Below are 72,089 nucleotides of genomic sequence, written 5' to 3'. Positions count from 1 at the left end.
CCATGGGAATGACATTTACATGTGAGTAAGTAAAGACACAGTTGTGTCTTTATGCAATTTACCACAGGAATGGTGTTTTTTCTGGATTAATTTGTCCCTCTACAAGCTCCACTTCTTTGTACAATCATCAACCTCCAAACCAACGGTAGGTGTAATTTTCCTCTATGAATTGCGGGTCATTTGAGCATCCTTTTCTGACTTTGTGTTGTAAAGTTGGTTATATTTGCAGATTTGATCCATGACTGAAAGGTAGTTTTTGTGCACTGCAAAAACTATAAAAATATGATGACAGGAGAAGGAGTGAAAGTGGAAAAGTGACAAAGTCACAGCCTCTTGCAGCCTCCGTCATTTAGCAGGTGCACTGATCTAAAATGGTTTGGTTCGTCATACCCAGGGATGTGTGAACCTTAACACCAACATTTTGTTAGTAATCACCAACCTTGTCTAGGTGCCGGGTCTGAGCACGGTTTGAAAAAAAAAAAGCCCGGTCTTTTAATGAAGGAAATACGGTACCCACTTCCCTCAAACCAGCGAGTGTCAGTGCTGAACTTTGTTTCCTCTGTTATTCGGCACATCCAGACTGCTCTGTCCGGTATATGCGAGAGGTTTTTAATGGAAATGCATTGCGATCGGATGGGATGTTTTGTCTGATGGGAGCGAAAATCTGTTATACAAATCCGTTATATACAGTGTTTATTGCATGGAATAGACTTTTGCTTTTGTTCGGTCAGTGCTTGGTTTATTCGATGATGGTTTAGGCAAGTTTTACTATATTCCTAAGTTTTGCTATATTCTATATACTATATATTTTTACTATATTCCACTACTATATTATTCTGTGCAACCTTTGCAACCTTTAACCTGTGTGGAACTTCATGAATGCACACTGAATTTCAGACATCTTATAGTATATGTATTACTCTTGAACAAACAGCACAAACAGTGTTGTAAAGGACAATATGCAGGGAGTTAAGAGAGCATACTTCACTTTCCCCAACAATGACAAGAACAGGATGAGAGCTTGGCTCAAGGAAATTCCCATGGTAAATAACAGCAAAATGACTTGAGATTCTCACGTGTATATATAACACAAACACAGTAATGCCTAAAAACCTAGATAATATATTCACAAGAGTTTTTATGCGCAATATATAAAGAGTCTTACCATATGATGTTGATGCCATTGTCTATGTGCAGCGGTTAATTAAGTAAGTGAGATCAGATTGTCCGGTAGCAGTTCTCCATGTTGCTGACATCTTGCGGTGCTGCCACCTCTCTGGGACTTTGTGATATTTGCATAAAAATTGAAACCTCAATACAGTGAATTATCTCATTGCCCCCAGAATCACAAAGGAATTATCCACAGGTACAGGTTGTCTCGTGCTTATCATGTGGTGGAGAATGCATTTGGAATCTTGTCTCAAAGGTAATTATTTATGATATATATGTAGCAAGGTTCCAGGTTCAAATCCCACCCCTGCCACATTTCTCCATGTAATGTGGAGTTGCGTCAGGAAGGGCATCCGGCGTAAAACTTGTGCCAATTCAACATGCAGATCCACCTTGGATTTGCTGTGGCGACCCCAAGTGCAAACAAGGGAGCAGCCGAAGGGACTTACTTACTATGTAGCAAGGTGAAGTCTGGTTTAAAAAGATGTTCCCACTAGCTTGGCTAACGGGGAATTCCCCTTTGGCTGACCTGGTAGAGGACAAAGGTCCTCTGGTCGGCAGGATGTGGTTAGTCACAGAACATGCTTAAATGCACCTGTAACTTCGGGATGAAGTCAAAAATGGTAGGGAGATATGTAGCAAGGTAAAGTCTGGATTGAAAAGATGTTCCTGCTAGCTTGGCTAACGCTTGCTTGGCTGACATGGCAGAGTTCTGGTCTTTAGTTTGACCAGTCTGGAGTTTGATCCCACCATCGCCCCAGCCACAAAGGTTTTCTGGTGACATATATATTGTAATGGATTGGCAAAACAGACAATGGTAAAGGTGATGGCTTTTGGACTGTTGTTAGACAGACAAAGTCACATAGGGCCTGGTGCCCGGTTGTGGTACCCGGCTCACACTGTGAACTGTGAACTGTTTTTCAGCCTTGAGTATGCGTGTTGATAGTCCTCCCAGTCCATGGGTGATTTCCACCCCTATCTCCAGGCCGGAACACCGTGCATTAGTGATAGGGGATTCTATCACCTGCAAAGTTAGGTTACAAACACACACTGACGTTAAATGTATTCCTGGGGCTAGGGCGGCCGACACTGCCTCACACCTTAGGGTGCTGATGTTGTACAAGGGCAAACAGCCAAAGGAACATGGCACTAGATATCACCACATAGCTATTCACGTTGATGCTAATGATATCAGAATGAGACACTTGGAGGTCACAAAAATGGACCTAGAGAGGACCTGTGACCTTGTCAGAAAGATGTGTCAACATCAATTAATAGTCTCTGGTCCCCTCCCCTTCCGGCGTAATGATGAGGTGTTTAGCAGGCTGAGTTCGTTGAATGATGGCTGATGCAATTTTGTAGACAGAAGGCTTTAGTTTCATTGATAACTGACATTTTTAGGATTGCCGTGGCTATACTATGTATAGCCAAGGTCAGAAGAATAAAAATCAACCATCTTATTTTGTCACCGTATGTAGGCCCCCGGGCCCTTCTGAATTCTTAGATAAATTTGGTGAGTTTCTCTCTAACTTTGCAACCCATGAAGATAAAATTCTGACTGTTGGTGACTTCAATATTCATATAAATAAGCCTTCTGACCCCCTCTGCAAATCATTTATGGACTTTTTTTGATGTATTAGGATTCAGAGTTCGAGACACATGAGTGGAAATACCCTGGATTTGGTCCTCATTTGTGGTATTGCTGTGACGAATATTGACATCGTGCCTCTTGCGTCAGTGGTCTCCGATCACTCACTTATTAAGTTTACAGTTTCGTTGCCATGTTTACTGGAACAAGAACCTTATTTATCACTGCGGTGACACATCAATTCTTCAACTAAAACTGAACTTGGAGCCAGACTGCCTGATATCTTCGTGTCACTTTCGGAAAATGACCATTCAGTTGACAGTCTTGTGGAGAGTTTAAAGTCAGCGCTCACAACCACACTCGACATGATCGCTGCAACTATATTAAACCACATAAAACACAGTCTCTGTGGTTCAGTGATTATGTACGTGGCCTCAAGCATAAGGCTAGAGGTCTAGAAGAAAATGGCATCATTCAAAACTGGAAGTATTCCACTTCTTGTGGCGTGATGTGAAGTGGGCCTATTACTCTGATTTGATCAACAAAAACAAGCATAATTCAAAGTTCCTGTTTGACATGGTGGCAACACTTATTCATGGACGACCAGCTGTAAGTTGCTCTCCTTTTACAGCCCAAGATTTTTGATTACTTTAAGAAGAAAATAGATGACATTAGGTTAAATATATCCCAGCATGCCTTAATCCAGCCACTACACCCTGTTATCAAGGTGGGTGACATCACTGATATATTACCTAGATATGATCTCACTGGGTGTGCTGATGAAACTTGTAATGTCTGCTAAAAGCACAACCTGCTTATTTGACCCTATACCAACAAAACTGTTAAAGGGTATGTGGCCCACTCTTGGGCCTACTATGTTGGAAATTATTTATCTGTCATAAACCTCGGGATCTGTTCCTTAATGCTTCAAATCTGCAGTGATTAAACCATTATCAGGTCATCTTGGTCTTACCCACGTGCTACCTCTTTACCCAGTGGGTAGGAGCAAGGTGAAGTCGAGCACTGCCAGGATGGTGACATTTGGAACTTCCCCATTTGAGCTTCAAACCCGCTCTTCAGAAAACCTATGGGTGACGTCTGTCATTCTAATGCAGAATATTTCCCCTCAAGTTCCATGACTTCCACATGAACAGAACTCCAGAGTCCACCATCCTGAGTCAAGTTTCTATAAATCATTGCTGCGGTCCACAAAGATAAAATGACGTCTGTAGTGAACTGTCAGTTTGACTATAGCTCCTCCCTTCTCTCTCCTCCTCCTCCAGATTTTTTCTCTGTGCTTGTCATTCTTCTGCCTTTTGTATCTGCCTTTTGCTCCTGAATGCTGCTTTCTGTCCCACTGTCATTCACCCATCTGCTTTTCTTCCCTCCCTCCCTCACTCACTCTCTCACCTCCTCACTCATTCACTCTAGGGCCTAATTATCAGATAGCTTTCAATAAATACATGTATTTTTTTTCATGGGTGGGGATTTTCTCTGCACTTTTTTCATGGGACTTTTCATTCTATAGTCAAGGAGCTTGAGTGAGGTCTCTGCACGCTGGAGCGGTCGCTGGGGCCGAGATTTCCTGGGCGCAGCAATTGTGCCTCATTAATCCATACTGTAATGGTGGCTGCGCAATTAGAAGGCTGAGCCCTGAAAAGGCTGGTTAATCAGGGTACAAAAGCTGCGGCTCAGAGGCCATTAGGCCTGGAGGAAGTGCTTCCATTGTAAGGAGCGGCCTGTGATGCCTTCATCTTCCACAAAGCTGGGTGGGGAAGAAGCCTTTTTGGGGGCTTTTCTACAACTAAATCCTTTGGTCAGTTCTAAATATCATGCTTGTAACACCGACAGCTTTCAGCACAAAGGATGGTCACTGTTTAGAACTAGATTTCTTTTAAATATAACTTTAATTCCATTTTTCCACATGTAGCTCAGCTTGGTGTAGTTTTAGTATACGTTTCAATCTTGTCATCCCCCGGAAGCCATAAGGTGTGTGTGTATATGTCACAGTTTCTTGCACATGTAATAACTGGAATGATATTGATCAGGTTAGCACCAAGTTTGAACTGTACAACCTGACTGAGTGCAGCAAGGAAAATTTCAAATTTGATCATGATCTACTTTTATTAAGACCCTTGAAGGACCACCCACTTTAATGAACTGTGAGTAACTTTAAAAGCACTTTGAAATGGCTAACCTACACAACGAAGCACTATCAAAGTTTATTATTAGGGCCTGAGTAGGACAAAGTCCTACGAGGACCCTATTGTAATTGCTCTGTTTATTATTATGATAATTTATAAGTGGATGAACCATCAACTTGTCATAACACCTTCATGCATTGTCTGATTTGCTTGAAACTTGAACTGTGTGATCAGTGTCTGCCCCTGTACACACCTGCCCCCTCTGTTTGTATTCTGAGCGCCCCCTAGTGGATGACCCATCAACTTGTCTTAACTCCTCCATGCATTGTCTGATTTGCTTGAAACTTGAACTGTGTGATGAGGGTCGGCCCCTGTATGCATCTGCCCACATCTGGTCACAAGGGACGCGCTGGCCCAGGGAGGCGGTGGGGCGGACACAAGGGCCCGTATATGACTGCTTGCAGTCGTAGTTATTATTTATTATTATTCTTCACACATTTCAAGCCCCAATTTCGGCCTTTCCTATGCTCAAAAACTCACCAAGCTTTGCAAAGTCCTTTGGCCGGATCCGAAATTTGATATTTTGGGGGTCGTGCACATGCTTGCAGTGAAATGGCAAAATTGCACCCCCTACAAATTTTCAAAAAACCCTCCTCATATTTTTTTTTTTTTTTTTTTGTAGCCTCACAAAATTGGGTACACATATTTACCATGCTGGGACGCACAAAAAGTCTCTTAACGACATGGTAAATTGTCAACAGGAAGTTGGCCATTTTGATTTTAAGTTTTGATTTTGAGGTAATTTTTTGCCATTTTTGGCCATTTCCACTACTTACATTTGAATAAACTCATCCTCTGATTTCATCCAATCAGCTTCAAATTTGGTACACATCATCATGACCCCATGCTGATCAAAAGTTATCAAAAGAATTTCTCTAGGTCAAAAGGCATGGCTGCTAGGGTTTGTCAAACTTTGCAGAGCATTTTGGAGCATGCCGTTTCACTTCCAACGGCTGTCACGCCCACATACTTCACTGTAGAGCTTTCAAACTTGCTGGACATGATGAGGGCTCCACCCTGAACATCGCCATATATTAACTTCCCACCTAAGTCATAGCGCCCCAAGGTTTTTATACTATAACAGGTACTGATACCACATAGTTAATGCAATCAAATTCATTCCACTTCTAACACATGCAGAACAAGTCGGTGAATGTACATGATGATCGCTATGAAGCTACGACTAATGGCGTCCGTGTGGTAGTGTGCCGAATATCGATACTTTGCCATGAAATTCCGTTCTTCCTTTTGATGGCTTTAATTTTGTCATATCATGAAAATTGATACACAAGTCAAGAATGACAACCTCTTACATGTCATAGGGGCATCGCCCATGGGTGGAGCAAAATGCCTCTATGGCACCCCCTTGTAAATTTCAAAAACCCCTCCCCATACCGTTTTTTTTTTTTTTTTTGGAGTAGGGAGATGAAAATTGGTCCACATGTGTGATTTGCATAGATGTACAAAAAAGTCTCTTGCACCATTGGTCTACTCCAAACAGGAAGCCATTTTGAATTTTCGTGTCATTTTGGTATGATTTCCACACGTTGTATTTGAACGAAGTCCTCCTAGGGTTTTTGTTCAATGCACTTAAAATTTCTTTCAGATCATCCTGAGACTATAATGATCAAAAGTTATCAAAAGCTTTTTTCTATGTCAAAGGGTGTGGCCGCTATGGCGTTGCCATTTTGGCCCTTCACCATGCAACATCAAGTCATGATAACTCCTTCATGCTTTGTCTGATTGACTTGAAACTCCACATGTCTGATGAGGGCTGGCCCCTGAACAGAAATCTCACTGGTCCGGGGAGGTGGTGGCGCGAACACGAGGGCCCGTATATGACTACTTTCAGTCCTAGTTATTATTATTATTATTATGACCAGTGTTGTAATGTAATGAAGTAGAAATACTTTGTTACTGTACTTAAGAATTCTGACATATCTGTTTTTGACTTTGTTATTTACATTTCTGGCGACTTTCACTTTTGCAACCCCAATTCCAATGAAGTTGGGACATTGTGTGAAATGTAAATAAAAACAGAATACATTCATTCATTCATTCATTCATCTTCTACAGCTTAGTCCAATTAAGGGTTGCGGGGGACTGGAGCCTATCCCAGCAGTCATAGAGCGCGAGGCGGGGTACACCCAGGACAGGACGCCAGTCTGTCGCAGAATAGAATACTAAATAGAAAATAAAACAGAATACAATGATTTGCAAATCCTCTTCAACCTATATTCAATTGAATACACCACAAATACAAAGATATTTAATGTTCAAACTGATAAACTTTGTTGTTTTTGTGCAAATATTTGCTCATTTTGAAATGGATGCCTGCAACATGTTTCAAAAAGGTTGGGACGGGCCAACAAAAGACTGGGAAAGTTGATGAATGTTCAAAAACACCTAATTGGAAACATGTGAGTGTCATGATTGGGTATAAAAGGAGCATCCCCAAGAGGCTCAGCCATTCACAAGCAAAGATGGGGTGAGGATCACCACTTTGTGAACAACTGCATGAAAAAAGAAGAAAAGAATTCCAACTACAAACCTTCAACAATTAGTGTCCTCAGTTCCCAAACGCTTATTGAGTGTTGTGAGAAGGAAAGGTGATGTAACACAGTGGAAAACATACCACTGTCCCAGCTTTTTTGAAACATGTTGCAGGCATCCATTTGAAAATGAGCAAATATTTGCACAAAACAGTAAAGTTTATCAGTTTAAACATTAAATATCTTGTCTTTTTGGTGTATTCAGTTGAATAGGTTGAAGAGGATTTGCAAATCATTGTATTCTGTTTTTATTTACATTTTACACAGTCTCAACTTCACTGGAATTGGGGTTGTATGTTTTGGAATTCATTTGAATCAGTCATTATAAAATATAATTCTTGGTAAAAGCCAATCATGATGAAATTTGAAATTCAAATGGTATTTAGAGTGCACATACCTTAGTGAACACTTGAAGTACTCAAACAGGTATGCATTCCCTTGTGGATGTTTTTTTAGTTAGAAAATCTTGGATTCACTCCTTTATTTGGCTCCACGTCATAATTTATTTTGATATATACTCAACAAAAATATAAACGCAACACTTTTGGTTTTGCTCCCATTTTTATGAGATGAACTCAAAGATCTAAAACTTTTTCCACATACACATTATCACCATTTCCCTCAAATATTGTTCACAAACCAGTCTAAATCTGTGATAGTGAGCACTTCTCCTTTGCTGAGATAATCCATCCCACCTCACAGGTGTGCCATATCAAGATGCTGATTAGACACCATGATTAGTGCACAGGTGTGCCTTAGACTGTCCACAATAAAAGGCCACTCTGAAAGGTGCAGTTTATCACACAGCACAATGCCACAGATGTCGCAAGATTTGAGGGAGCGTGCAATTGGCATGCTGACAGCAGGAATGTCAACCAGAGCTGTTGCTCGCGTATTGAATGTTCATTTCTCTACCATAAGCCGTCTCCAAAGGCGTTTCAGAGAATTTGGCAGTACATCCAACCAGCCTCACAACCGCAGACCACGTGTAACCACACCAGCCCAGGACCTCCACATCCAGCATGTTCACTTCCAAGATCGTCGGAGACCAGCCACTCGGACAGCTGCTGAAACAATCGGTTTGCATAACCAAAAATTTCTGCACAAACTGTCAGAAACCGTCTCAGGGAAGCTCATCTGCATGCTCGTCGTCCTCATCGGGGTCTCGACCTGACTCCAGTTCGTCGTCGTAACCGACTTGAGTGGGCAAATGATCACATTCGCTGGTGTTTGGCACGTTGGAGAGGTGTTCTCTTCACGGATGATGCGAAGGAGATGTTTGCACTGCATGAGGCAAATGGTGGTCACACCAGATACTGACTGGTGTCCCCCCCCCCAATAAAACAAAACTGCACCTTTCAGAGTGGCCTTTTATTGTGAACAGTCTAAGGCACACCTGTGCACTAATCATGTGTCTAATCAGCATCTTGATATGGCACAACCTGTGAGGTGGGATGGATTATCTCAGCAAAGGAGAAGTGCTCACTATCACAGATTTAGACTGGTTTGTGAACAATATTTGAGGGAAATGGTGATAATGTGTATGTGGAAAAAGTTTTAGATCTTTGAGTTCATCTCATACAAAATGGGAGCAAAACCAAAAGTGTTGCGTTTATATTTTTGTTGAGTGTATCTCTGTAAATATTAGTGATTTTTTTTCTTTACTTTCTTTAGCGAGGGTATTTTTCAACATTTTAATGTATATGTCAAGATCCACAAAATCCACAAAATCTGGACTGTGATCCAAATCTTCACCAAATGTCCCTATTTGTCTTTATTATCACTTTACTGTACATTATATTTTGGCAAAATGTCCCATCTTGCAATGGTAAAGAAAGTGAATTTTTTTTTAGCTCTGCCCTGTTAATCAGATCCACTCCAAAAGTTAATACTTTTCTCTTTGGCCCATATTCCACCAAGTTTCTGCAACGTCCATAATTTCCAAAAACAATTTGAAACGTGGACTCATCAGACCACAGCACACTTTTCCACTTTGCGTCTGTCCAGTGGTGGGCACAGTTCCGTGAATCCGCTTGTTAGATAAAATGTACTGTACAAACATGATTCATTTATTATCTTATTATTACATCTGCTCTTTTAAATTCTGCAAGCTGTTTCTCTCAGATATTCCCAGATAGATAGCACAGCTGCAGGAGCCAAGTCAGCCTGTTTACAGTTTGACATTTAGCAAGCTTCAGCAAAATCGCTCACTCTGTACCTAAGATTGGAATGATTCAGTTGTTTGCAAATGTATCTGCACATGACTAATAGCACATGTTGGACTCATGTAGCCACTCTTATCTTTGTTTTCTTTAATCAATCAATCAATCAATTTTATTTATATAGCGCCAAATCACAACAAACAATTGCCCCAAGGCGCTTTATATTGTAAGGCAAGGCCATACAATAATTACGTAAAAACCCCAATGGTCAAAACGACCCCCTGTGAGCAAGCACTTCGCGACAGTGGGAAGGAAAAACTCCCTTTTAACAGGAAGAAACCTCCAGCAGAACCAGGCTCAGGGAGGGGCAGTCTTCTGCTGGGACTGGTTGGGGCTGAGGGAGAGAACCAGGAAAAAGACATGCTGTGGAGGGGAGCAGAGATCAATCACTAATGATTAAATGCAGAGTGTGCATACAGAGCAAAAAGAGAAAGAAACACTCAGTGCATCATGGGAACCCCCCAGCAGTCTAAGTCTATAGCAGCATAACTAAGGGATGGTTCAGGGTCACCTGATCCAGCCCTAACTATAAGCTTTAGCAAAAAGGAAAGTTTTAAGCCTAATCTTAAAAGTAGAGAGGGTGTCTGTCTCCCTGATCCGAATTGGGAGCTGGTTCCACAGGAGAGGAGCCTGAAAGCTGAAGGCTCTGCCTCCCATTCTACTCTTAAAAACCCTAGGAACTACAAGTAAGCCTGCAGTCTGAGAGCGAAGCGCTCTATTGGGGTGATATGGTACTATGAGGTCCCTACGATAAGATGGGACCTGATTATTCAAAACCTTATAAGTAAGAAGAAGAATTTTAAATTCTATTCTAGAATTAACAGGAAGCCAATGAAGAGAGGCCAATATGGGTGAGATATGCTCTCTCCTTCTAGTCCCCGTTAGTACTCTAGCTGCAGCATTTTGAATTAACTGAAGGCTTTTCAGGGAACTTTTAGGACAACCTGATAATAATGAATTACAATAGTCCAGCCTAGAGGAAATAAATGCATGAATTAGTTTTTCAGCATCACTCTGAGACAAGACCTTTCTAATTTTAGAGATATTGCGTAAATGCAAAAAAGCAGTCCTACATATTTGTTTAATAAACGCTTTGAATGACATATCCTGATCAAAAATGACTCCAAGATTTCTCACAGTATTACTAGAGGTCAGGGTAATGCCATCCAGAGTAAGGATCTGGTTAGACACCATGTTTCTAAGATTTGTGGGGCCAAGTACAATAACTTCAGTTTTATCTGAGTTTAAAAGCAGGAAATTAGAGGTAATCCATGTCTTTATGTCTGTAAGACAATCCTGCAGTTTAGCTAATTGGTGTGTGTCCTCTGGCTTCATGGATAGATAAAGCTGGGTATCATCTGCGTAACAATGAAAATTTAAGCAATGCCGTCTAATAATACTGCCTAAGGGAAGCATGTATAAAGTGAATAAAATTGGTCCTAGCACAGAACCTTGTGGAACTCCATAATTAACCTTAGTCTGTGAAGAAGATTCCCCATTTACATGAACAAATTGTAATCTATTAGATAAATATGATTCAAACCACCGCAGCGCAGTGCCTTTAATACCTATGGCATGCTCTAATCTCTGTAATAAAATTTTATGGTCAACAGTATCAAACGCAGCACTGAGGTCTAACAGAATACACGAGGCCCTTTTACACAATAAAAGGGCCTCGCGAGAATGACACAGTTAGAGAACTGCACAAAGCTGCCAGCCTCTGCTGTGTCTCTCCTTTGCAAAGCTCATTAAAGACATCTCAGCTCTCTGAGTTCTTTCTGGTATGTCTAGGTGAGGTCAAACCTGACACCGCTAATTATCGAAGATAATGTTTTCATTATTGGATTAGCTTTTCAAATAACTTTGAAAACCATCATCAGACCAATTATCTTCCGATAAGGTTTGGTCCGATAATTTTTAAACTGCTAACATTTTTGCAGACGTAGTTTTTTTGTGGTAGATGCACAGTTCTATCCGCTACAAACAGAAGAGCTGGTTTCATAATAAACTGCTCTATTCTCTGCAGGCAAAGGAGAACTGGTGATAGAAAAGAAAAAAAAAATTCTTTTGACCCCATACTAATATGGTGGCAATAGCACCCAAGTTATCAAGAGGCGTAGAGTTTTAAATTTCTTGTTAGAATTTTAACCAAACTATGAGGTCTGTTAGAAAAGTATCATACCTTTTTATTTTTTTCAAAAACTATATGGATTTGATTCATATGTTTTTACGTCAGCCAAGCTTGAACCTTCATGCACATGCATGAGTTTTTCCACGCCTGTCGGTTGTGTCATTCGCCTGTGGGCAGACTTTGAGTGAGCACTGGTCCACCCCTCTCATCGTTGTTTCATTGCAAGGAAATGGCGGAATGATTTGGGCTTTTTTTCCAGACAAAGGAACACCTCCGTTTCGGAGTGTTAGAGGACAAGTTGGGACATGCCTATCTCGGCTTTCAGTGCTTACCAGTCGAGTGAGTATAAGAGAACTTGTGGAGAGCTGGGCATGTCCCAACTTGTCCTCTAACACTCCGAAATGGAGGTGTTCCTTTGTCTCTCTTCATCAGTGAATCGGTCGTGACACACGAAGCCTCCGTGCGGCTTTCCATGACAAAATCTCTTGTTAAAAGTGAAATCTGCCGGAAAATGGCTGATGTCCAGCTCTTGTGATAGCCAGAGAAATTGCACACGACGGTCCCGGCTCCACACAGCAATCTGTTTAGAAATGATGTGATGGTTATTGCCTCTCGATGGTGGCTCGGAGCGCAGCGTGCCGTGCGCCATTGTGGGCCATCCTTAAAGCTGTAGTAACACTCCTTATTCTCTGTGAAGCCCATAAAACTTTCACCGAAAGCCAGATAAATTTTTCGAATGGTTTCCAGCTGCCTGTCTCTAACAGTTTCTGAAAAAATTCTAATGGAAAAAAAGCCCAAATCATTCCGCCATTTCCTCGCAATGAAACAACAACGAGAGAGGTGGAGCAGTGCTCACTCAAAGCCTGTCCACAGGCGAATGACGCAACCGACAGGCATGGAAAAACTCACGCATGCGCACGAAGGTTCAAGCTTGGCTGACGTAAAAACATATGAATGAAATCCATATAGTTTTTGAAAAAAATAAAAAGGTACGATACTTTTCTAACAGACTGTTGTGTGGGCCGCCAGAAGAGGAGGTACTGCTGGCCCACCACCAGAAGGCGCCCTGCCTGAAGTGCGGGCTTCAGGCACGAGAGGGCGCTGCCGCCTCAGGAACAAGCCGTGGTGACAGCTGTCACCCATCATCTGTGACAGCTGTCACTAATCCATACATCTGGTATAAAAGCAGGAAGACACCTCCACCAAACTGCCGAGATATCATCTTCATTTGGAGGTACTACTCTCAGCCTTTTTTTAAGATTTATAAATCTGTGATTGTGAGTGTTTGCAGGAGAACCGATCGTTTTGGTGGAGGCTGTGCATGACGGTGCTCCTTTTCCTCTGAGACCACTGCAACGTGTTGAGTGAGAGGTGGAGGTGGCATTCCCACCATTGTTACTGGGTGTTCACACACCCACCCTTTGACTGTCTTTTGCTTTCTGCCAGCGGTACCAGATCTGACACGCCGGAGAGGTGGCCACCTGGGGACTCCGGGACTTGGCGGCTCCAGTATTCCTCGGGTTCAGGTGGCGGTGGAAATCGTGTGGTTCCGGTTCGTTTCCTGACGGGCGTCTCCTATCGTCGAGCCTGCCCACACGACACCTTTATTAATTGACTGTTGCACATTCTGATTCTGCTGTGTTTGGTTGTGACATTCACACCAGTAAAGTGTTATAATTTGACTTCTTCCATTGTCCGTTCATTTACGCCCCCTGTTGTGGGTCCGTGTCACTACACTTTCCCAACAGGATATCTCGGCCAGCGTCATGGACTCCGAGGGGCATCACCAGGCTGTTGAACAACCAATGGGAGAGCAGGGAGCGCAGGCATCTGCAGGAGGCGTGATTGGTGAGCTACAGCATATTCTCACTGCCTTTACGGCTCGAATGGATCAAATAGCCGAGCAAAACATCCTCCTGAACCGCAGGGTGGAGGCTCTCTCCGCGCAAGTGGCGGCGAGCGCTCAGGGCGCTGCTGCAGCTCCTCCTCCTGTCGATCCTGTGCTAGATATTAACGTTCCAGTGGTGGTCCAACAACCCCTCCCACCATCCCCTGAAGCATACATAAGCCCTCCTGAGCCGTACGGAGGTTGTGTGGAGACGTGCGCGGACTTTCTTATGCAGTGTTCGCTCATCTTCGCACAACGTCCTGTCATGTACGCGTCAGACGCAAGCAAAATAGCTTATGTGATCACTCTGCTTCAGGGAGAGGCACGCGCTTGGGCTACGGCGCTTTGGGAGCAAAATTCACGGCTCCTTCACACATACACTGGGTTTGTGAGGGAGTTCAGAACTGTGTTTGATCACCCTAACAGGGGAGAGACCGCTTCAACCGTGCTGCTGTCGATGAGACAGGGACGCCGGAGCGCAGCCGCTTATGCAGTCGACTTCCGCATCGTGGCTGCGAGGTCCGGCTGGAATAACGCTGCACTCCGCGCCGCCTTTGTAAACGGACTGTCGTCAGTCCTAAAGGAGCACCTAGTGGCCAAGGATGAACCGCGGGAATTAGATGGGCTTATTGATCTCGTTATACGGTTAGACAAATGGTTGGAGGAACGCCTCGGGAACGAGACGAAGGACGTGGCCGGGCGCGCGCCGTCCCTCTTCCTTCCGGGTCCGAGAAAGGTCCGCCCTTCCTACGCTCCCTGGCATCTACGTCCCATGGGGCGACAGCTCCCCCTGCTGACGAAGCTATGGACACGAGCAGGGCCACATTTAGACCACCTAATAGACAGAGGAGGTTTCCACGCGGGGCGTGTTTTGTTTGTGGCTCAATGGAGCATCAATTGAGCGATTGCCCCGAACGGTTAAACACCAACGCCCGCCCCTAGAGACTGGGCTTAGGGTGGGCCAAAAAATTCACGTGGGACACACACATATTGCCGCACGACTCCCAGTTACAATCCTTAGTGGGGATTTAACCCTTCAGGCCCCAGCACTGGTAGACACAGGGTCAGAAGGGAATCTGTTAGACAGCAGATGGGCCAGGGAGGTAGGGCTCCCTCTGGTGGCGCTACCTACACCATTGCAGGTGCGAGCACTAGATGGCACCCTACTCCCTTTACTCACACACAAGACACCACCAGTAACTCTGGTAGTGTCAGGGAATCATAGGGAGGAGATTGAGTTTTTTGTGACTCCTTCTACCTCCTGTGTGATTCTGGGGTTCCCCTGGATGTTGAAACACAATCCCCGGATTGATTGGCCGTCCGGGGTGGTGGTACAGTGGAGCGAAACCTGCCATCGGAGGTGTTTGTCATCCTCGGTTCCTCCCGGTTCCCAGGCTAAGGAGCAGGTCCAAGTACCCCCCAATCTGTCGGCGGTGCCGGTTGAGTACCACGATCTTGCTGACGTTTTTAGCAAGGATCGGGCACTCAATCTTCCCCCGCACCGTCCATATGATTGTGCCATCGATTTGTTGCCAGGCGTGGAGTTCCCGTCCAGCAGGCTGTACAACCTCTCCCGACCTGAGCGTGAATCGATGGAGACCTACATCCGGGACTCATTAGCTGCCGGGCTGATCCGTAACTCCACCTCTCCGATGGGAGCGGGTTTCTTTTTTATGGGAAAAAAAGATGGCGGTCTTCGTCCATGCATTGATTATCGGGGGCTGAACGAGATCACGGTTCGCAACCGATACCCGTTGCCTTTGTTGGATTCAGTGTTCACCCCCCTGCATGGAGCCAAAATCTTCACAAAGTTGGATCTTAGGAACGCATACCACCTAGTTCGGATCCGGAAGGGAGACGAATGGAAGACGGCATTTAACACCCCGTTAGGTCATTTTGAGTACCTGGTCATGCCGTTCGGCCTCACTAACGCCCCCGCGACGTTCCAAGCTTTGGTTAATGACGTCTTGCGGGACTTCCTGCACCGATTCGTCTTCGTATATCTGGATGATATACTCATCTTTTCTCCGGACCCTGAGACCCATGTACGGCATGTACGTCAGGTCCTGCAGCGGTTGTTGGAGAACCGGTTGTTTGTGAAGGGCGAGAAGTGTGAGTTTCACCGCACTTCTTTGTCCTTCCTGGGGTTTATCATCTCCTCCGACTCCGTCGCCCCGGATCCGGCCAAGGTCGCAGCGGTGAGAGACTGGCCCCAACCTACAAGCCGTAGGAAGCTGCAACAGTTCCAGGCCAGGGGTGCCGTCCTGGACTTCTGTCATGGGTCCAAACTCTCCTGCCACCCAGGGGTGCGTAGGACCGTGGCAGTAGTCCGGCAGCGCTTGTGGTGGGCGTCCCTGGAGACTGATGTCCGGGCTTACATCCAGGCCTGCATCACCTGCGCCAGGGGCAAGGCTGACCACCAGAAGGCACAGGGACTTCTACAGCCACTTCCTGTGCCTCACCGCCCCTGGTCTCACATCGGTCTGGATTTTGTCACGGGCCTCCCGCCGTCCCGGGGACACACCACCATACTCACGATAGTGGACCGTTTCTCCAAGGCGGCCCACTTCGTGGCCCTCCCGAAGCTCCCGTCGGCCCAGGAGACGGCGGATCTCCTCGTCCACCATGTTGTCCGGCTGCATGGGATACCAACAGACATCGTTTCGGATTGCGGTCCCCAGTTCTCCTCGCAGGTGTGGAGAAGTTTCTGCCGGGAACTGGGGGCCACTGTAAGCCTCTCGTCTGGGTATCACCCGCAGACTAACGGACAGGTCGAACGGGCCAACCAGGAGTTGGAGCAGGCCCTCAGGTGCACGACCTCTGCACACCCGACGGCTTGGAGTGAACATCTGGCCTGGATCGAGTACGCTCATAACAGCCAGGTGTCCTCTGCCACCGGCCTCTCCCCGTTCGAGGTGTGTCTGGGGTACCAGCCCCCTTTGTTTCCTTTGGTGGAGGGAGAGGTCGGTGTGCCCTCAGTCCAGGCCCACCTGCGGAGATGCCGTCGGGTGTGGCGCACCGCCCGTTCGGCCTTGTTGAGGACCCGGATGAGGGCTAAAGCCCATGCAGACCGTCGACGGTCCCCGGCCCCTACTTACCAGCCCGGGCAGGAGGTGTGGCTTTCCACCAAGGACATTCCTCTCCAGGTCGAGTCCCCCAAATTGAAGGACCATTTCATTGGACCCTTCCCCATCCTCAAGGTCCTCAGTCCTACCGCAGTGAGGCTCCAACTCCCGGCCTCACTGTGGATCCATCCGGTCTTTCATGTCTCCAGGATTAAACCACATCACACCTCGCCCCTCTGTGCACCCGGTCCAGCGCCGCCTCCTGCCCGTATTATCGACGGGGAGCTGGCTTGGACAGTTCGCCGGCTCTTGGACGTCCGCCGCATGGGCCGGGGTTTCCAGTATTTGGTGGACTGGGAGGGGTATGGGCCCGAAGAACGCTCCTGGGTGAAGAGGAGCTTCATCCTGGACCCGGCCCTCCTGGCCGATTTCTATCGTCGCCACCCGGACAAGCCTGGTCGGGCGCCAGGAGGCGCCCGTTGAGGGGGGGGGGTCCTGTTGTGTGGGCCGCCAGAAGAGGAGGTACTGCTGGCCCACCACCAGAAGGCGCCCTGCCTGAAGTGCGGGCTTCAGGCACGAGAGGGCGCTGCCGCCTCAGGAACAAGCCGTGGTGACAGCTGTCACCCATCATCTGTGACAGCTGTCACTAATCCATACATCTGGTATAAAAGCAGGTAGACACCTCCACCAAACTGCCGAGATATCATCTTCATTTGGAGGTACTACTCTCAGCCTTTTTTTGAGATTTATAAATCTGTGATTGTGAGTGTTTGCAGGAGAACCGATCGTTTTGGTGGAGGCTGTGCATGACGGCGCTCCTTTTCCTCTGAGACCACTGCAACGTGTTGAGTGAGAGGTGGAGGTGGCATTCCCACCATTGTTACTGGGTGTTCACACACCCACCCTTTGACTGTCTTTTGCTTTCTGCCAGCGGTACCAGATCCGACACGCCGGAGAGGTGGCCACCTGGGGACTCCGGGACTTGGCGGCTCCAGTATTCCTCGGGTTCAGGTGGCGGTGGAAATCGTGTGGTTCCGGTTCGTTTCCTGACGGGTGTCTCCTATCGTCGAGCCTGCCCACACGACACCTTTATTAATTGACTGTTGCACATTCTGATTCTGCTGTGTTTGGTTGTGACATTCACACCAGTAAAGTGTTATAATTTGACTTCTTCCATTGTCCGTTCATTTACGCCCCCTGTTGTGGGTCCGTGTCACTACACTTTCCCAACACAGACCTCGTAATTTCAGACAAGTTATTTAAATTCATGTCGCGTCTGAAGTTTTATAAAGTGAAAATATCAGCTATATGTTTTAGTTTTAAAGTAATGCACTAATTTTGAAGGTTTTAGTGTTGACATGGTGTGTGCGCAGTGCATTATGGGTAAAAGTTCACGACAGGAGAAATGCATTTGAGACGCTCTGATCTGGCTCCACATGGCCAACAGCATTAAACTCTGTATACTGTGCCTAAAACTCTTGTGAATATATTCTCTGGGTTTATAGATGTTGTTATTGTGTTTGTTTTATGTAAAAATGCCAGAAGAAGAACAGGTTGCTTTTCCAAAAGGCGAAATTGTGATTCAGGCCGTGTGATATAACCGGCATCAAAATGAATAGAACACTGCCATCTACTGGCGACCGGTTATATCACAGTGTTGTCGATCGCAGGATTTTAAAATTATCTGTAGGTTTCCAAAACGTGAGAGACCCCACATGTGGAGATAAAAACAAATCATAGATCTGACAGGTTTAGTTGCACAGTGTGTGGTGTCAGCCACACGGTAAAAACAACACACACAAACAGATTTCACACATGAACATTCCCAGGTCAGACACCTCACTTTCTGATTGGCTGCATGTCACGTTTAGCTCCTCACATCCTTCTGAGCAGATCAGAGAGCTCTTACAAACCACACACGGCAGGAATATCTGATAAGATTATATTTAGCGTCATCACGATTGTCGGGGCATCCTTCAGATTGTCAGAAGGGGAAGATCAGGTCCGATATTGACCTAATTATCTGGCCATGTGAACCAGGCTTGATGTTATGACACCTCACGGAGCGAATGACTGATCTGTTATAACACCGCACTGAACATGTTTTCACTATTATTCGATTTCTTTGTGCGACTGACATCGCTATTCAAGCATTCAAAGGGCGATTCCTATCGCCACACAATTCCAACACACGAGAAAGTTTTTTGACAGTTCTTGTTATTGAAAGAAACCTTGTCTCCCTAACCGGATAGAGTTGTGATGTCATCACGTGTGTGCTTAGGCACTGTCTAGCGGGATCTTGAAAATTTCTTTCTTTTTTTATACACATGAAAAAATAATGACATATTTTACAAAAGCACATTTATTTTTAAACACCAACACGTTACATTGATTCACTTGTGTTGGTTTTTACATAGAATGAATGAATCAACCAATCAGGATGAGCGGAGGTTTAGTTACCCATAATCCCCTTTGGGGATTTGTGTGTTAATGTTCAAATCTTCAGAATTAGTGCATTACTTTAAAACTAACAGATATGTGTTATATATCACTTTGTACATTTTAAAAGGTTACATTAATGTAGTTATTCTGTCTGGAATCATTTTATTTTTAAAGCAAAACCATAATTCAAACCTGCTTTCCATTCCAAGACCTCTGCCTCATCACGGGACCACTGTATCCTGTCAGGGTAAATGACACTTTTCTACAGCATGGGGGAGAGCGCACAAAGACAAGCACTGGTTCACTGGTGGTTTGGGTTTGTAATCGCCATTGGTTCTATCAGAAGCTTTGGCGGTGTTTAAACTCGAAATCAGCTTCTTAGTAGCTGAGAGCATATGGGAGGGAATATTTAAAGTTATTGGTTATCTGTAGGTTCCGATAAGTTTTGAGGCAGTTTCTTTGAATTTGAAAACCATTTGAATTTAATGTTAAAAAAGATAAGTTTTCAGTTAGCTGGTTACCAGTTATCAAAGCTAACTTTTTGGTTAGCTGTGCCCACCACTGCGTCTGTCCATTTCAAATGAGCATGGGCCCAGAGAAGGTGGCAGAATTTCTGGATGTTGTTGATGTATAGCTTTTGCTTTGCATGGTCGAGTTTTAACTTGCACTTGTAGATATAGCCACGAACTGTGTTAACTGACAATGGTTTTCTGAAGTGTTCCTTTTACACAATGATGTCGGTTTTTAATGCAGTGCGGCCTGAGGGATCAAAGGTCATGGACATTCAAATCAGATTCTCTGAATCTTCTGATTATATTATGTACTGTAGATGATGGAATCCCTAAATTCCTTGCAGTTGAACATTGAGAAACATTGTTCTTAAACTGTTGGACCATTTTTTCACACAGTTGTTGACAAAGTGGTGATCCTCGCCCCATCTTTGCTTGTGAATGGCTGAGCCTTTTGGGGGTGCTCCTTTTATACCCAGTCATGACACTCACCTGTTTCCAGTTAGGTGTTCTTTGAGCATTTATCAACTTTCCCAGTCTTTTGTTGCCCCATCCCAACTTTTTTGAAATGTGTTGCAGGCATTCATTTCAAAATGAGCAAATATTTGCACAAAAACAACAAAGTTTATCAGTTTGAACATTAAATATCTTGTCTTTGTGGTGTGTTCAATTCAGTATAGGTTGAAGAGGATTTGAAAATCATTGTATTCTGTTTTTATTTATATTCGTATATATATATACGTCCCAACTTCTTTGGAATTGCGGTTGTATATAGTGACTTGCAAATGTTCATGAATCCACTCCTGACTTGTCCAAAGAAAACTGGCTGTAAAAGTGGTGATTAGGTTACAGTACCTTGACACTTGCACGAAATTAATTCGTGCACTGGTATGCAGTCTGCCATGCCAGAGAGGGAACTCATTGTAAACACATTGTAAACCGTTGTAAACTGCATGCAAGTGCGCACAGAAAATTTTGAAATGTTCAAAATCTCTGGCACGCATTAATTTTGTGAACTACACATGAACATTGCACAAACAATTCAAAAACTCTATGTGTCACTGCAAGTCACTGTGTCAGCGCTGCGCACCACAGTGCAGCTCATCTGAACGATTATGACGAGTTAATAATTTTACAGACACTCATAAAAAGGAATGAAATTGCACCTGGTCTACCAAGCCATTATAATATAAATATTACCTTTGAGATGATTCCAAATGTGTTCTCCATGTCATGAAGCCCACCAGACAAGCAGCAGCTGTAGAAAATTCCATTGTGATTCTGGAGTAATTAGAAGTGGTTTCATCAGTCAAATTCTGAGATCAAATGATTAATCCACTACAAAATAATTATTTTACATAATGCAGCATCCAGCGACACAAAGTGTGGCATCCAGTAGAATACAGAGGGTGGTACTGGCATGACGAATTGCACTGCAGTGCAGGGATAAAATGCGTGAAAGTGTCAAGGTTTTGGGCCCCTTCACACATAGCACGATTGAGGCCAAAAGGCGCACGAAGGAGGAATCGTATTCCACTCGTGAAAAATCGGACCCACCACGAACAGCTGTTGCCAGAACCATTCGGCCACAGCACATGTACTCCATAATTCCATGCCGCTCGCGCCGGAAAGCCATTTCAACAGTGGTCAAGATGAGGTCGCACTGCCATCTGATCATGTTAGCAGCATTCGCATGGCGTGTCAAACACAGGTCGGCCATATCATGTCACGGCCAAGCAACTGCATGAAATCATCGGCCATGTTGAACCTTGGTCGAATGGCGTGATTGAGGCAGCCTTCACACCAGCGACCAAAGGTTGGAAAATCCAGAGGAATGGCCATTTGACCCACTCTCGGCTGGAGTTGGTCCATGTGCCACCCACGAACATCCAACACCAGTCGTGGGGCAAAGCAGGGCTATTCGCGGGGCCTGCATGAAAATAGAGAGCAGGCAACCACTTTCGAGCTCACTGTGTGAAGGGTCCCATATTTTCAAAGTGTCACACGAGTGTGCCATTTCCAAACAACACAGTGCCCCCACCCGCCAGCACCACAAATGGCATGCGTGTGTGCGGTGCCCCCCCCCCCGCAACACACATGGCATGCGAGTGTGTGTGCCCCAACGCGTGTGATGGCGTGTGAGTGCGTCCCCCCCAATACCACGAGCCTATCAAGGTGCGGCTGAGGTTGCAAAGGCTTGCACGGTTGTTGCAGTGCAGTGTGATCACTGTCAGCAGAGCACGCACAGCTGGATGGCTGTCATGTCCATGATAGAGGAGCTGACACCCGTGGAACACCATGGTATATCCCAATCCCACCCCAAAACAGAAATGAAAATTAAAAACCCAGCCCATCTGCTTGTCACAGCACCAGCGACCGGACAGCCACGTGATGTGACATGCGATCACTGATGATCACGGGGCGTGTGCGCCCACTGAGGCAATCAGATGATGCCAGCGCACGCGGGTGCACTGAAGCTGTCAGATGTTCACACGTGCATTCACCAAGGCGAGCCATGTTGCACTTGACCACTGTGTCATCGCTATTCAAACCTGGTTAACAGATATCGTGCCATGAAGAACAGCAGTTCTTCACAACACGCCACCGCCATGCACATGTATCTGCAGGCTCTTTGGACATGGTGAAAAATAAAAACAGCTCACCGGCCCGCTGCACCTCACGTGACACGCGACCATTCACGTGAGCGCTTTGCTGCTTCACATCATAGCTGACCGCTGCGTACACACGTGTGTCATTGTACAGTGACAGTGAGCCCTTTCATGAGAGGAGAGGTGGACATGTCACATGTCGATCATTTATTGATTGACATGGTCACACGCACTCACATCCACTACAGTTATGCGTTTGTCAGGGGACCGTGGGTGACATGTATTCACGTCATGGGATGGATGATATTCGAAATCATGCAGGGAGGGAGCTGACCACAGGCCATGCCAAGTGCTGCGGTCCTGCAGCTTGCGCTGCTCCACATTGTAACTGACCATCAGCACAACACAAAGCTGGGGGACACATGTTGTCACGTGCTCCACTCACCTATGTGCAAGGCACGGTACTGCACATGTGTCTGCAAACAATGACGTCATGGGGAGAAATAAAAACAAACTGCATCGCCCCAACCATGTTTCAGTGCGCATGACGACCATGCAGTCAAAGCTGCACTTGACCACTGCGTCATCGCTACGTGAGGCAGAATATCACGTCACAAGATACCACTGCGAGGCGTGTGCATTGGTGGGCTCTCCTCACATTATAATCAATAAAAACACATATCATCTTTGCAGTGTGGTCACCAGCGCTTTAGTGTGCGCTGGACACGCAGAGCTGGCTCATGTGTTCATGATATGAATGGATCAGGTCATTCATGTAAAAAACTAAAAGGAGGAAAAGTCATCATGTCAGTTCATCACTTCTTGGTGTACATCTAGGAGGAGGATCATTCTTGTATTGTGCGCACAGAAATTAAATATTAGAAATTGTGTTTTTTTGGTGTGTTTTTGTTTTGTTTTACAGTGAAAACAGAGTCAGTTCCAGTAACATGACTGTCTTACATTTAAACAGTACATTCATTGTTCATATAATGTTCTCAGTCTGTGCCATCACATTAATTTTATGCTTACACATTTTTGTTCATTGATGTACATATGTCCAGCATCTCATTACTCCACTGCTGTGTGGGAGTGACTTTCCACGTGCTCACACTGTGTTCATGCGAGCCCCACAAGTGTGCACAAAACCATCGCCACGTGATCGTTCTCACTTTATTCGACTGTGTGTCCCTCCCAACAGCAGGTGGAATTTTCATGGCTCCCCAATTTATTTTTTTTGTTTCATGGTTTCTCGACTGGTTCTTGCTTCTTTTGCCCAACTTTGTGTCATGTGTCAAGGTGCCTTTAAGGTTATCCTTACTTGTGCATGCCTTTGTTTTGGCTTTTATATTGTACTTTATTTATATTATAGAGCCTGGTTTCATAAACTAGGGTGTGTGGTGCATGAGAGAAAATGTGTAATTTCAGAAGATTATTGTTTGTATGCATTTGGTCGAGTTAGTTTGTTATTGTTTTCTGGCTGATACGAGGTCACTGGACAACACCTCAGTGAATGTCAGACTTCTTTCTTTGGAACGAGCAGTGAGCAAGCACAGCAAAAGGTAAGTCCCTTCGGCTGCTCCCTTGTTTGCACTCGGAGTCGCCACAGCAAATCCAAGGTGGATCTGCATGTTGAATTGGCACAGGTTTTACGCCGGATGCTCTTCCTGACACAACTCCACATTACATGGAGAAATGTGGCAGGGGTGGGATTTGAACACGGAACCTTCTGCACTGAAACCAAGCGCATTAACCACTTGGCCACCACCCCTGCCAGTGAGCAAGCACAGCACACTCAAAAAAATAACTTGCTGAGTGAAAAATAAAAAATGATGTAAAGTATTTCCACCCAAGTAAAATGCATTAACCTAGCCAGAAACAATTTTGCTGAGTGACCCAAGTGTAAATTTGTTGGGTCAACATGATGAATTTGTGTTACTGTTACCTAATTACCATGGTTCAGACCAAGAAGATTTGAAAAGGTAAATGTAGACCTAAATGTAAATTTGTTGCGTCAACATGATGAATTTGTGTTGCTGTAACTCAATTACCATGGTTTAGGCCATCTAGATTTCTCTCTCAGCCCCAACCAGTCCCAGCAGAAGAATGCCCCTCCCTGAGCCTGGTTCTGCTGGAGGTTTCTTCCTGTTAAAAGGGAGTTTTTCCTTCCCACTGTTGCCAAGTGCTTGCTCATAGGGCATCGTTTTGACCGTTGGGGTTTTTCTGTAATTATTGTATGGCTTTTGCCTTATAATATAAAGCACCTTGGGGCAACTGTTTGTTGTGATTTGGCGCTATATAAATAAATTTGATTTGATTTGATTTAGATTTATCAGGGTAAATGTAACAAAAATAGAAGTAAGTCCCTTCAGCTTCTCCCTTGTTTGTGCTCGGGGTCACCACGGCAAATCTGAGGTGGATCTGCATGTTGAATTGGCATAGATTTTACTCTAGATTAGGGTTGGGTATCGAGAACCGGTTCGTTCCTGGTATCGTTAAGAAATGATTCAATCCACCAATATCAATAGTCTTTTGGGTTAATGATTCCATTATCGGTCCTTCAGAGCAGCCGTTGTTTTTGAGGGTGTTTGTCGAGAAAATGATCATTTCTCTACATTGATTACAGACCCTGCATCGGCTATGTAATCAACCGCTTCTGCAGCGTGACTCCACTTTGAAGCATGAACCAATGAAGCAGTGCTTCGATCTGGTGGCTCGTTGGTTCTTTGATTCGCTGCTCTTCAGAAGTGGCAAGTCTGCTTCTTAACCCCTCTCAAAGCCATTAAAATATGCCAATCATGAGTCACTTATGTGTGGATTAAAGTCACTAACTGGGACTCTTGTGTTGTTGCAGTCAAGAAATGAGAATCGTCCTCTGTTCCATTTGCACAGCTTCAAACGCAGCATCGCTCTCTGCCGAGACAGAGTCTGGTCGGAATTAATAACTTCAAAATGAATTGCCACTTGAAATAAACAGGGCTGTGAAAACTCCACAGATTTGTGGAATTGCGCGGATTTCATCATGGGGAGGAGGGGGGCTGTTAGTGTACTCTGTAATTGTGATCGTCACAGAGTTTTTAAAATGTCTATCGCAAAGCGTTTCATTTTTTTACGATGTTGTGCAAGTTTTATAAGTCCGCAGACACTATGTGTTACAGATACAAATCAGTGACCTCGGATCCGCGGAACTTCGCGGAGGAAAAATGCCACTCAAAGCGTAGCTGTTACGACAGTTGTCGTATAGCGGGACTGGTTGGTTGCTGTGGTGACACTGTGTGACTCCTATCAGACGCTGAAGCTAAATGTAGCATGTGGACATCGCAAACTTTTAGATCACTTAAGTTTTTAAAAGAAGAATTTTGCAGCATGTCTGTGTCATGGAGCGACATCAGACAGAGCGAAGATGGAGAAAAAGTTTGATAAGGACAAGAATCCGTGGAATTGTCGCTGACTTCATGAACACATCTGAAAGATGAAACGGTAAAAGCGAACTGTGCCCTGAGGAAACACGATAAGAATTTTTTCTTGTTCTTGTTCAATGTTTATTTTTTGGAAAATAAACATTGTGCTGTTCAAACAAGATTTTAGAAAATATTATGTGACTCTTTTTATTATTAATCTAGACTTTCTTTCATTGGGAAAAAATACATTGTGGCCTTGAATGGATTTACATCAATTTACACAAGAATGTAAAAGTTTTTATTCATGTAGACTTTTTTCATGGGAAAAAGACACTGTGGCTTTGAGTGGATTTACAGGAATTTACACAACAATATGTGACTTTTTTTTACTGTAAGTTATGTTATTGATATTTCACCATGATTTTCAAAATATTCTACAAGCTTTAGCTGTGATTTTTGAAATGCTGTAACAGTCTTTTCAGTCTTCATGAATTTCATGTAGTTTAATTGTTCTGAGTTAATGCATAATTTGATTTACAATTAAAAGCAAAATCATTCCAGGTCCTACTTCCATGTCATATTCTGTTATTTCAACATGATCATTGACAGTTTAAATGAAAGGTTGACTCTAGGATCATATGCACATCTTTTGAGATGGTTTCTTCCAAGAGTTGCTCTCAGGCCCCCTGCGAATTTTCCTCGGATTTTACAATTTTCATTTCACAGCCCTGAATAAAATGACACCTCTTTCCAAATGCTGTAATACAGACAGTAAACTACAGTCGACTAAAACTTTTTTTTCCTCCCAAAATGAGACGTCCTGCATTCTTTATGAATTACATCCTGACGTGCAGCACAGCCGGCTGCAAGAGCTCAGTGGTACGGAAACACATTCATGCCAATAATGTCTGAAAGGAAATGCTTTTGACAAAAACTACAGATTTTGTTTATTTCTATTTATGTCCAGAGATCAAGGATCCACCATGTAGAGTTTATTATGTCCAGAGTTTAAGGATCCAGTGACCAATTTCATATTTATTAATTTTAAGACTCAATAAAATGTTGACATAGAAAACCTGTAAAGCCGACTTTTAGTACACAGAAAATTCACAAGAGAATAAGGGAATTGATAAGGAATCAGATCGATAAGCGGAAATGATCATGGTATTGATATCGATAAAATCTTATCAATACCCATCCCTACTCTCAATGCCCTTTGTGATGCAACTCCACATTGCATGGAGAAATGTGGCAGTTGTGGGGTTTGAACCGGGAACCTTTCATACTGAAACCAAGTGCACTAACCACATGGCCACCACCGCTGCCCTTTTAAGTAGTTACGACTGCTTTTATAGTAATATGTATAGTTACATGTAGGGTTGGGTATTGATAAGATTTTATCGATCGATGCCATTATCGATTCTGCTTATCGATCCGATTCCTCATCGATTCCCTTATCAATACCACTTGTAAATTTTGTACTAAAAGTAGGCTTTACAGGTTTTTCCATTGAGTCTTAAAGTAAAGTATCCTTGATCTCTGGACATAAATAAAAATAAACAAAACGGTGTTTTGCTTTGAAGTTATTATTTCCGACTGGACTCGTTCGATCGTTCTAACTTGACTCATCAGAGAGCCGTGCAGCGTTTGGAGCTGTGTGAACAGAACGGAGGACGATTCTCGTTTCTTTCTTGCAACAAGACAGGAGTCCCAGTTAGTAACTTTAATCCGCACAAAAGTGACTCACGATTGACATATTCATGGATGAAAGTGATGAAAAACAAAAAAAGCTGAAACGCAAAATTACCCCCCAACACCACCTCCACGAAAATGTTTGAATTCTAGAAGCTCTGAAATGCAATCTGGGACTATTCCAGACAATAAACTGCAGTGAGTGCAGCATCCATTTTGGTGAGAGAGAGCGAGAGAGAGAGAGAGGAGAGAGAGAGAGAGAGAGAGAGAGAGGAGGAGAAAACAACTTTCCTTATTCAAATTCATTCCAGTAGTATTCTGCTCTTACTAGGATTGCAGCAGTTTTCTAACTTGGCAGATAGTTCTGGAGGAAATCACTGAAGAAATTATCACATTGAAATTTGGTTTGACAGAAACAAACTGTCATTAAACTTAAATAAGACAGGGATGAAATGGAGGTGTAAGAGTCACTAGGTGTTCACAGGAAACATTTATTTCTGCATGTATGTATGTTCATTGTTAGTTGGTTTTATATTTCTGTTGTGTCTTTATTCAGGTTCTTTTTGTCTCTCTCTAAAATTGTATGTAATAACTAATCATTAGATTAGTTAATATTACTATTATTGTTGTGGTTGCTATTATTATTAATATATAAACAAAAATAAATAAAAAAAATTACCATTTGTAATACATTTGACTCTTTCAAGACAACAAATGCTTATTATACAGAAAACAATGCACCCGACGTGCTGACAGCTGCAACTGCTTAATGCTAACTTTAACATTGAAATGCCATAGACATACTAACGCGTTAGCATTGGTCCCGTTTTTAAGTTATACGAGTAAAATACATCTATCAACTGTTTCAGAAGACCATAACAGGTCGGTTTAACATAAAAAAGGTGAATAATACTCACAGACATATGCTCTTTACAGCTTTAGAGGGGGAAAATTAAGATAAAGCGAAAGAAAAAAATTAACCAACGAAGCAATAGATCGAAGCACTGCTTCAACCTGCGAATCACTGCTTCGATTGGTTCAAGGTTCAAAGCAAAGCCGCGCTGCAGAAAAGTTGATTACAGACCCGTTGCAGGGTCTGTAATCAATGTAGAGAAATTCTAATTTTCTGGAAAAACACCCCCAAAAACAACGGCCACTCTGAAGGAATCATTAAGCAAAAAGCTTATTGATGTCGGTGGATTGAATCATTTCTTAACGATACCCAAAAGGAACCAGTTCTCGATAACTGACCCTAGTTACATGTCAACTTAACTTTGCTGTGATGGATCAGCACAATTTATTCAGATCCACCTTGGATTTGCTGTGGTAATCCTAAGCGAAAACAAGTGAGTAGCCAAAGGGACTTACTGATTTTTTAGTTACATTTACCCTTACAAATCTTGTTGGCCTGACCCATGGTAATTAAGTAACACTAACACAAATTCATCATGTTGACCCAACAAACTGACATGTAGGTCACTCAGCAAAATTGTTTCTGGCTACGTTAACGCATTTTACTTGAGTGGAAATACTATCCATAATTTTATTATGTTCACTGAGCAAGTTAAATTTTAAGTTGTTGCATGTTATGTTAAAACTACATGATTTGTTCACCTATAAAACATGATTTTGTATCGTAGAAGCTTCAGATTTTCTCCGCTCTGCCCACAATTTCTCTGCTCTGCCTACAATGCTACGTATTGCCAAGGTCAGAAGAATAAAAATCAGCCACATTATTTTGTCACTGTATACAGGCCCCCTGGCCCATACTCTGAATTCTTAGATGAATTCGGTGCATTCACCTCTAACTTGTCAACTTGTGCAGATAACATTCTGATTATTGGTGACTTTAACATTCATATAAATAAGCCTTCTGATCCCCTCTGCAAATCATTTATGGAAATTGTGGATGTATTAGGATTTCAGCAATGCATTCAGGATTCAACGCACATTAGTGGAGATACCCTAATTTGGTACTTGCACGTGGTATTGCTGTCACGAATACTGACATCATGCCTCTTGCATCGGTGGTCTCTGATCACTCACTTATTAGGTTTACAGTTTCGCTGCCGTGTTTAGTGGAACAACAATCTTATTTATCACTACGGAGATGCATCAACTCCTCAACTATAGCTGAACTTAAAGCTAGACTGCCTCATATCTTAGCTTCACATTTGGCAAATGCCCAATCAGTAGACAGTCTTGTGGACAGCTTAAACAGCGCTCAAAACTACACTCGACATGATTGCGCCACCTTTGTTAAAACCACGCCCCCCCCAAAATCCAGTCACCTTGGTCTAATGATTACTTGTGTGACCTCAAGCATAAGGCTAGAGGTCTAGAACAAATGTTGTAGTTCAAAATTAGAAGTTGTCGACCTTTTGTGGCGTGATGCTATCTTAGACTATAAGCATGCACTACTGACTACAAAGTGGACCTATTACTCTGATTTGATCAACAAAAACAAGCATAACTCAAAGTTCTTGTTTGACACGGTGGCGACACTTATAAATGGACACCCACCTGTAAGTCACTCTCCTTTTACAGCACAAGATTTCCTGGATTACTTTGAGAAGAAAATAGAAGACATTAAGTTAAACATACCTTAGCATGCCTTAACCCAGCCACTGCACCCTGCCATTAAGGTGGGTGCTATTACTGAGGTATTTACAGAATTAGATAGTATCTCACTAGGCATGCTGACAAAACTCATAATGTCTACAAAAAGCACAATCTGCTTATTTGATCCTATACCAACAAAACTGTTTAAGGACCTGTGGCCCACTCTTGGGCCGACTGTGCTGGAAATGATTAATCGCTCATTAACTTCTGGCTCTGTTCCTAAATGTTTAAAATCTGCACTGATTGAACCATTACTTAAGAAATCTAATCTTGACCCTAGTGTATTGAAAAACTATAGGCTGATATCAAATTTATCATTTTGCTCTAAAATTCTGGAAATGTGGTTTCACGACAGCTAAAGGACCACGTTACTGAGAGTAATCTTTTTGAGCCACTGCAGTCTGCTTTTAGAAAATATTCCACAGAGACAGCTCTCACTAAAGTGGTGAATGATCTTCTGCTTGCAATGGATTGGGACACCACTACGGTACTGGTGCTGTTAGACCTCAGTGCTGCATTTGATACAGTGGATCATCATATTCTTCTTGATAGGCTGGAGAATTATTTTGGGATTACTGGGAATGCCCTTGCATGGTTGACATCATACCTGACCACTTGTTCTCACTGTGTTTTGTACAGTAACACTACCTCTAACCTTAGTGACATGAAATTTGGGGTTCCACAGGCATCTGTCTTAGCCCCCCTGCTTTTCTCCCTTTATATAACACATCTTGGGCACATATTGCGGTGTTTTGGGATTACCTTTCACTGCTATGCTGATGATACTTAGTTATACATGCCGATAACTGCTGGTAATCTCATCCACATAAAACCCTTAGACGATTGCCTTGCATCACCGAGAAGCGGGATGTCTGGCAACTTCCTACTTAACTCTGATAAGACTGAAATGATGATTCTTGGTCCAGTGAGACATCGGCATCAATTTGACCAGTTAACACTTAGCCTGGGCTCGTGTGTCATACATCACACTGACAAAGTGAGGAACCTTGGGGCAATTTATGATCCTACATTGTCCTTTGACCTCCACATTAGAAATATTATGAGGACTGCTTTCTTCTACCTACGAAATATAGCGAAGATTTGTCCCATCCTGTCTATGGCTGATGCTGAGACCCTGATTCATGCGTTTGTCTCTTGTTGTGAAAGTGTAGTGACACGGACCCACAACAGGGGGCACAAATGAACGGACAATAGGAGAAGTTAAATCTGAACACTTTACTGTTGTGAATGCCACAACTACACACAGCAGATTATAGAATGAATACAAGGTCAATTAATAAAGGTGTCGTGTGGGCAGGCTCGACGATAGGAGACGTCCGTCTGGAGAAGAACCGGAACCACACGATTTCCTCCGCCACCGAACCAGGAGGATACTGGAGCCGCCAGGTCCCGAGTTCCCCAGGTGGCCACCGTCTCCCGCGTGTCGGATCTGGTACTGCTGGCAAAGAGCACAAACAGTCAGGTGTGGGTGTGTGTGCACCCCGTAACAAGGATGGTGGTTATTCCACCTCCACCTCTAATCACACGCTCGTGCAGCTCCTGTTTAACCACTTATCTGGTTGGGGTGTGAGGCGAAGCCGTCGCTAATCACACCAAATGCCAATCCAGCAGATAAGGAAACACCACAGGAAAACGGCTGCAAAAAGAGCTCAGATTATTTGTCAGTGTTAAATACAGCAGAGAATATTACCTCCTTGGAAGAACGATATCTCGGCGACGTGGTGGAGGTGTTGTCCTGCTTTTATGCGGGGTGAGGCGCAGATGATTGGTGACAGCTGTCATAGCCAATGAGTGACAGCTGTCAACCCGGCCGCTCTTGGAAGGTGGCAGCGCCCTCCTGTGCCTGAAGCCCGCACTTCAGACAGGGCGCCCTCTGGTGGTGGGCCAGCAGTACCTCCTCTTCTGGCAGCCCACACAACAGGACCCCCCCCTCAATGGACGCCTCCTGGCGCCCGACCAGGCTTGTCCGGGTGGCGACGGTAAAAATCGGCCAGGAGGGCCGGGTCCAGGATGAAGCTCCTCTTCACCCAGGAGCGTTCTTCGGGTCCATACCCCTCCCAGTCCACCAAATACTGGAAACCCCGGCCCATTCGACGGACGTCCAGGAGCCGGCGCACTGTCGATGATACGGGCAGGAGGCGGCGCCGGACCGGGTGTACAGAGGGGTGAGGTGTGATGTGGTTTCAGTCGCGACACATGGAATACCGGATGGATCCACAGTGAGGCCGGGAGTTGGAGCCTCACTGCGGCGGGACTGAGGACCTTCAGGATCTTGTAGGGCCCTATGTACCGGTCCTTAAGTTTGGGGGAATCGACCTGGAGGGGGATGTCCCTTGTAGATAGCCACACCTCCTGCCCGGGCCGATATGCGGGGGCCGGGGACCGCCGATGGTCTGCATGGATCTTTGCCCTCGTCCGGGCCCTCAACAAGGCCGAACGGGCGGTGCGCCACACCCGACGGCATCTCCGCAGGTGGGCCTGGACCGAGGGCACACCGACCTCTCCCTCCACCACAGGAAACAAAGGGGGCTGGTACCCCAGACACACCTCGAACGGGGAGAGGCCGGTGGCAGAGGACACTTGGCTGTTATCAATCAATCAATCAATTTTTTTATATAGCGCCAAATCACAACAAACAGTTGCCCCAAGGCGCTTTATATTGTAAGGCAAGGCCATACAATAATTATGTAAAACCCCAACGGTCAAAACGACCCCCTGTGAGCAAGCACTTGGCTACAGTGGGAAGGAAAAACTCCCTTTTAAACAGGAAGAAACCTCCAGCAGAACCAGGCTCAGGGAGGGGCAGTCTTCTGCTGGGACTGGTTGGGGCTGAGGGAGAGAACCAGGAAAAAGACATGCTGTGGAGGGGAGCAGAGATCGATCATTAATGATTAAATGCAGAGTGGTGCATACAGAGCAAAAAGAGAAAGAAACAGTGCATCATGGGAACCCCCCAGCAGTCTACGTCTATAGCAGCATAACTAAGGGATGGTTCAGGGTCACCTGATCCAGCCCTAACTATAAGCTTTAGCAAAAAGGAAAGTTTTAAGCCTAATCTTAAAAGTAGAGAGGGTGTCTGTCTCCCTGATCTGAATTGGGAGCTGGTTCCACAGGAGAGGAGCCTGAAAGCTGAAGGCTCTGCCTCCCATTCTACTCTTACAAACCCTAGGAACTACAAGTAAGCCTGCAGTCTGAGAGCGAAGCGCTCTATTGGGGTGATATGGTACTACGAGGTCCCTAAGATAAGATGGGACCTAATTATTCAAAACCTTATAAGTAAGAAGAAGAATTTTAAATTCTATTCTAGAATTAACAGGAAGCCAATGAAGAGAGGCCAATATGGGTGAGATATGCTCACTCCTTCTAGTCCCCGTCAGTACTCTAGCTGCAGCATTTTGAATTAACTGAAGGCTTTTTAGGGAACTTTTAGGACAACCTGATAATAATGAATTACAATAGTCCAGCCTAGAGGAAATAAATGCATGAATTAGTTTTTCAGCATCACTCTGAGACAAGACCTTATGCGCATACTCGATCCAGGCCAGGTGTTCACTCCAAGTCGTCGGGTGTGCGGATGTGGTACAGCGCAGGGCCTGCTCCAGCTCTTGATTAGCCCGTTCAGCCTGTCCGTTGGTCTGTGGGTGATACCCAGACGAGAGGCTCACGGTGGCCCCCAGCTCCCGGCAGAAGCTTCTCCAAACCTGCGAGGAAAACTGGGGACCACGATCTGAGACGATGTCTGTTGGTATCCCATGCAGACGTACGACATGGTGGACCAGGAGATCCGCTGTCTGCTGGGCCGACGGGAGCTTCGGGAGGGCCATGAAGTGGGCCGCCTTGGAGAACCGGTCCACTATCGTGAGGATGGTGGTGTGCCCCCGGGACGGCGGGAGGCCCGTGATGAAATCCAGACCGATGCGGGACCAGGGGCGATGAGGCACAGGAAGCGGCTGAAGGAGTCCCTGTGCCTTTTGCTGGTCCGCCTTGCCCCTGGCGCAGGTGGTGCAGGCCTGGATGTATGCCCGGACGTCAGCTCCAGGGACGCTCACCAGAAGCGCTGGCCGGACCACTGCCACGGTCCTACGCACCCCTGGGTGGCAGGAGAGCTTGGACCCGTGACAGAAGTCCAGGACGGCAGCCCTGGCCTCTGGTGGGACGTACAGTCTGTTCTTTGGCCCTGTTCCGGGGTCCGGGCTCTGTGCCAGGGCCTCCCGGACGGTCTTCTCCACGTCCCAGGTAAGGGTGACCATGATAGTGGACTCCGGTACGATGGGTTCCGGTGGATCCGACAGCTCGGTTTGACTTCATTCTCATGCACCCCGGGACAAGGCATCGACCTCTGGTTCTTGGTCCCGGGGCGGTAGGTAATCCGGAAGTCAAAACGGCCGAAGAACAGTGACCAGCGGGCTTGCCTGGGGTTCAGCCACCTGGCGGTCCTGATATACTCCAGGTTCCGGTGGTCAGTATAAAACCATGAATGCACTGACGCTCCCTCCAACAGATGTCTCCACTCCTCAAGAGCCTCTTTCACCGCTAGGAGTTCTCGATTGCCCACGTCATAGTTCCGTTCTGCTGGGTCAACCTGCGGGAAAAATAGGCACACGGGTAAGAACCTTATCATTCTCTCCGCTCTGGGATAGCACGGCTCCTATCCCTGAGTCAGAGGCATCCACTTCAACCACAAACTGGCGACTGGGATCGGGCTGCACCAGAACTGGTGCAGACGAGAAGCGCTGTTTCAACTCCCTGAACGCGGCATCGCACCGATCCGACCAGGTGAAGGGAACCTTTGGTGAGGTCAGGGCTGTCAGGGGGCTAACTACCTGACTATAGCCCTTAATGAACCTCCTGTAAAAATTTGTGAAGCCGAGGAACTGTTGCAGCTTCCTACGGCTCGTAGGTTGGGGCCAGTCTCTCACCGCCGCGACCTTGGCCGGATCCGGGGCGACGGAGTTGGAGGAGATGATAAACCCCAGGAAGGACAAAGAAGTGCGGTGAAACTCGCACTTCTCGCCCTTCATAAACAGTCGGTTCTCTAACAACCGCTGCAGGACCTGACGTACATGCTGAACATGGGTCTCAGGATCCGGAGAAAAGATGAGAATATCGTCCAGATATACGAAGACGAGCAGGAAGTCCCGCAAGACGTCGTTAACCAAGGCTTGGAACGTCGAGGGGGCGTTGGTGAGGCCGAACGGCATGACAGGTACTCAAAGTGACCTAATGGGGTGTTAAATGCCGTCTTCCATTCGTCTCCCTTCCGGATCCGAACCAGGTGATACGCATTCCTAAGATCTAGCTTAGTAAAGATTTTGGCTCCATGCAGAGGGGTGAACACGGAATCTAACAACGGCAACGGGTATCGGTTGCGAACCGTGATCTCATTCAGCCCTCTGTAATCAATGCATGGACGGACTCCGCCTTCTTTCTTGCCCACAAAAAAGAAACCTGCACCCATCGGGGAGGTGGAGTTCCGGATCAGCCCGGCAGCTAATGAGTCCCGGATGTAGGTCCCATTGATTCGCGCTCAGGTCGTGAGAGGTTGTACAGCCTGCTGGACGGGAACTCAACGCCTGGAACCAAATCAATGGCACAATCGTACGGACGGTGCGGGGGAAGGGTGAGTGCCAGATCCTTGCTGAAGACGTCAGCAAGATCATGGTACTCAACCGGCACCACCGTCAGATTGGGATGGACTTTGGACCTCCTCCTTAGCATGTAACCGGGAGGAACCAAGGATCCTAAACACACCCGATGGCAGGTTTTGCTCCACTGAACCACTACCCCAGACAGCCAATCAATCCGGGGATTGTGTTCAATCATCCACGGGAAACCCAAAATCACGCGGGAGGTAGAAGGAGTCACAAAAAACTCGATCGCCTCCCGATGATTTCCAGACACCACCAGAGTTACAGGTCGTGTCTTGTGCGTGATTAAAGGGAGAAGGGTGCCATCTAGTGCCCGCACCTGCAATGGTGAAGGAAGCGCCACCAGAGGGAGCCCTACCTCCCTTGCCCATCTGCTGTCTAGCAGATTCCCTTCTGACCCCGTGTCCAGCAGTGCTGGGGCTTGAAGGGTTAAATCCCCGCTCAGGATTGTAACTGGGAGTCGTGTGGCAATATGTGTGTGTCCCACATGAATGTTATGACCCCCCCTTAGCCCAGTCTCTAAGGGCAGGTGTTGTCGTTGTGGCCATTTGGGGCAGTTTCTCTGTATGTGCTCTTTTGAGCTGCAGATAAAACACTCCCCGCGGACCAGCCTCCTCATTCTGTCATCTCTTCTCATTTTGGCCCTGTGCGTTTCCCTAGCCATGTCAGCAGGGGGAGCTGTTGCCCCATGGAGCGCTGGCGGCTGTGGAGAGGGCGAACCTTTTCGAACCCGGAAGGGAGAAGGACGGCGCGTACCCGGCCACGTCCTTCGTCTCGCTCCCGACGGCGTTCCTCCAACCGGTTGTCTAACCGTATAACGAGGTCGATAAGCCCATCTAATTCCCGCGGTTCGTCCTTAGCCACCAGGTGCTCCTTCAGGACTGACGACAGTCCGTTTACGAAGGCGGCGCGGAGCGCAGCGTCATTCCAGCCGGACCTCGCAGCCGCAATGCGGAAGTCAACTGCATAAGCGGCTGCGCTCCGGCGTCCCTGTCTCATTGACAGCAGCACAGTTGAAGCGGTCTCTCCCCTTTAGGGGTGATCAAACAGGGTTTTGAACTCCCTCACAAAACCCAGTGTACGTATGAAGGAGCCGTGAAAGTGAAAGTGCCATAGCCCAAGCGCGTGCCCCTTCCTCGAAGCAGATTAATTCCCATAAGCTACTTTACTAGCATCAGACACGTACATGACGGGACGTTGTGCAAAGACGAGCGAACACTGCATAAGAAAGTCCGCGTACGTCCCACACACCTTCGACGGCTCTGGGGGGCTTATGTATGCTTCAGGGGATGGTGGGAGGGGTCGTTGAACGACCAGTGAACTTTTATTATCCTGCCAAGGTCGGCAGGAGGAGCTGCAGCAGCACCCTGACGCATCGCTGCCACCTGTGGCGGAGAGAGCCTCCACCCTGCGGTTCAGGAGGATGTTTGCTCGGTGCATCTGATCCAACCGAGCAGTAAAGGCGGTGAGGATGTGCTGCAACTCACCAATCAACGCCTCCTGCAGACGCCTGTGCACTCTGCTCTCCATTGGCCATTCAACTGTTGGGTGACGCCCCTCGGAGTCCATGACGCTGGCCGAGATATCCTGTTGTGAAAGTGTAGTGACACGGACCCACAACAGGGGGCGCAAATGAACGGACAATAGGAGAAGTTAAATCTGAACACTTTACTGTTGTGAATGCCACAACTACACACAGCAGATTATAGAATGAATACAAGGTCAATTAATAAAGGTGTCGTGTGGGCAGGCTCGACGACAGGAGACGTCTGTCTGGAAAAGAACCGGAACCACACGATTTCCTCCGCCACCGAACCAGGAGGATACTGGAGCCGCCAGGTCCCGAGTTCCCCAGGTGGCCACCGTCTCCGCGTGTCGGATCTGGTACTGCTGGCGAAGAGCACAAATAGTCAGGTGTGGGTGTGTGTGCACCCCGTAACAAGGATGGTGGTTATTCCACCTCCACCTCTAATCACACACTCGTGCAGCTCCTGTTTAACCACTTATCTGGTTGGGGTGTGAGGCGAAGCCGTCGCTAATCACACCAAACGCCAATCCAGCAGATAGGAAACACCACAGGAAAACGGCTGCAAAAAGAGCTTCAGATTATTTGTCAGTGTTAAATACAGCAGAGAATATTACCTCCTTGGAAGAACGACATCTCGGCGATGTGGTGGAGGTGTTGTCCTGCTTTTATGCGGGGTGAGGCGCAGATGATTGGTGACAGCTGTCATAGCCTATGAGTGACAGCTGTCAACCCGGCCGCTCTTGGAAGGTGGCAGCGCCCTCCTGTGCCTGAGCCCGCACTTCAGACAGGGCGCCCTCTGGTGTGGGCCAGCAGTACCTCCTCTTCTGGCGGCCCACACAACAGTCTCTTCTTGATTGGACTACTGCAGTGTTCTATTTTCTGGTTTACCGCAGTCCAGTATTAGGGCTCTCAAATTGGTTCAAAATGCTGTGGCCAGACTTCTGACATGATGCACAAAGTTTGACCACATTACACCCATTTTGGCATCTCTTTCACTGGCTTTGTGTATAATTTGTGTTGGTAGCATGGCCCAAGCAGCGGGTCACCCTTTGAGTCTGGTCTGCTTGAGGTTTCTTCCTCAGAGGGAGTTTTTCCTTACCACTGACGCCTGTGTGCTTGCTCTGGGGATTGGTAAGGTTAGACCTTACTTGTGTGAAGTGCCTTGAGGCAACTTTGTTTTGCTTTGGCACTATATAAATGGAAATAAATTGAAATGGAATAGAAGCTACATGTTAGACTTACGTTCATGTAACATAAAAGCAGCAACACCCATGTTGTTTTTTTGAGTGCACTTCCAATCAAAAGGGAAATATTTTCAACTGATGCATGCCACAGCAACACCCAAAAGGAATGTTATTTTATCTTTGACAAGAAGAAAAGATGGAGAGTAGCACAGACAGTCACCTGGTTTAATTAGATAATTGATTTAATTATTGACTGTTTCTTTCTTCTTCTATTGTTTAATGTGTAATAATAACCTGCACTGAACAAGAAGGTCCTGGGATCACTTCCTGCCTGGTACTTTCTGTGTGGAGTTTGCATGTTCTCTCCATATTTCTGTGTGTTCCCTCCGAGTGTTCCGGGTTCCTCCCACTTCCAAAGACATGCATGTTAAGTGAACTAGAAACTTTAAAATTTAACATAGGCATGTGTACAAGTTGAATGAGTTTGTCTGTCTATATGTGCCCTTGCAACAGACTGGTGTCCTGTCCAGGGTGTATCTTGCATCTTGCCATATGACTGCTGGGATAGGGTTCAGCTCCCAACACCACACCCCACCCCGCAAACCTTGATTGGAGTAAGTAAAATGATAGGTGAGTAACTACTGGAGCTGATGACTATATATACACATGCTGTAAACTAGATAAATAGAAATGGTGAACTACGATTATGAATTTCTTAATTTCAATCTGTGATCTGAACTTTGTGCTAGTTTTTGCACAACACTGGTTGTTGTTATGGGGGTTGTGGGGGCAAGGGGTGCATGAATTAGTCATGATGGGCACAGAAAAGTTTGGGAACCATTGTTATATACATTAATTATCACTGTGAGTTTAAAGGGCATCATTTCAAAAAATTTTAAAATAAAAACAAGTCTGAATTACTGTAGTATTTTTAATAAATTTGACATCATAAAAATTGAAGCATATAAAAGCTCAAGGGGATACATACTTTTTCAAAGTGAATTGAATTGCATAGTACAAATTACCGGAGGGGGACACCCAGTACACAAGTGTACGTTCTTGTTGTATTGTACTTGTGAAATTTGTCTTTTTCTTACATGATTCTGATTGCCTGAAGAGTGATGGCAGAGGAGACACTCTCCTCTGCCATCACTTCTTCTCCTCCTCCTCCTCGGCATGTGGCAGCTCATCCGCTCCTCCAAAGTGTCGACTCAGGAGTCTGGAAGACCTGTTTGTCATCCGGGAAAAAGTGGAGGAAGGAAGAGAATAGACCGTCCTTACATTATCTATCGCCTTCTCCTCTCTCCCACTGCAGCTTTATCTTTCATCCCTATTAATCACATCGCCAGACTGCCTAGACAGAGAATAAATGAACTCCCCTGGTCATTAAAATTAAGCATTGAATTATTGACATGCAATTAGCCTGCCTTTTTGTGAGGAGACACTGAAAACTTTCTCCCCTTGGCAAGTCTGGAGTAATAATATGATTGCTGTAGTCATCAGCAAAAAAAAAAAGTGGGTGGGTGGGTGTAAGTGAAAGAAAATTATAACCCCCCAGAAAATTTGAACTTGGAAAAATCCTATTTATCACATAATAAAAGCACATCTCATTTAGCTGAGATTTATTCCCATAAGGAGTCTCTTGCTCGTTATCTGCTTCGTTATGGAGAGGCCTGTGGTGCCGTTACTGGATTACGCTGAGGATTATGTAAATGTGGCGTTGACACGACGACAAACACTGAGGCGATCTTTCCTCCCTCGTGCTTTCCCGTGTGCTCCAATTGTTTATCGCTTTCCATTAGCATTATGCAGATGTCACATTCTGTTACAATAATAAGTGAACAGATTGATTCCTAACTCTATTTTCCATAATCCCCTATCACTCAGAGCACAAAAACATCTTGAAGAAAAAGTAAACAATATTTGTGGGGTGGTTGGGAGGGGGATATGCCTCCATGTTCTGCTTTCACAGTCACTTCCAATTACAGTGACAATCGCCTCAGTAATTTTAGGAATTCTGAGAAACACTTACTGCGCTTGTTAGCCAAATACACATTCTGCAACCTTTTCATAGCAGCGCAGCGGCAGTTTGACAAGCTGTTTACGCTAAGCCTGAGTAAATCAAATTCCAAGTTTGCCTTCCCTCCCCAGTAATCTCATTTTGTTTACTGCTAACGCTAAGTACATTAGCATGCGTGAGTCCTGTCTGTATTGACTCACTTTAGCCCTACTGTACTGGCTCGGAGCCAAACACTGACTAATGTTATGAAATGAGGGTAACCAGCTGGATATTCACGCTCTACATCTCACACCGAGGCATCCAGAGGAGACAGCGCTGCAGTCAGACCATAAACTGACACAAGATGATTTTTTTTTGCACATATTAACAGCTTTTGAAATGTATTTTTTTTCTCTCTCTCTCTCCTCTTGGATGTTTATGTGAGAAAGTGGAGCATGACAAGAAGAGAAAGAGCAATGCGGTCTTTCAGGAAACCCAAAGATACACAGTGGGGAAGTAATGGTTTAGTTTTTATCATTCTGGAACATTCAGCAACATAAGCTTCACATAGGAAGTATGGGTAATTTGACCTTTTAAGTAAAGAGGACGTGACATCAGGGTCAAAGATCATCAGGTTTCCGTGCGTCTGTATTGTCCCCTGTCCCTGGCCGTGAATGAGGCCAGTATCGGGTCTCACCTGTTGTATACATCCTCATGTTTGCCCACAGTTCCAGGGTCAAAACACAGGCCAGGTTCCCAGAACTTACAACGTGACATTAGGCAGTCCCATCATGAATGAAAGCCAGCCAGGGTGACAAACAGATAATGCACATCAGATGTGACAAATCAGACAAACTACTAAATGTAGAGACATGACAGTTTCAGCATTTTTGTGTGGAGATATTTCTTGAAATGGTGGCACGTTTTTGGAACACTTTTTGAAAGCGACAAAGAAAAAGACTGGAAATGGAAAGTTATGTTTTCGTGTGGACAAGGCCTTAGTTTTGATCCACTTTAGTTGTACACAAAGATACTCCAAGTCCTTGCTCAGCTTCTCAAGTGTAATCAGGGTAATCATTGCTTCTGCAAACATCACAGCATCATCCATGATGTCAAGGTGAGGAAACGTTTTCAACAACCCTACCCAACACCCAGTCCACGCAAGCACTGAACACTAGAACACATCCCGACAAATAATCGTATAGAAGTGAGAGACTCTGCCCCGTTGACCTTTGCCAAAGTGAACCCTCTAACAGTAATTCTGGGGTTGACCCAGAATTACTGTTAGTTTTCTCCATAACTTTCAGAGTATCCCATGCTTTCAAACAGATTAATTGTCTTTCACACTGAAAAAAGGACACATTTGTTTTATCAGGAGCTGATAATTGAGTAACAGTAGAAACAAATGATAAGCAGGACTTTTATGAAATTGCTTTGACACTCCAGATATGAACCATGATCTCTCAAAAGCACATTTCACACCTCTTCAGGGAACAGTGTTAACAGTTAATTAACCCAAAAACAAACAACATAAAAACCAGTGGCTGTGCACACACTCGCATCTCATATTTCCACTTCTTAAATTTGCAGGATGGTAGTATGACTGAAATTTGGCACTTTCCCATAAATAAATTGTTGATTATATCCACATTGAATGCAGAAAATCTATATCTTTATTTCCAGTGTTAATCAGAATTCCTTGACTGTCACTGCACAGAGTACAACAAAATTGATCCCTGCGACTGAGGTGGGGGGACAGTGTGAACCTGGCGCAGAACTGCATGAATTTCCTTGTGGATGCCATTCGTAGGCTGTCGTGACCCAGTGAGATACTATTATCTCAGTTGTGGGGCAGCAACTGTGCACTTCTTGCAGCCAGGCTGGCACCCACCTGCTGTGCAGGCGTATAAGAGGCCTATCCAGCCACAGACGAGCTGCATGAACTGGATTTTTTTTGTGTTTACCTCTTTTTATTTATTTATTTATTTTTCAGCCATGCCAGTGGCACTCAACATCCATGAGAGTGCACAAATTCTTGCGCTTACAAAGGAAGTGTCAGTGGTGCTTGACTTTTGCATGTGTGCTGCACGCCATGTGAGTGTCTCTCATGTGGTATGTGTGCAGACAGCTCTATATTTGTAGCTGTATTTTCGCCACCACTCCGGATGGCATTCAGTGGACAGTCGGCTGCCAAGGGTGCATGTGTCAGGAGGACCAATTCAGTGAGCTTCCACATGACAAAGTTGGTGCACCTGTTTTCGCGCGATTTTGTGTTTCCACTAGTTACAGCACATTGAGATACTAGCCTTAGCAGTTCTAACGGTGCATTCAGATAACAAAACAAAACACAAAATACCGCACAATCTGCTGGCTGATTTAAAAGGCAAGTTTAAAATTTTCTTTTAAATACATTGCCAAAAGTGCATCATTTAACCCAGTCAGGAACTGTTGAAACAGAAATTATTGTCAGGTTTTCAAATTTCCAAATCTCCAAATGCTGAACATACCATGTGCACTGAACATGGAAAAGAAACCAAACAAACACAAATCTAAGCATAAAATCGTAATATTTAATCAAAGGCTTATTCTACATGTCTAATTTAATAGTTTTGTTAATCCAGATTCTATTCAAACCCAAAAGTTGTACAAGTCTTAAATGCTTAAAGGCTGAGAACAACTTCAGCAACTTCTTCAGGATGAGGCAGGGAGGAGAACACTGAAAGAATTATAGAGTTATGTTGAGAGAGAAAGCAGAAAAACCCCATCTCACATACATGCACACATGCATGCACACACAGACATACACACACGTAAAGCATGTGGGGTCCATTTTTTTTAAATCCTCATTGCCATAAGTCCAGAAGGTGGATAGAGTAATGTGCTCCATCAGTGTGTCAAGGCATAACCCTTTTTTGTATGTATATCACTTTAGTGTGAGTCACAGCCAGCTCATACCTTTAAAGAGTATATGCGGCTGCGTCCAGAAAACAAAACAGAACAAAACCAAAAAACAGAGCCCCTAGTGATTTTTTTCCAGAGCAAACCATTTATTTATTTGTTTTTGTGCAACAATTTAGAGTGCTTTTAAGTTAAGTAACTTTTCAGAGAGGAGCCATGACATCACTGCAGCACTTTTTCATACAAACAGGAAGAGAGGATTATTTTTGCTGCCTTGTCTCTCAGAATTGGACGCAACAGAGACTAAAACTCATCTGTGACAGCAGACTGGACAGACTCTTGGTTCTGGCTGCAGGTGCACAGTAAATCTTCCGGAGTAAAATATACTCTGCCAGGATAACATTTGCTCCCAGTCCAAATAGAGTTAAATACATTCTATTATAGAGTGAAATCAGCTCTGCCATCATGTCAAATCACAAGAGTCACAGAATCAGAATCAGAATTGAATTTATTGCCAAGTAAGTTCTCACATATAAGGAATTTGATCTGGTGTCACTGGTGCATAAACAACAATAAAAAGAAAAGGAAACAGATATTTCTGTAAGAAGTAAAAGGGTCAAATAGACAAATGGGCAAAGCTAAGTTTACTGTCAAATAGATAAAGTGGAATGGTGGAATGGGGCAGTGCACACCTGCAGATGTACAGTACAGGGATGATCAGTCTGTACTCGGTGGAAGTTGGGGGGGGGGGGGGGTGTAAATGGGGATCTCTATTATTATTTATAAGTCTGCGGACAGAAAGAAAATATTTTTGTGTCTTGTGGTTTTAGTCCTGATGGATCTCAGCCGTCTGCCAGAGAAGAAGGTAAAGGTGCCCTGACACTTGCACAGCTTTGATCCACGCACTTCGTTGCGATGATCCCACCTGCTGTGTTCCCACCAGCAGGATGCTGTGCTTTGTTCCACTGGATGCCTCGCACTGTGCACTGGACGCTGTGTATATAAAATAATTATTTTGTAGCGGATTAATCATTTTCTGTCCGAGTTGGCTGTTGAAAACGGGTCTAATTGCTTCCAGAATCACAGAGGACCGTTCCAGCTACTGCTTTTCTCATGCACATGTGCGCTTAGTGAGGTGGAGAACGTATTTGGAGCTGTCTAAAAAGGTAATTATTTGTCATGTGTATATTGTAATGGCTTGGTAAAACAGCTGCATGTTCATTCCTTCTTACAAGCAGCTGTAAAAGCATGTTTATGGCAGATTTAACATCTTGTTATAATTGATCAGACAAGCTGCGCTCTCATGCAGTGCACTGATGCAATCACCCGTACTCACACACTGTGTTTTTGACTTGTTTGTGTAATGTTCACGTGAAGTTCATGTAATTAATGCGTGATGGAGATTTTGAACATTTTAAAATTTTCTTTACGCACTTGCACGAAGCTGCTCATAGGTTACAACGGTTTACCACAAGTTTGAGATGTGTTTACTCTCCTGCACGGCAGAGTGCATGCAAGTGCGTGGATCAAAGTCAGGCAAGTGTCAAGGGGCCTTAACAAAAAAGTTTGTGTGAGAAGGATCAGCCACTATCTTCCTTGCTTGCCTCAGGGCCCTGGAGGTGTACAGGTCCTGAAGGGATGGTAGATTGCAGTCACTCACCTTCTCTGCTGCATGGATGATACGCTGCAGTATGCTCCTGTCCTTAGCAGTGGCAGCAGCATACCAGGGATGGAGGAGGAAATGATTTAGCACTGTGATAGAGTCTATTTGGACTGGGACCAAATGTTATCCTGGCAGAGTATATTTTACACTGTAAAATTTACTGTGTGAGTGCTTTTCTTGCCATACATTATGAAATAGCTGTTTGCTGTTTCTTGTTGTCATAGAAACAAATGTCACAAGGTGCACACTGGTACAGTCCAGCCCACACAGGCCAAGTACCTCATCAACGTTACATGTACAGTTATATCATGATTGTATGGAAGAGACAAGGGATACCTGGGGATGATGGATCCAGCAAAAAAGGTCCAACTCCCATCCAATAGTCCCAACACCAAGCGAGCCACTTGAGTCCTCTCTCTCTCTCTCTCTCTCACACACACACACACACACACACACCACACACACACACACACACACACACACACACACACACACACACACACACACACACACACACACACACACACACACACAGTCAGTCAGGCTGGGATTTAAACCAAGGATCCTCTGGTCTCAAGCTCAACGCTTAACCACTAGACCATCACCTCCCCATTAAGATATTTTTATGGACTGGGTGGTTTGGGTACCAGTGTTGCCGACCTAACGGTCCCCCCTAAAAATCGGTCTGCCCTGCTTTCACTGTGCCTTCACTGTATATGCGTCATTTCGTAGCGTCAGCAGCAATTCATGGATTATTGCCTCGTTTCTGCTGAAAACTGCAATCCAGTCATCATCTATCTCAGCGACAGATATCTGAAGCTTTTGTACAACAATCATTTCCACATAAATTCAGCATTATTTTATAATAAAAGACAGGTGAGCACGTCTGAGACTGACTCTCTGAGTCTGACTCTCCACACCCAAAGCAATCAAAGAGAATAATGTTATTATTAACCATTAGATGACAAAGTAAAACCCCTTAAATCATTCTAAAGTCAGTTTTAAGCAGAAATGAGGCGATAATCGCTGAATCACTGCCGACACTCTGAAATGACGCATGCGTAGTGAATGCAGGGTGGACCGATTTTTAGGGGGGACCATTCAGTTGGCGACATCGGCATTAAAGATTAAAGGAACCGTGGCACCATGAGGCACCATCTGTGGAGTTAACATTACTGTTATATTGATACAATCTCGTCAGTTCTAAAGGTCATGGACATTCTAATGGTCATTCTAATGGTTCCAATGGTCATGACTCACATCGTCACTTATCCGCTGCTGCAGTTCACAGAACTTCTGCTGTGACAATCACAAAGGTTTTTCTACAGCCAACATATTAGCGCAGCATAGTATAAGCCCCCGAACTGCCATAGTTCAAATTACCAGTGGGGTTGCTGGTGCATGAGTATGTATATATATTTGATATTAAGGGCATGATTTGTTGACTTAATTAAATTTGTGCCTCCATAATTAATGACAGTCATTATTTTGCAGTATTAATAGTAATTTTACTATCTAGTGATTGTTGCAGTAAATGGTCTGCATTTGTTGATCGATATTTCAGGTTAGACAATGTCATTGTATTGCATTAATGGTTTGGAGAATTTGGTGCCAGTTGCGTTCAGAGTTTTTTGGCTAAGTGTGGCACCGTAGGGGAGGGGGGGAAGGTGGGTGGCTGACCGTGTCGGTCGTGTTGCGATGTAATCTGCCATATGTATGTTTTTTTTGTTTTGTTCATTGTTTTTTAAAAAATAAAACTTTAGTGACTGCAAGACTACATTTTTGAACTAAAGAATACATGTCAGCCATTGACTCCTCTCATGGAATTAGATGGGTTTTGTTGAAAACCCTACACACACACACACACACACACACACACACACACACACACACACACACACACACACACACACACACACACACACACACACACACACACCACACACACACACACACACACACACACACACACACACACACACCACAAATTTAACTTTTTTCCTCTTGTTTTTAAAATTTATGACATTGTAACAGTGTTATACTGCACAAAAGACTTGTTTGAGGTGTCCTTGCTTCCTGCCGCACTGCAAGATCTCAGTAACATTGAGAACAGCATTGAGACGCTCTGATCGGGCTGCACTTTAACCGCTGCACACAGACAACACCATTAACATCGCAACATAAAACTATTTTTATATTGTGCCTAAAACTCTTGTGAATATATTCTCTGGGTTTTTAGACGTTGTTATTGTGTTTATTTTATGTAAACATGCGAGAATCACAGGCTGTCTCTCCGTTATTTTCAGTGGGAGCTGCTGTGAGCTACGCTCGCTTCCTGATCATATCGTTCTGGGAGAAAGTGAAGTTTGCTCTTTAACGTCTTGATTATTGTTCTTTACAACACTGTTTGTCCTCTTTGTTCCAGACTAATATATATATGTATGAAATTCGGTTTGCGTTTATTAAATTCCACGCAGATTAAATGTAGCAGACACGGATTATTTGTTATAATTGTTTTAGCAAGTTTTCAGGGTATCATGCAACAGTCTCTTATTAACGTGATGAAAAGCATAAAAAATTACATTTTTGTAGTATAATATTAATTTACAGTTGTCATCATGTGGATTCTCTATGTTGTTTTGACTGCAGTGACTCTCTGGCATGTAGGGATTATGGGATACATGAAAACCCTGGATAGAGGTGCCGGACCTAGGGCTGGAGTGAAAAATGAATACACAGTGAGTAAAAATGCAACAGGAACAAAAAACAAAGACACTGCTTGAGGTTCAAAAGTTTAACAACAAAAAAACAAAACAAACACACATTGTTTTTATAGGTATTTAATTCATATTCTTACACGCTTCAAGTGGCTTTTAGTCAAATTACTGTAATTTCATGTAGATATACATGGTATGTACATGTGAAGGCTTAACAAGATTTCATCAGTTCATGCCTGTGTGTAATTTGCTCCCATTTTCTGAGGATCAAACAGCCCGACTGTGTCTGGCTCACTGGAGTCATTAACACTGTTGCACCATTGAAAAGTTAGAGATGGACTGTTTGAGCCTTTTGATGACCCAATTTCTGTATCCTAATGCAGTTAGCAGAATAATACAACCTGTATCCACGGTGAAATCCAAAGTTTTATGCAGCAGTGCATTGAGATTTGCAGCATGGTTGGTCCTCATAGGCTGCAGGGCTTCAGGATGTCCTCATTCACAGCTTTATAAAAGCATGACTCCATTTTCCCTTTTATGAATCATTCCTGCAAAGACGGCAGAGCAGAACTGGCAAGTAAGTGCCACACAAGTAGAAGGAAAGTGTATCCAAATAATTGACTGGTACTATGTACTCAAAGTATTCACAGAGCTTTGGTTTTTCCACATTTTATGTTATAGCCTTATTCCAAAATGGAGTAAATTAAATTTCTCCCAAAATTATTCTCACAACACCCCATTAATGACAACATGAAAAAGTTTTTTTTTTTAATTTTTTGTAAATTTATTAAAAATAAAAAACTAAGAAATTACATGTACACAAATATTCCCAGCCTTTGCTTAATACTTGATTAGATTAGATGAGATGAGATTAGATAAAACTTTATTAATCCCTTGGGAAGACTCCCTCAGGGAAATTGAGGTTGCATAAATACTTAAATATAAATACCAGACATACTAATCACTACTGGTTTACTGGCTAGTACTGTTCCTCTCCTTCCCATCCTCTGTCTTCATGTTACTCTTCCTCCCCCTGAGTGAGGAGTTGTGCAGTCTGATGGCCAGAGGGACAAAGGAGTTTTTCAGTCTGTTGGTCCTCCACTTGGGAAGGAGCAGTGTGTGGCTAAAGAGGCTCCTTTGGTTGCTGATGACAGTGTGCAGAGGGTGACTGGCATCATCCATAATGTCCAGCAGTTTGTCCAGTGTTCCCTTCTCTGTCACTGTCACCAGAGAGTCCAGCCAACCACGCAGCCAGCCTGCGTGATCAGTTTGACCAGTCTGGATCTGTCCTTCCTGGATGTGCTGCTCCCCCAGCACACCACAATGTGAAAGAGGACACTGGCTACCATAGAATAACCACAGAAGCTTCCTGCAGATGTTAAATGCCCCCAGCCTCCTCAGAAAGTACAGCCTGCTCTGTCCCTTCCTTTGCAGATGGTTGGTGTGGGTTGTCCAATCCAGTTTGCTATCCAGTCACAGCCTAAGGTACTTGTAGCAATCCACAGCCTCCACCTCAGCTCCCTTGATCAGAACTAGTCATGATCTTGGTCTGGACTTCCCAAAGTCAAAGACCAGCTCTTTTGTCTTTGAGGTGTTGCACTGTAGAGTTTGTTTGACAACAGACAGCAAAGTCCCTCACTAAGCTCCTGTACTCCTTCTCTCTGTGGTCTCTGATGCATCAAACAATGGCTGTCATCTATGAATGTCTGGATGTGAAACAGCCCAGTGTTGTAGCAGAAGTCAGAGGTGTACAGGGTGAAGAAAAGAGGGGCTAGCACTGTACCCAGGGGTGCTCCGGTGCTGCTGATCACAGTGTCAGATGTGGTGTCCCTCAGCCTGACATACTGTGGCCTGTCAGTGAGGTAGCTGGAGAGTCAAGTGACTAGGCAGGGGTCCACTCGCATCCTGTTTAGTTTGTCCTGAAGCATAACTGGCTGGATGATGTTGAAGGCACTCGAGAAGTCCAGGAAGAGAATCTTCACTGTTCCATTTCCCTTATCCAAGTGCTAGTGGACTCAGTGTAGCAGGTAGAGGTTGGCTCCTCCACACCAACACCTGCCCAATATGCAAACTGCAGACAGTCCTGGGCATGTTGCACCTGGGGTTTGAGGAAGTCGAGGAAGAGGTGCTCCAATGTCTTCATCTGTTGTGAAGTGAGTGCCACTTGTCGGAAGTCATTCAGCTCACTGGGCCAGGTCTTCTTAGGAATAGGAGCGATGCATGAAGTCTTCTAGAGGATGGGCACTCTCCCTTGATGCTCCTTTGGCAGCATTTACAGCCTCAAGTCTTATTGATTATGATGCCACAAGCTTGGTGCACCTATCTTTGGTCAGTTTTGCCCATTCCTCTTTGCAGCACCTCTCAAGCTCCATCAGGTTGGATGGGGAGTGTCAGTGGACAGACATTTTCAGATCTCTCCAGAGAGGTTCAATCAGATTCAGGTCTGGGCTCTAGCTGGACCACTCAAGGACATTCACAGAGTTGTCCTGAAGGCACTCCTTTGATATCTTTGCTGTGTGCTTGGGGTCATTGTCCTGCTGAAAGATGAACCATCACCCCAGCCTGAGGTCAAGAGTGCTCTGGAGCAGGTTTTCATCCAGGAAGTCTCTGTACATTGCTGCATTCATCTTTCCCTCAATCCTGACTACTCTCCTAGTTTCTTCTACTGAAAAACATCCCCACAGCATGATGCTGACACCAACCATACTTCACTGTAGGGATGGTGCCTGGTTTCCTCCAAACATGATGCCTGGCATTCACACCAAACTGCTCAATCTTGTCTCATCAGACCAGAGAATTTTTTTCTCATGGTCTGAGAGTCCTTCAGGTGCCTTTTGGCATGTGCGTGTGCCTTTAACTAAGGAGTGGCTTCCGTCTGGCCACTCTACCATACAGACCTGATTGATGGATTGCTGCAGAGACGGTTGTTCTTTTGGGTTTTCCTCTCTCCATAGAGGAATGCTGGAACTCTGACAGAGTGACCATCTGGTTCTTGGTCACTTCCCTGACTAAGGCCCTTCTGTCCTGATCGCTCAGTTTAGATGGGCGGCCAGCTCGAGGAAATGTCCTGGTGGGTCTCAAGTTCTTCCATTTACAGATGTTGGAGGCCACTGGGACCTTCAAAGCATCAGAAATGTTTCTGTACCAGTCCCCAGATTTGTGTTTCGAGACAATACTGTCTCAGAGGTCTGCAGACAATTCCTTGGACTTCATTCTCTGAAATGCACTGTAAACTGTGGGACCTTATCCACCTTATTCCTATCCCCCATGAGGCTTTGTGTAAATTATGGGTGAGACTTCTGGTATGAACCAGAACCACCATTTGTTTACATGTTAACTGTTCCTGTGAATCCATTTCTATGAGGATTAGAAATGTAAAAATGTCGCTCTGGAAGGGAGGCATTGAAAATCTGAAAAGCTCTGAGGCGTATCAGGACCTGCACAATAATAAGGTTGGTCCCGTTCTGTTAAAAGAGGTCATGGGACACAACTTATTTACCTTAAGGCAGATGTAGAGGCCAGCATAAGCCTTAAAATTCCTCATCACCAAGCCTGGGTTTGAGTTTCTGCATCAGGTGAAATACAGACAGCAGGGTTGTTCATGGATCACAGGTCAAGGCAAATCTCCAGGTGGATAACTTTGGTTAATTATAATGTATGAACTTATGTGACAGAATATACAGTATGTGATTTCAAATAAAATTAAAATAAACTCTAAGCCAAATTTTTACATTTTATTTTTACATTCCTCCAGTTCCATTTGACAGTGATGTGTCTGCGGCTGGTTATCCGGACACCTGCAGTTGGACATTTCATTTGACAAAGTCTTTACAAAGACATGAAACACCTCAAGAATTTCTACTTTTCACATCTGCTTCCAACATTAGTGGATGAATTTATTGCACAGAATGTTCTACTCTGCCCCAAATATCTGAATCTCTTTGAACATACAGTCATCACTTAATGTGTAATGTGTGTTACAGACAACAAAAGAGCAGTGTATGAAGGAAAATAAAGGATGAAAATAAGATACTTTCAGTTGTTTATTTTTTGTTGTTACAAGGAAAACAGTTTTCAATACATTTTCAGTATATGTTCCAAATAATAATAGTTATAATAAAATACATTATCTGTGTTCTGTACATGCCACATTTTCCACCATAAGTGTCAGAAAAAAACATGATTATTCCAGAGGGAGAAACAGCCACTAAATACTTAACTGTGTTATTTGCATAATAGTGTCTCTGTGATTCACTTCTTGAATCCAGTTTTTTGCTTTTTAAAAAGTGTCTGTGCAGTCAATTACACAGGTTGTGTTAACAACGTGCTCTTTAAAAGCTTTTGGCAATGTTGCTTTAATTGTTTTACGAGGCAACCACACAGTGAAATCCTTCATGTGTTCACACACGATGTCTACCCACAGTCCCACTGTCCTGACTTTGTGATATTTTAAATCAGTGTGCATCATCAGTGTGTTTCATCAGTCATCGGGGTTTTCATGACACTTTTATTACCTTCTTCCAATCCCACTATTTCCCATTGGTAACAGCATCACCTCTGTGCTCCAGAAACCAAGAGAAAACCTGGTACATAATAACAGCTACAATGTTAAATTCAGATTCAGATGAAAATACTGCATCCATGAACGTTTTCCTATGTCTGTAATGAAATTATGGCATTTTTAGGTTCATACGAACCAGCAGTCCAAACGCATGTTACATTTTAACTGTTCAGAAAATGGTAAAGATGCACTGACACGAGCATGCCTTTGCATCACGACACATCACGACCTGTGTCATGCTGGAGAGTAAACTCATCTTTAACTGGTGTAGACAGGACGCCAGAGGGGCGCTAGTGTGTGCTAGTGTTCAAAAAATCTTTCACGCACAAATGTCGTGCTATGTGGCACGATCTAATCTCCAACACGAAATGCAGTTCGTCAAGTGGAGTAAACAAGAAGTGAACAGAGCGAGTGGTGACGTCAGCGGATCACATCAGAGCGCAGCTCATCTGAAGGATTATAACAAGAAATTACATCTGTTATAAACATACTTTAACAGCTGCAAACAAGAAGGAAATAACACACAACTGTTTTATAAAGCCATGACAATGTAAACAACATAAATAATTACCTTTTTAGACGGCTCAAAAATGCTTTCTGCAGCTTGTTAGGCACGCACATGTATGCGAATGGCTCTGGCTGCATCCTCCTCTTTGATTCAGGAAGTGATTAGAGCCGTTTTCAGCGGCCAATTTGAAGGAAAAAAAGATAAATCCGCCAAAAAGTTATTATTTTATATACGCAGCGTCCAGCGCAGAGCACATGGCAGCCGGTAGAACAAAGAATGGCGTCCAGCTGTGAACACAGCAGGTGGGATCATCACGGCACAGTTCATGCTATTGCGTGAGTCTCAGGCATGCTCATGTCAGTGCGCCTTAATACATATTGTTGCTAATGGACAATATTGCAGTGATTTGTCCTCCAGACACATGAAATCATTATTATTATTCTGGTGACACTGCTGTCCATCCTCTTTATCTTATCCCAACTACAAACTAAGACGTTCCTCTGTGGGATTTTGTCAATAAAGTGAAAAGAGCAAAGACGAAAATACTTAAATAACGTTTTAGGAGGTCTTTTCAAGGTGAGTTTTCTCAGCCACATCCTTCTGGGTTCCTTCATCCCTCAGTCGGTGGTGGAACCTCTCTTAATCCGGCTGCATGTTAAAAACATTGCTGTTGTAGTACAAAAGCGAAAAGTGCAACATGTTCCTGAGTTGTGCAAGGACATTTTTAAATGCTATGGGAGCTGATCATTGTTTAGAAAAGAAAACAATAAACTTTAAAATATACTGGGCCGGGAAATGACAACTGCTAGAAAACAGTGGTTCACTGCTACTTCCGGTGTCTAACACGAAGTTGCACCCATAATTGCTTCTATAGCAGCACCCACAGGAATAAGTCCAAATCATGTCCAATCAGCTGAATCTGCCCTGGGTGGACTCCAGTTAAGCTGTAGAAACATTTCATGGATGAACAGTGGAAACAGGATGGACCTGAACTCAATTTTGAGCTTCATGGAAAAGGCTGTGAATACTTATGTACAAGTGGCTTCTTTTTCTTCATATTATTAATAAATGCAAAAATCTAAACAACAAAACTTTTTCACATTGTCATTATGGGGTATTGTGTGTAGAAGTTTGAGGAAAAAAATGAATTTCATCCATTTTGGAATAAGGCTGTAACATAAAATGTGGAAAAAATGTGAAAAGTGCTGTGAATATTTTCCAGTGAAAGAAGAAGAAGACCAAATCTAGAGCCTATGGATCCCCACGGGCCACATGCTAGTACTATATACGAGGTCTGTTAGAAAAGTAACAGACCTTTTTATTTTTTGCAAAAACTATATGGATTTGAATCATGTGCGCTTGCATCAGCCAAGCTTGAACCTTCGTGTGCATGCATGAGTTTTTTCACGCCTGTCGGTTGCGTCATTCGCCTGTGGGCAGGCTTTGAGTGAGCACCGGTCCTCCCCCCTCGTCGGATTTTCATTGTCAGGAAAATGTCTGAATGACTGGAGCAGCGCTACATCAAATTTTTTTCAGAAACTGTGAGAGACAGCCAGGTGGAAACCATTCGGAAAATTCAGATGGCTTTTGGTGAAGATTCTATGGGCATCACAAGGATTAAGGAGCATTACAACCGGATTAAAGACGGCCCACAGCGGCAGAGGGCGTGCCGCGCTCCGAGTGGCCATCGACAAGCTGAAATAACCAGATAATTTCCAAAGTGAAGGCTGTGTTGATCCGGGACATCGTGTGACCCAGAGAAATTGCGGAAGAGGTGGGCATAGCCATTTTTAGGCACATTCCACTGTTAAAGGAGATTTTGTACTGAAAGACATGCGGTGGAATTCGCGCGTCGGGACGAAGCCGCAATGGCGGAGAACAAAAGCAAGTCCGTGTTGGAAGTCTTACGGGGCATGTCTTTCACCATTCAGAAGATTCAGACGGCTTTCGGTGGCTTTTTAGTCGAGTGAGTATCCGAGAAATTGTGGAGAGCTGGGCATGTTGACATGTCCCGTGAGACTTCCAACACGGACTTGCTTTTGTTCTCTGCCATTGCGGCTTCGTCCCGACGCGCGAATTCCGCCGCACATCTTTCATTACATAATCTCCTTTAACAGTGGAATGTGCCTAAAAATGGCTATGCCCACCTCTTCCACAATTTCTGTGGGTCACACGACGTCCCGGATCAACACAGCCTTCACTTTGGAAATGATCTGGTCATTTCAGCCTGTCGATGGCCTCTCGGAGCGCGGCGTGCCCTCCGCCGCTGTGGGCCGTCTTTAATCCAGTTGTAATGCTCCTTAATCTGTGACGCCCATAGACTCTTCATCGAAAGCCGTCTGAATTTTCCGAATGGTTTCCACCTGGCTGTCTCTCACAGTTTCTGAAAAAATTTGATGCAGCGCTGCTCCAATCGTTCAGACATTTTCCTCACAATGAAAATCCGACGAGGGGGGAGGACTAGTGTTCACTCAAAGCCTGCCCACAGGCGAATGACGCAACCGACAGGCGTGAAAAAACTCACGCATGCGCACGAAGGTGCAAGCTTGGCTGATGCAAACGCACATGATTCAAATCCATATAGTTTTTGCAAAAAATAAAAAGGTCCGTTACTTTTCTAACAGAGCTCGTAATATTACTCAGGGGTGGTGGCCAAGTGGTTAGTGCACTTGGTTTCAGTGCAGAAGGTTTTTGGTCCAAACCCCACCTCTTCTACATATCTCCATATAATGTGAAGTTGCATCAGAAAGGGCATCTGGCATTAACTTTGTGCCAGTTCAACTTACACATCCACCTTGGATTTGCTGTGGTGACCTTTAGTGCAAACAAGGAAGCAGCTGAAGCATCTTAGTGTGAATACTTTTCAGATGCACTGTAATTATACCTGCAAAAAAAGATCTGGGTGGAGTTATTTTTGAAAATTATTTAACATGTTGTGTGTCTGTAAATTCAGAAAACCTAACAGAATTCAGGAGTGGGGTCCTTGAAATCAAGTAAACTTTGTGCTCATCCGTGCAAAACTACAGCGTCTGATGGAGGGAGAAAATGCTTACTGCAGCTGGCTGGACAGTAATGCAAAGAATCAACAAGGGATGCTCGTTGCTTCCTTTAGGACTGTTATATCAGGTTTGTTATTGTTTCTGCAGAATTCATGTATGAAAACAAAATATCTCCACAGGGCGAGACAGTGTTGTGGTCCAGCTCACAGGAACATTTTCTGTTTCATTGGCAGCAATATGCAGTGACCTCAGTTAAACTGATTCTGTGATTGACATATCATGCAACTGCTGCAGCATACATTTATTTATTGCATGACATTTATTATGTCATGCAACACAAAAATGTAAAGAATTTAAATGATTCATTCTACACTTTGTTCTTTGCAAATTCTCTGCAGAAACAACTCCAGGAAACACATCTAAATAACATGCTTAGACAGTTAAAAATTAATAGGAACACCAAAGCCTGAGTTACTTTTTAACCATGCGCTTCGTTAAATATTCAATCTCAGCAAAGCAAATGTAACATTTCTCTACCTCTGCTTTGCCAGTTTCCCCCTTTCTGTCTTTCTCTCCTGTTGACTGATATAAGAGTTTCAGCTTAATTAGTATTTTCTGTGGAGCTTTTCTGACTGTGGAATAACAGAGCATCACACCTCAAATGCAGTATTTATTCATTATTTTGCACACAGTTGTCTGCCAGCAGGAAACCCGATTAGCCAAGCTAATTTAAGGGGTGACTACAAATCCAATTAGGTGTAATTGGAGGCGGACAGAACAGTCTTCAGAGATAACTTGCACTGACTGCAGCCAACTTTGCATCCACACATCCTAGGATGACTTCCTCCCCCCTGCGTGAACGTTGCAGTCGACTCGCCGAGGTCTCGGTCATGAGGCAAACCTTTGCAGTCAGGTAATGAGATTGTTAAAAAAAATGCACTGCGACAATAGAGATCTATTCATGGCAGCTCGGCAGAGCAGAGGGGGGTGCATGAGGTGGCAGAGGCTAATTCAGCGAAGCCTTCTTACAAAGCAAGGAGCACTGTTGCTGGTGTAGAGCTGTTGTCTCAGCGACTGGACCACCCCCAGCAAACGCTCACTCACTGTCACACAATGCACGCTGGCGGCCTTTGGGCCAGTTCTTTGGAAACATGACAAATTTTACATATCACAGATAAACATCTAAGGGTTTAACCCGTTTTGCCCCACTGGCAACAATTGTTGCCAAAGTGTATCACTGTCATTTTCTACTCACAATAAAAAATCTCAAAGGTACTAATGCAACTTTATCCACTTATAAAAAAAAAAAAAAAAATCTGGGCATAAACGGGTTAATGGATTTTGATGGTAATGGAGTCATTTTATTTTGAAGTATTGCAGTAACAGTGGCAGTGTTAAAGTAGTAATTGTTCCAAATAAGAAAACATCTTCAGGCCTCTCAGTAACAACTTGTTGCTGCACCTGTTAGTTTGCCTGGAAATCAGCTGCTGCAGATCATGGCCCCTGTTAACCCCCAAAATCATGAATTATCTGCAAACCGTTAATTGCAAAACGTGAATACTGAAAAAAATATCTCCTGAAATGTGACTGCAGGTCTTGCAGAATGTGAATATCATTCATGATATATACATGTTTTTTTTCAGTTTAAGTAGTTTACGGATTTCAGTTTCCAAATCAATTACTTCAGGAAATCTTGATTGCAAACCATATCACGCAAAACTTGTTTTTTTTGGGGGGGGGGGGCACTACAGCCAGTGAGGCGGAGAGGTGAGCGCCGAGCGGGCTCTCATGTCAAGCGCCTAGCCCCACTGGCCGTGTCCTGCTCCGGGGACAGTGACAGGTGGGGCATTTGAGTGGGATGGTCCAGCTGTCAAACAGTAACAGTGTCAAACTCAAGGAGGACAGAAACCTTCCCTGGAGACTTAAGTTAGAAAGATATTCACAGATTAGAAGTTCACGGCTCAATAAATCTTAAGAGAAATGTTGTAGAAAAACAAACAACACCGGTTTCTAACCCCAGGAAGGTAGGCAACAAGCTACAACCATTATTTTAATCCATATGAACTGTCCTCTGAGCTGGAAAAATAATATTGATCTAAACAGGCGGCAGAGAAATGGAAGCATAGAGATCGTCTATAAAGTGCAAAGATGAAAAGCAACACCAGAAAAATAGTCAATAAATTCATTGGTATAAAGTGTGGTGTCACCAAATTCACTCAACACATCAGTGGTCTCCTGCAGGACATAAAAGACATAAAAAGAATTTTCACAGGCACACCATAATTTTATTTATTAGCCTTTAAATAGTGGATTCATAATATGACATTACCAATACGATCAAAATTCATGTTGTCTAGACCCATACAGTCTGACAGTGACATCGCAGATCACGTTCGGGCTTCCCTAGACTTGCACAAGGGAGTTTGGGAAGGACATGGTAATAGCCAATCAGAGCAGAGAGGCACTGTGACATCAGTGGTTGGTCTGTCTCTATGGCTCCTAATCTAACATGGCAAAAAATGCTGTATTTCTGTGTCAATCTAACATGTTTCTCATATATTATGTAAACGTGAGCAAAAATTAAACACTTCTAAAACTTATAACACTGTTTTTGTAACCTGATAAAACATCTGAAGTGATTTATGAGACATCTCACGGACATCATTGCGCACACTACATGCGCGTGCCTCATCTGCAGTCAAAGGTAACTTCTCGTCTTTTCTAAAGCTCATACATGCGTACCCCCCCTCCCCGCAGACGCCGATAAAAGGTAAATAAAATATTTGTTATGGAATTCCCTTCAGGTAAATATGTTCTCTTTATTAAAGTGAGCTGTAATTTTATAAGATGTTTCTAAAATAAGCCAACATTATCATGCTTGGATTTCAGTAGAAACTAAGTTTTGTCAGTTTAGTGAAATTTGGGTGACCCTATAGCTTTAACATAATACAAACTCTTAAGATATGTGTATCTAATCTATTTATTTTTTTTTTTTTACCTGCCTACAGGCAACATCGTTTTCAATGCAGTGTCCATCCTGGAACAAAAAAGCAGCAATTATCTTGTCGCCACGTTATCGGCACCCAGAGGTCTGTGGTGCAGTATTCCATTAAGTTTGTGGTCTGAGCCACGATTGTTGTGATCACTCAGACACTTGTCCTGGATTGCTTTTCTCTCGGCACTTTTTCACTGTGTGTTTAATTTCATAGGTATACATGTCTGCTGACGTAGATTTCCACATTCCTCCTTGACCTCACTGTACCTCTTTGTCGGTCCATCTGTCGCCTTTTCTTTCCACTGTGGTTACTCTGCTGCTTCTGTTCATTTCTGCTTACTTTTGCTTTCACAAATGTCGCTTGGTGATGTGGTCATCTACCTGTGCTTGAGATAGACTAATCAGCATCAAGCCAAGCGGCCCAGCGGCATTTTAAGCCTGCTCAGTTAGTATATACCCTGCAGCAGGGACTTACCTGGCCCTAAATAAGGTGACATTGTCTCAGGCCTATACATGTTACCTCGTTTTCATGGCTGGCTTGAAACAAACACGGCACATGTAGATATCTGAAAATGTCTCCATCCACACAGATCCATGTCATGTCCATTCCTTCTTCATCATTTGGAGCATGCAGAGCAAGTTAAAGTAGTGTTGAGCAGTGCCATGTGGCAGGATGCGGGTCAGCAAGCTGATAGATGAGCGGACGTTGTTTAAAAATTGCTTGTTTGGGAAAATTTGGATGTATTGTTTTCCTGTATTTGTTATGGTTTATCAAATGTAAAGGCTGCTTGGTGTTTCTTGTTGTCTTCTCTTGCATGAGTCAATGTTGAACCCCACCTAACAGCATTTCAGGACCACTTAGAAGTACATGCTCTGGAACAGTGACTTCTTTTGACCCCAAAAAGGCTCCAGAAAATTACCTTTCAGGAACGGTCTCTACAACAGAGACACACGCAAAGGTGTTGGACCCCTTAAAATAGTCCTCAGGTTATTGTGGTGCAAATGGGCCTATAGACACAGGCCCCGTACACATGCCATATCCACATATGTTTTATATTGTATTGGCATTTCATCCACACAGAAACAGCGTTTTCGGTGGCCGAGAACGGGTCCCAGAGTGGATGAATCTGAAAACGCTTCCTTGGCGTTTTCACTGAGATGAGCAATATATAGCTTATCTGAAATGATGATGTGATAGCTCTGCCTCTGTAATGACAGACTCTCACAATGAATTACGTTATTGTTATTGTTAACAGTGTAATTTAACATACTTTTTCTTGTCATGGTGGATCATTAATGAGATTTTCACCGTGAACAGAATGCAGCAGAGACTGTCTGTGGTGAGCACGCTGGCGTGAAGCAATGGAGCACTGTGATGTGACTAAAATAATTGCAGAAGACTTTCAGCTTTTAGAGTGTTATTTTTTCTTGTTGTTGGTGGGACAAAACGCTGGCATCCTCTGCTTCAGGCTGAGAGTGTGGAGAGTGTGGAGTGGAGTCCTCATGCGACCATTCATACAGTTATGACTCGTACTACAGTAACCATAAGTATGTGTTGGCAGGTAATTATTACGGCAGTGATACGACATCCTAACCCTAACCCTAATAGCCCAAGTTACCCAAATCTTCCAGCGATACGTGAACCTAAAACCTAACCCTGTTCCTTTTAAAAACTGCTGCAGTCAGACACAGTATGATCAGTAGGACACACTGCAGTCAATATGCTGCAGGAACAAAACGGAATAAAGTGACTTTCTGTGTGAAGCCAACATCAAGTACCTAGAGAATGACAAACCACGGAGTTCATTTGAGGCAGTTCCTCTTTGGGGGAATCCAGTGTGAGTGCTCGTGTAATGAAGAAACAAGTGATTGGAGGTATCCCCTCTGGTGGGCTGTTGGCTTGCTTTGGAACATGATGTAAGCAAACACGGGCTGCCTTTGTAATACCGAACACTTTATTTGCAATTCTAAACATGTCTTTTTACATTTGGTAATGTAGTTAGAATGTGCATATGTTTGTTTCCGTGCAGCAACTTCATGTTGTTTCATTTCTTAAGGTGCCCTGACATGAGCATGCCTTTGCTTCATGACCTGTGTCGTGATGTGTTGTGCTGGAGAGTAAACTCGTCTTTAACTGGTACAGACAGGATGCCAGAGGGGCGCTGGTGCGTGCTATTGTGCACCAGCGGAACCACCACCAGAACTTTGAAATCTTAAAAAAAATCTTTCACACACAAATGAGATGAGATGAGAGATGAGAGAGAGAGATGAGATATATTTTATTGATCTCACAGTGGAGAAATTATGTTTACACTCCAATTACCTCAGACAGCAATTAGTCCACAATTATTACTTGTTTACCGTAATAATGGCACACATCAGAATTAAAGACAGCACATACACATTTGACATTGTTTATGTCGTGGCATCTCACTAATTTAGAAGATCTTCACGTAGCCTGGAAAAAGAGTCTGTTGCTCTATAAAAAAAGCCCTCCGTAAAGCTAGGACATCTTACTACTCATCACTAATTGAAGAAAATAAGAACAACCCAGGTTTCTTTTCAGCACTGTAGCCAGGCTGACAAAGAGTCAGAGCTCTACTGATCCGAGTATTCCTTTAACTTTAACTAGTAATGACTTCATGACTTTCTTTGCTAATAAAATTTTAACTATTAGAGAAAAAATTACTCATAACCATCCCAAAGACATATCGTTATCTTTGGCTGCTTTCAGTAATGCTGGTATTTGGTTAGACTCTTTCTCTCCGATTGTTCTGTCTGAGTTATTTTCATTAGTCACTTCCTCCAAACCATCAACATGTCTATTAGACCCCATTCCTACCAGGCTGCTCAAGGAAGCCCTACCATTAATTAATGCTTCGATCTTAAATATGATCAGTCTATCTTTATTAGTTGACTATGTGCCTTTTCTCTCAAAAATTCTTGAAAGGGTAGTTGTAAAACAGCTAACTGATCATCTGCAGAGGAATGGTCTATTTGAAGAGTTTCAGTCAGGTTTCAGAATTCATCATAGTACAGAAACAGCATTAGTGAAGGTTACAAATAATCTTCTTATGGCCTCAGACAGTGGACTCATCTCTGTGCTTGTCCTGTTAGACCTCAGTGCTGCTTTTGATGCTGTTGACCATAAAATTTTATTACAGAGATTAGAGCATGCCATAGGTATTAAAGGCACTGCACTGCGGTGGTTTGAATCATATTTATCTAATAGATTACAATTTGTTCATGTAAAAGGGGAGTCTTCTTCACAGACTAAGGTTAATTATGGAGTTCCACAAGGTTCTGTGCTAGGACCAATTTTATTCACTTTATACATGCTTCCCTTACGCAGTATTATTAGAAAGCATTGCTTAAATTTTCATTGTTACGCAGATGATACCCAGCTTTATCTATCCATGAAGCCAGAGGACACACACCAATTAGTTAAACTGCAGGAATGTCTTACAGACATAAAGACATGGATGACCTCTAATTTCCTGCTTTTAAATTCAGATAAAACTGAAGTTATTGTACTTGGCCCCACAAATCTTAGAAACATGGTGTCTAACCAGATCCTTACTCTGGATGGCATTACCCTGACCTCTAGTAATACTGTGAGAAATCTTGGAGTCATTTTTGATCAGGATATGTCCTTCAATGTGCATATTAAGCAAATATGTAGGACTGCTTTTTTACATTTGCGCAATATCTCTAAAATTAGAAAGGTCTTGTCTCAGAGTGATGTTGAAAAACTAATTCATGCATTTATTTCCTCTAGGCTGGACTATTGTAATTCATTATTATCAGGTTGTCCTAAAAGTTCCCTGAAAAGCCTTCAGTTAATTCAAAATGCTGCAGCTAGAGTACTGACGGGGACTAGAAGGAGAGAGCATATTTCACCCATATTGACCTCTCTTCACTGGCTTCCTGTTAATTCTAGAATAGAATTTAAAATTATTCTTCTTACTTATAAGGTTTTGAATAATCAGGTCCCATCTTATCTTAGGGACCTCTTAGTACCATATCACCCCAATAGAGTGCTTCGCTCTCAGACTGCAGGCTTACTTGTAGTTCCTAGGGTTTTTAAGAGTAGAATGGGAGGCAGAGCCTTCAGCTTTCAGGCTCCTCTCCTGTGGAACCAGCTCCCAATTCGGATCAGGGAGACAGACACCCTCTCTACTTTTAAGATTAGGCTTAAAACTTTCCTTTTTGCTAAAGCTTATAGTTGGGCTGGATCAGGTGACCCTGAACCATCCCTTAGTTATGCTGCTATAGACTTAGACTGCTGGGGGTTCCCATGATGCACTGAGTGTTTCTTTCTCTTTTTGCTCTGTATGCACCACTCTGCATTTAATCATTAGTGATTGATCTCTGCTGTCTTCCACAGCATGTCTTTTTCCTGATTCTCTCCCCTCAGCCCCAACCAGTCCCAGCAGAAGACTGCCCCTCCCTGAGCCTGGTTCTGCTGGAGGTTTCTTCCTGTTAAAAGGGAGTTTTTCCTTCCCACTGTCGCCAAGTGCTTGCTCATAGGGGGTCGTTTTGACCGTTGGGGTTTTTCTGTAATTATTGTATGGCTTTTGCCTTGCAATATAAAGCACCTTGGGGCAACTGTTGTTGTGATTTGGCGCTATATAAATAAAATTGATTTGATTTGATTTGATGTGCACTAAATTTGAAGAAGTCCGTTATCCTTGTTGAGGCAAGTGGGTGAAGGTCTCGCAGCAACCCTGAGTCGCGCCTCCATCAGCTTGGGGGGTGAACAGGGACCTGCTGCAGCTATAACCATGCTGCCCCCACAGAAGGGAAGGGATGACGTGAGGAGAAGCCAGAGTGGGGGTGTGTGATGGGGGGTGGGGAGAGGGAGTGGAGCATGCTTCAGTCCTGTGAAACAGTTTATTGTCTTTGTGAGTTGAGATAAGAAACAGCCAAATGTTCAAGCAGGCCGAAGAAATGCCTCTCGAGGAAAACAGCAGGGCAATTTGTCCTTCAGGCTGATAAGCCTACCGTGTTGTGGTTTGAGCAGTGAAAAACACTTTTTACAGCTTCACTTGAACAACCAAATCCCAATTATGAAATAAGAATATTCCCAATTATGAATTAAGAATATTCCCCAGCCTCTGAAATCTTCATCTTCATTTGTAAGGCGCGCATCTGCTCCAAGATGTCATCCAGTTTGCGTCTGAGTTCAAGAGTCATTGCAGTCTGAGAATGCATTGCCTTGCTCAACTTGTTAATCATGACAGACAAGCGAGGGGCAGTGTTTCTTTATGCCGCCGTCTTGCCAATTTTCTGGTAGATCAGGGCAGCACATAAGCCAGAAAGTACCAGCCCTGCTACCATAAGAGCAATTATGAATAAATCCTCGATGTCCTCCACAGAGAAGGGCACAAAGCATGCAACACGCCCCAACCCCCAGAAGTCGAGAACATAGCCCGCAGGATACGTTCCATCTGGGCAGGTAGAATCCCCCGGTCCTGACCTTCTTGTAGAAAAGATGGTGTCAATAGCCTTCAGAGACCAGCTGATCAATTCCATGGTTAATCCATTAGTAGTCCAATAGATCCATTATCCAATATAATTTGAGGAATTCACAGTCTGGTGAAGTAGGGACTTGAAGGTTAAGGCAGAGAGCAGAGAAAAGGGAGAGTGGAGGAGATGCTACCGCCTTCGTCGGAGTCCCAAGCTGTCGTGCTATGTGGCGCAATCTAATCTCCAAGACAAGGTGCAGCTCGTCAAGTGGAATAAACAAGAAATGAACAGGGCGAGTGGTGACATCAGCGGATCGCATCAGAGCGCAGCTCGTCTGAAGGATTATAACAAGAAGTTAAATCTGCTCGTGTCAGGGCACCTTAAAGGCCCATTTATATGAGCATGCCTTTGCTTCACGCAACACAAGCAGCACGACCTGTTTCGTGACGATCCCACCCGCTGTGTTCACAGCTGGACGCCGTTCTTTGTTCTACCAGTTGCCACACACTCTGCGCTGGTCAGTGCTTATATAAAATAATTATTTCGTGGCGGATTTATCTTTTTTTTTTCTGCAAATTGGCCATTGAAAACACTCTAATCACTTCCTGAATCACAGAGGTGGAGCTGCTTGCGCATGCCTAACAAGCTGCAGAAAGCATTTTGAGCCATCTAAAAAGGTAATTATTTGACTTGCTTACATTGTCATGGCTTGATAAAACAGTTGCGTGTTTTTTTCCTTCTTGTCTGCAGCTGTTAAAGTATGTTTATAACAAATTTAACATCTTGTTATAATCCTTCAGACGAGCTGCGCTCTGATGCGATCCCCTGACGTCACCACTTGCCCTGTTCACTTCTTGTTTACTCCACTTGACGAGCTGCACGTTGTTTTGGAGATTAGATCGCACCACGTAGCACGACATTTGTGCGTGAAAGATTTTTTGAACATTTCAAAATTCTCTGTGCGCAATAGCATGCACTGGTGCCCCCTCGCATCCTGTCTGTACCAGTTAAAAACGAGTTTACTCTCCAGCACAACACATCATGACACAGGTCACAATGTGTCATGAAGCAAAGGCATGCTCATGTAAGTGCACCTATACTCTGCATTTTTTCACACTCTGGAGACCTGGAGAGGAAAAAACCACCATAAAGGCTCAGGACATTTTAAAGACATGCAACATTTTAAGAAGTTGTCATGATTCTGCCCATTCTGGGCTCTTGTTATGGTTTGGTCTCATATCTGTAGCTATGCCCTCCCTCTTCGATCCTCAGTCTTTGATTTTCTGTTTGTTATAGTGTAGTCACCGGTTTTTGTTTTCTGTTTATCACTTATTTTCTGTTTATCATTCTTGAGCCATGTGTCTTGTTCCTTTCCAGTTTTTGTCCAGCCTTTGTTTTTCTCTGTTATCATTAGTTGTATCACCTGTTTGTTTTTCTTTTCTGTTCAGTACTTCTTGTAATTCATTCGCTCATTTGTGTTCCAGGGCTCTAATAAGGTTTCATTTACTTGTTTTTTTCAGTCAGTATGCACCTTTGCCCCCCTCATCTCTTCCTTCTTCCGTAGGGGGCCCCACGGTCATCCTACGGATTCTGCAGTGAGTCTCATTGGGCCACCCAGTGTCCCTGTGATCGGCTCAGGTCAGCCCCACGGTCGCCCTCATGGTCACCCCCAGACTCTGCTTTTGCTGGCTTCCTGGTTGTCTGTTTGTCCAGCAGGAGGGCTCAGTTGCCCTCCTGCTGGACTTTCCATCCTCGGTCGGCCTTTTGGTTCACCTGGTATTCCCTTTACTGTGGGCAGGTCCCTGGGGTTCCTTGCCATTTTCCTTTTTACTGTTGTTGGCCTTCCAGTCCCCCTCCTCCATATATTCACCTTATTCAGCCCTGCCCACTTTTACAACAGAGGCATTTCCATTTTGTTTTAGGACTTCCGGTGAGCAGTGTTTTCAGTATAGAACAATGGAAGATATTACATGGGTAGAAACAAAAGCCTTTTTGAAAAGCTCAAAGGGAATGACTCTGGCTCACCCATGAGTCATAACAGAGTGGGAAGATGACATGATAAAGTGGCCCTCTATTTTTAACTACTTTGTGTTGTCACTCAGTATGGACGGTTTGGCTATGAGGAACTACGAGCTTCGTGCCGCTTGCACAAAAGCACAATCAAGTTGAAATACTACCCGACAAGTAGTACCACCGTAATGCCAAGATTACGTCACGTTAATATACGTATGGTGTTATTTCATGCAGTGCCTGGTTGTATCAAATGCCAGAAAATGAGTAAATACGATTGCAGCTAATGCTACAAACACAGCTTACATCCACAGCATTCAGATCTCTACTTTCCATGTTCAAAACAACGTTCTGAAAGCAGTAGTTTCCTCTTCTTCCAGTTGTGGCACCCACGAACTGAACAATTAATGCTGCTCATGTTTGGACACTTCTAGCGTACTGTGTTCCCATGTAGCTAATCACGTTGCTTGACAAAATGGAGCCGCCCACTCTGACTTCATGAATAAGGTGAATTGTGAAGATTGTGTAAAACTTTTAGGAGGGGTAGCGAAAAAAAATCACACCTCTAACGTACTTGCACTGTTTGTGCGTGTGCACACAAGTGTGCACAAAACCATTGCCGCAAGATTACTCATACCTGGCCGACCATGTCTCACTCCCAAAAACAGCTGCGATTTTTCGTAGTTCGCCAGTTTATTTTTTTCACCCTTTTTCGGTAGTTTCTTCTTCTTTTGCCCAACTTCGTGTTATGTGTAAAGGGGCCCTGAATAAAACACCTGATTAGCCTGTTAGCTTTAGCCTGATTGGTAACTCTGAGACAGTGATGTATTTTAGCTTTATTAGTCCTGCCCATACCATCCCAGTCTTGTCCACGCTCCGCCTCTTTACCCATTTATGGGTTGGCAACATCCAGAGCTGCACAATTGGAGCTTCAAAACCACTATTCAGAAAACCTATGGGTGACATCACACAGGGTTTTTCAAATAAAAATGCATGACACAGTGCATCAGTAAAGTATTCACAGCGCTTCACTTTTTCCATGTTATGTTACAGTCCTATTCCAAAATGGAGTAAATTCATTTGTTCCCTCAAAATTCTATTCACAACACCTTAGAATGACAACATGAAAAGTAAGTAAGACCTTTCGGCTGCTCCATTGTTTTGCACTCAGGGTCACCACACAAATGTTGAATTGGCAAAAGTTTTACCCCGTATGCCGTTCCTGATGCAAATCCACATTACATAGAGGAATATGGCAGGGGTGTGGTTTGCACCGGTGACTTTCCACACTGAAACCAAGTGCACTAACCATTTTGGCCACCACAAGGTTTGTTTTTTTTTTTGCAAATTTATAAAAACAAACAAACAAACAAACAAACAAACAAACAAACAAACAAACAAAAAAACTAAGAAATCACATGTACATAAGAATTCAAATCCTTTCAATACAGTTCACTACGAGTATTCAATACTTTGTTGATGCACCGTTGGCAGCAATTACAGCCTCAAGTCTTCTTGAATATGATGCCACAATTTTGGAGCACCTATCTTTGGTCAGTTTTGCCCATTCCTCCTTGCAGCACCTCTCAAGCTCCATCAGGTTGGATGGGGAGCATTGGTGCACAGACATTTTCAGATCTCTCCAGAGATGTTCAGTCAGATTCAGGTCTGGGCTCTGACTGGACCACTCAAGGAGATTCACAGAATTGTCCTGAAGCCACTTCTTTAATATCTTGGCTGTGTGCTTTGGGTCATTGTCCTGCTGAAAGATGAACCATCACCCCAGTCTCAGGTCAAGAGCGCTCTTGAGCAGGTTTTCATCAGGATGTCTCTGTACATTGCTGCATTCATCTTTCCCTCAATCCTGACTAGTCTCCCAGTTCCTGCTGCTGAAAAACATCCCCACAGCATGATGCTACCACCACCATGCTTCACTGTAGGGATGGTGCCTGGTTTCCACCAAACATGTCTCATCTGACCAGAGAATTTTGTTTCTCCTGGTCTGAGAGTCCTTCAGGTGCCTTTTGGCAAACTCCAGGTGGGCTGCCATGTGCCTTTTAAGAAGGAGTGGCTTCCGTCTGGCCACTCTACCATACAGGCCTGATTGGTGGATTGCTGCAGAAATGGTTTGTCCTTCTAGAATGTTCTTGTCTCTCCACAGAAGAATGCTGGAACTCTGACAAAGTGATCATCAGGTTCTTGGTCACCTACCTGACTGAGGCCCTTCTCTCCCAGTCACTCAGTTTAGATAGGCATCCAGCTCTAGAAAAGACTCCTGGTGGATCCGAATTTCTTCCATTTATGGTTGATGGAAGGACTGTGCTCATTGGAACCTTCAAAGCAGCAGAAATGTGTTTCTGTACCCTTCCCCAGATTTGTGCCTCGAGACAATCCTGTCTCAGAAGTCTACAGACAATGCCTTTGACTTCATTCTTCGTTTGTGCTCTGACATGCACTGTCAATTGTGGGACCTTATATGTAGACAGCTGTGTGCTTTTCCAAATCATGTCCAATCAACTGAATTTACCCCAGGTGTACCATCTCAAGGATGATCAGTGGGAACAGGCTGTATCTGAGCTCAATTTTGTGCTTCACGGCAAAGGCTGTGAATACTTACCTACATGTGATGTCTTAGTTTATTTTTATTTTTAATAAATTTACAAAAACCTTACAAAACTTTTTTCCATTTCATTATGGGTATTGTGTGTAGAATTTTGAGGAAAAAATGAATTTCATCCATTTTGGAACATAAAGTGTGGAAAAAGTGAAGTGCTGTGAATACTTTCTGGATGCACCATATATAGTTATAGGTCATTATGAAGGAGGGATATGATGAACTAGTGCAATGTTCATCAACACTGACATTCATGGAAGAGGTAAAAAAAAAAAAAGCCATTTATTTAAATGGCTTCTCGCAAAGTAATTACAGATGCAAACAGCCTTTGGACAGTGATGGGCCTCATTGGAATTCCCACTATGTACAGACAACCAGCTCCTTCTCACTTCTGCAGGCAGATAGCAGACAGACAGGCTGTCAGAATCGTTATGGTTTGGACTTCATCTCGTTAATTCTGTAGATGGGAGAACGAAGATTTGCCCTGTGGAAAACCAAACACACTCAGTTTCTCCCCACTGTCCGCAGAGAAAGCGGCCGGGCAGCCAGGCCCACACATCGCCTGAAGTCATATCAGACCCAGCAGCCTGGCTGGAGTCAATATGGCCGCGGGCTAAAAATGCTGTGGAGCCGGTCCCCCTCAGTCTGAGACCTGGAACAGCAGAAAACAGCGAGTGCGGCCCTCATTCAGTATGAGTGAGTTGCTCATCTCCTTCCTCCCCCTCTTGCACATTTCCAAACTTGCTCTCACTCAGCTCCTGTCAGCCCCTCTTCAGCTTCTCTCTCCCAGTGCACCACTGTTACCTCTCTCGTTCCCTCTTCCTGTCTATTTTTTATTGTAAGTTATATGTGATTTATTTATTTTTTTTGGAAGACTAGTGGTGATGGTCTGTGTGTGTGTGTCTGTGTGTGGCACATTATTTTTGAAAGCCAGATTTGATTTGACAGCAGATACCTCTGTTTTTCCCCTCACTGCTGACCCTGCAGACCACTGTATGAGGAGAGATGGAAAAAGCTAGATTTGGGCTAAAATATCTTTTTATTTATTGCGGTTGATACACCTCATCCCTCACTGCTCCACAGTCCAAAACAAAAAAAAACTAAGAAATCATGTGTACATAAGTATTCACAGTCTTTGCTACGAAGCTCAAAATTGAGCTCAGATACATCCTGTTTCAGCTGATCATCCTTGAGATGTTTCTACAGCTTAATTGGAGTCCACCTGGGGTAAATTCAGTTGATTGGACATGGTTTGGAAAGACACACACCTGTCTATATATAAGGTCCCACAGATGACAGTGCATGTCAGAGCACAAATGAAGCATGGATTCAAGGAATTGTCTGTAGACCTCAGACACAGGATTATCTTGAGGCACAAATCTGGGGAAGGGTACACAAACATTTCTGCTGCTTTGAAGGTCCCAATGAGCACAGTGGCATCCGTCATCCATAAATGGAAGAAGTTCGGATCCACTAGAACTCTTCCTAGAACTGGCCACCCGTCTAAACTGAGCAATCAAGGGACAAAGGCCTTAGTCAGGGAGGTGACCAAGAACCCGATGGTCACTCTATCAGAGCTCCAGCATTCCTCTGTGGAGAGAGGAGAACCTTCCATTTCAGCAGCAATCCACCAGTCAGGCCTGTGTGGTAGATTGGCCAGAAGGAAGCCACTCCTTGGTTAAAAGGTACATGGCAGCCCACTTGGAGTTTGGCAAAAGGCACCTGAGGGACTCTCAGACCAGGAGAAACAAAATTCTCTGGTCCGATGAAACAAAGATTGAACACTTTGGCATGAATGCCAGGTGTCATGTTTGGTGGAAATGAGGCACCATCCCTACAGTGAAGCATGGTGGTGGCAGCATCATGCTGTGGGGATGTTTTTCAGGTGCAGGAACTGGGAGACTAGTCAGGATTGAGGGAAAGATGAATGCAGCAATGTACAGAGACATCCTGGATGAAAACCTGCTCCTGAGCGCTCTTGACCTCAGACTGGGGCGACGGTTCATCTTTTAGAAGGACAAAACTGCCCGAAGATAGGTGCACCAATCTTGTGGCATCACATTCAGAAGACTGAGGCTGTAATTGCTGCCAAATGTTACATCAAAGTATTGAGCAAAGGGTTATTATGTACATGTGAATTTTTTTTAAATTTATTTTAAATAAATTTGCAAAACTATATATATATATATATATAAAAATATTTTTTTCATCTTCTCATTATGGGGTGTTGTGACTACAATTTTGAGGGCAAAAGAATCAATTCACTCCATTGTGGAATAAGGCTGTAACTTAACAAAATGTGGAAAAGGTAAAGCGCAGTGAATACTTCTGGATGCACTGCACAACAATCCCTTATAGCCTAGGAGGTTATTTTGTCATGTTGCTCGCAATACAAAGCATGGCGGAGATGTTGCTTTCATTCATAAATCTGGATTTATGTTTATGTCTCATGCAGGTGTCACATATAGAGTGCCCTCCAAAAGCATTAGGACTTTTGACGCTTCACACATTTTAATTTGTTTATGCCATTTCAAATACAATAAATAAATAAAAGTTCTAAAATTATTTTCCTTAAACTCAAACTTAAAGCAGATCTCTACAACTTGATATAAATTCATTAAAAATATAAAAGCTAAGATGATGGGTTGCATAGGTAATGGAACGCTTTGGTATAATACCTGTAAATGTATCAGTTTTGGTGCATTGGTTGTGCATGTCCTCACATCAGTGACATGTTTGCCTGATGCAATATACACATAAACGGTAAGGGCAGTGTCCGTATGACAACCAATGGTTCAGAGTTTTGAAGAGAAGTTGCACATGCAATCTGAAATTACCCACTACAATAAGACACAAGTCTGTAAGTCTGTGTACAATTATGTTCATGATGCAACCAATTGTCTACATGACCATGTGGTTTGAAAGGAAGTACAGGTAAACCCTGTTAGCTCGTGCAGGTTGGGGGTCTACAAAATTGACCCGCAAAATGTGCTTGCTTTAACAACCAGAACTTGCTTGCCTGCTTGACAGCCTTTGTAGAACTTGCTGGAGATGACATGCATGCTATGACAATGAAATCTGATTCAGTTCAGATTGGGCCGGAATGTATACATGCACACACCCCTCATGAGTCCAACACCAGGTGAGTGAGGCGGGCAGAGATTTATACTCGCACCCGCCGCT

The 72,089-nt window shown here is 44.1% G+C and overlaps 1 long non-coding RNA gene across 1 annotated transcript; it reads left to right on the top strand.

Moving 5' to 3' along the window:
• The first annotated feature begins 36,638 nt into the window (after window positions 1–36,638).
• Window positions 36,639–58,257, top strand: LOC117519783. The gene is made up of 3 exons (XR_004563422.1): window positions 36,639–36,651; window positions 50,312–50,317; window positions 58,176–58,257. It is a non-coding gene; the product is annotated as an uncharacterized LOC117519783 (long non-coding RNA).
• Window positions 58,258–72,089: the final 13,832 nt, after the last annotated feature.

The sequence above is a fragment of the Thalassophryne amazonica genome, chromosome 1 (assembly GCF_902500255.1).
Source record: "Thalassophryne amazonica chromosome 1, fThaAma1.1, whole genome shotgun sequence".
NCBI classification, from domain to species: Eukaryota; Metazoa; Chordata; class Actinopteri; order Batrachoidiformes; family Batrachoididae; genus Thalassophryne; species Thalassophryne amazonica.
The sequence above is the reverse complement of the archived record's forward strand: the minus strand, read 5'-3'. Positions and strand labels throughout refer to the sequence as shown.